Genomic DNA, 63,560 nt, shown 5'->3' with positions numbered 1-63,560 from the left:
AGGAAGGAAGAGAGAGAGAGAGAGAGAGAGAGAGAGAGAGAGAGAGAGAAAGAGAAAGAAAGAAAGAAAGAAAGAAAGAAAGAAAGAAAGAAAGAAAGAAAGAAAGAAATCTGCTATAAAAAAAATTATTGGAAAAAAATTATTGGATCTTCTGACCAAGTCAGAAATCCTGTTAAGAAAAACTTGTTAAGAGCTATGTTACTCTCCAGAGATGTCTAGAAAGCTCTGATCTTCCTGGAGAAAAATTCTAAAGAACTGCTATCTCTTTTTGCTAGCTCATCTCATGCAGACCAAAAGCCCATTTTTTAAATTTACATATCAATTCAGTTATTTATTGCAGGTTTTCCTTTATCTTATGAATCAAGGTCCTGAGAGCCCAGCCCTATGATTCTTAAGAGAGACCTAGTCTTTCAGAGAGCTCTGTCTGCCTTTGTTAAGCATACAGGATAAACTAGTTGGGTGGGACCCTGCCCTGAGATTACCACTTCTACCACACCTTGGCCTAAGTTTAGCTCTGTCCCAAGCTGACCTTGAACTCACGAATCTGCCATCCTTTGTATCTACCTGCCTTTGTATCTGCCTGCCTTTGCATTTTTCTGACAAGCTGATTAATAGTATATCTACCTCTGTTCCTTTAGATTTGTGAAGCCCTTCATAATTCATGTTGCATCCTTATATTTTGCATAGCTAAGAAATTGTGTATATTTTGAATTCATGTAATTAGAGTTCTTTCCCATAGCCATAGACCTTCGGTCCTGAAAGTCCTAGTTGTTTACCTAGTGTTTGCAGAGACATAGCCACACCTTCCCCTCCTGGACTCATGCTGTCTGATTATCATGGAATCATTAACATTACAGAGAAGACATTCCTTGAAGGAATGTAAAAATATGTACATTATTACACAAACAAGCCTTAGGCCCACAGAAGCCATTGACATGTCCTGGAGACTCACACCATGGCCCTGTCCCAGGGGCAGGAACCATGTCACTCTGTCCCCACCAGAGCCACGGTGGGCTTGGCATCTTGAAAACTAAAACCACATTTACGTATCCACAAATATCCATATATGTATCCATATGCATGTATTATGTATCTTTAAAGAAATACTGAAGGAGTGGTAAGGGATTATTTGTCTACTAATGTAGTTCTCAGATACATAACTGCAGACATTGACATCAACACCTCTACTGCCCCTCAAGTGTAGGGTTGCTATCAATCAAACAGAAAGTGAACTTCCTTTTGTAGCAAGAAGCAGCTGCCTGCCATGGTATGAGAAAAATACCAGCAATGTCAAGGGCCTGCAGCTGTTCTCTTAGTAGTTACGAACAGTGCAAAACAGCTAGTATTTGTCTCACATTATAATTATTTGTGAAAGCACAGTGATGGGGGAAAGATGCAACATTCCACCTAAGTCATGTGCCAGGCCTTCTTCCTGCCACCCAGTGTACCCGTATCCTTCCCCTCATTTGGGCTGCCTTTTGACCCCTTGGAAAACAGAACTGGAAACTATTACTTCAAAGTTGCAGGTTTTGTGTATGGAGGGAGGGGAGGGAGGGAGGGAGGGAGGGAGGGAGGGAGAGGGGGATCTCACATCACATTGGAGACAGGATGTACCTTCACTTGAGACTTATGAATAACATGAAAGGAAATATCCCTTTGTGATTTTGAATGAAGTACAGGAGGAGATGAGGATATTACTAAACCAAATATAAATGTCCAACTCTGTTCAGTGGCACGACATATGTACTTCTCTGGTCCTGATGGAGGTGTAAGAAAAATCAGTGCTAATCCTTTGTGAGCCAGACAGACCTCCGGTCTCCCTTGCTTAATTCTCTGTGCAGCAGCTTTTCTGGAGAAAGGTTATGGAGGCGTGACAACGATATAAAAAACCCAGGGCAACTCGTATGTAGCGGTGGGTGGTCCTATTCAAGGAAACAGGAGTTACTGGTATTGGGTGGTTGCTCTGGAGAAAGTGTTCTTTGGGCCCCATCCTTTAAAGCAGGCATTAGTCTGAAACAAACAAACAAAACAAAAATGCAAGTGTATCATAGTGGATAATGGATTATTGGTCCACCATCATCCTGAGGTCTGTTCACTGGGTGATGAATTTCTCCAATTTATAGGGCTTTGGCGATGACTGACTTGAATCAAACCAAAGATAACTATTAACAAAGGTAAAACCTGATGTAGAATGTTCAATAACAACAGTGTTATTTCATGTTAAATGGATTTCCCCTGCTATGGTGAGTGTAATTTCTCCTGGGACATTCCATTCTCTCAGGAAAGCCCCTCCTCCCTCTAGCCCCTTTCTAAGCTGTTTGTGCATGCACCTTTGTTCCCAATTCAATTTTGGTTTCTTATAGAGTACTTTTTTTTTTTTTAACGAGAAAAACAAAGCTCAGGCCCTTCTTTTGGGGGGAGTTCCAAAATAACATCCAGCAGACAAGCACAAGGTGGCTAAGGCAGCGTGCCCTGCCCAGAACTACTCTGAATCAAGGTGTCCCTTTAGGCTTTTGAAGAAGCAGAAGTGACTTTCAGAGAGGTGGCTGCATGTGCAGGTACAGGAAGTGTCAATGGATGGAGTCCCTTGTCCAGGAACACTTAGGGGCTACCCCACTCTCCCTCACATTGCAGCTTTCATGGCCAGTTTGACAGGGGTTGATGAAGATCTCGAGACTGTGGCTAGACACTGAAGGGGGCAGAGCTGCTGAGCCTCCAAGAGAGATGGAGTGGTGGGCCTGGGGCCCCGGCGTGGCCCTGTTAGGGACAGAGTGACATGGTTCTTGACCTTGGGAAAGGACCCTGGCGTGAGCTTCCAGGAGTGTCAATGGCTGCAGTGGGCATAAGGCTTGATTGTGTAATGATGTACATATTTTCACATTCCTTCAAGGATTGTCCTCCCTGTTAAGATTAATGATGCCATGGTAATCTGAGACAGCAGGAGTCCAAAAGGTGAAGGTGTGGCTAATGTCATAGCAAAATGGGACCTTCAGGACAGCCGACAGCCTTTAAGGCTATGAGGAAAAGCTCTAGATACATAAATTCAAAAATATATAATTTCTCAACTACGCAAAATATAAGCATGTAATATGAATTATAAGGATTCATGAATCTGAAGATCAGAGGCAGCTACGCTATGAGCCAGCTTATCAGAGAGTTAAAAGGTAGGCAGATTCCTGAGTTCCAGATCAGTGCAGGACAGAGTGAGGTTGGTGAGGTAGAAATGGGAATTTCAAGGCAGGGTCCCACCCAACTAGCTTAACAAAGGCAGACAGACCTCTGAATTCTTTTGCAATGTTAAGATAAAAAAGCACGCCTTGTTCTCACTTGAGGATCAAAGGGCTGGGGTCAAGAGATGCTGATTCACAAGATAATCAAAAGGAAAACCTGAAGTAAATGACTGGATTGATATATACAATAAAAGACTGGACCTGTGTTCTGCAGGAAATGAGCAATCCAGGGAATTTTTTAGGATAAAAAGAGAGAACTGCTTGGAGAACAGAGAGAAACTCGAGACAAACAAGCAGACAGACACAGACACAGACACAGGCACACAGACACATACACACACACACACACACACACACACACACACACACACACACACAAAAGCAGGACATGGACAGAGAGATCTCTTAGAATAGCAAGTAGGCAGAACATGGACAGAGAGATCTCCAGAGAGAAAGCAGAACAGAGCGAAGCAGACTGGAAAAGCTGGATCAAGCAGAACACAAGTCGTCAGCTTGGATCCACGATTTGACTTTGAGTCATTCTTTTTGATGCTCCCAGACACCCCTTCTCTCAGAACCCCTCTCCATGCTGGGGCTGGTCCCTGGCAGTGGTGGCAGAGGGGGAGGTGGGTAGTAGAGCAAAGCTTGAATTGGACCTTACATCAGCCCTGTCCTGTCAAATACCAAGATAAAGTCAAATATTCTATAGGGCCTGGGAAGACATTAGTCATTCAGATTTTGCTAATTGTTTGGGAATAGAGTTACTGGCCATAAAAAGAGTTTTGTTTAAACATTTTAAAGGAACAAGTTCGTTGTTACAGGATCTTTCTCAGCAGGCATAGAGAAGTGTTTGGGTCAAATCATGCAAAACAAGGAAAATAACCACAAAATAATATTCAAGATGGAAGTGACTATGCCAGGCAAAGTCTCCTACTCAAAGCTCAGGCAACAGAATATCAAGGAGCGGGACTCTAGAAAACACTGGGGTCTGACAAGTCAGCAGTGCATGGAGGAGTGGAGCCAGCCCAGCAATGCAAGAAAGCACCACCCTTGCAAGATTAGCGCTCTCCCCCCAAATCCTCCCTCCTCTTCTCTCTTCCTTACCTTTCTATCCCCTTTCCCTTCTCTCCCTCACCTAACTACCCCTCCCCTTGCTCTATTAAAGTCACATTATATCTGTTTCTTTGTTGTTGTTGTTTTTTAATGGGAGTCAACAGGAGTTTGGTCACTCCTAATTCAAAGAGTCATCACACATACAAATGATATTGCTTTAGAAAAAAGGAGACAGAGGTGAGTGTGGCAATGCACACACATTGTCCTAGTACTTGGGAGGCAGAAGCAGGAAATTGCTGAGTTTGAGGATAGCCTTGAGTATAGAGAATCATCTACATAGCAAGAGCATGCCTCAAATAAAGAGAAATTGAAAAGGAAGAGAAGGAAAGGGAGGGTAGGGGAGGGGAAGGAGAAAGATAGGGCGCTTTAGAGTTGCATTGGCCATAGTGTCTTATCACAGCAATAGAAACGTATCTAAGACAGAAAGTTAACAATATTCTGGCTGTGTTTCTTTCCTTATCAGACATATAAATGTTCTCAGATTGAGACTATGTATGGTGGATGCCACACTGAACAACAACTTTTCTTGAGGGCAGCAGTAAGTTTGAGCCCCTGGCTTCGATCATCAACACCAAAACAAACAAATAAGCAAACAAACAACTGTCCTTTTGGCAAGGGCTAGCTGTGCTGACAATACCTGGCATATAGTCTACAACTTGTGTGTTTAAAAAAAAAAAGGACCATTTTTCACCTGCCATAAGGAACTCAGGGACTTTGCATGACATTGGTTTATTATCTTCTCATTCTTTCCTCTCTATGTTCTGTTTGCTTACCTGGGAACCAGGTGTCTGGCCCTTCTCTGAATGAAGCACATTGCATGTACCTGAAGCTCTCCAAGACTCTTGTCAAAAAGAAGGGGACGTGTTCAGAAGGTTGATTGAGGGCTGGGAACAGGTGGCCTTCTTTCTGAAGGATGAGATCATCCTCCATAGAGGCCAACCCCATGGTCAGGCTATTGTGTAGGTTCCGAGGCCTTAAGTAGTCATCTGAGCCTCTTTCTTCTGGACAGAGCTACAGAAACAGAGAAAACAATCTGTGCTTCTACTTGTGAATTCTGGGCTCTGCCTTGTGTCTTCTTCCTACACTCTAGTGTCTGTCTTTCTTTTCCTTTCAGTCATGCTTTGACCAAGGGGCATTGTACAACTACTCATTTGGGCTGTGGGTTTAAGTTCTAAGATGAACCTAGGAGGTGAGAGGAGACAAAGACTCTTGTTAAGGAAGTCTCACAATCAAGCAAGCAAAAGCAACTGATCGATCAGTCAATCACCAGACTCTTGACTTCTGATGCTAGTTATCTTTTTTCCTCCTCTTCTCAAAAATGAAATCTGAGGATTTGAGATGAGTATGCTAGAAAGAGCCAAGTCAAATGCAGGCAGGAATACTAACTGTCAGGAGACGGGAATGAGGAGCTGTGAGCTCACGATCTAAGCGATAATAGTAACAATACTAACAGAAGGATAGGCAACGAAAGAAGTATTCCAAATTGATGGCAGAAGAAAAAACATGATCTGTGCTTGTTATTTCTGGGTGTAAACCAACTTAGGGTCTAATTGTGCTTGGAGAAGTCCACCTTCCTACTGAAAACAATGGCCTAAGGAGAAGGAAGGAGGAAAATGCTGAGAAAGTGATACATCTGATCCAAGATCGTTCTAGGAGTTGGGTATAGAAGCTATCCATGGGATAGTCCATTAACTATGCTGACCCTAAGCAGCAGGCATAGTGGAATAGGGACATTATGGTGCAGAGGGGGAGGGGCAGGCGCCACAGGTGATTAGAGGGAAGAAGACATGAGGGGGATACGGCAGCAACAGTCCTGTAATGCAGAGGAGCAGAAGTAGGCCAGAATCTCATCCTGCAGGCAGGAAACAACGCAAGCTCACACTGGGCGGGAATGAGGGCACGGTACAGGGACACCTGGACACCAGGACACGAGTGTACAGAGAGAGCAATGATACTAGACATACACTGACAGGTGTGGTCAGAGGACAACTTACAGAACTTGGTTCTCTCTTTCCACTGTGTGGCTGTCAGAGATTGAATTCACGTCGTCTGGCTTGGCAGCAAGTAACTTTACCAGCTAGGTCAGCTCAACAGCATTTCTTTTTTTCTGGTTTGTTTGTGTTTGTTTGTTTGTTTGTTTTTAGAACCTCCCCACTGGTTTCTCAGCCAAGAACCCATTAATATTTTTTGACATGTGTTTAGTCTATGTTTTGCTAGTTGCTGCCCCAGGCCAAATGGCTAAATAGTAATAAGACAAAAAGACCTCTTTCAGGAAGTTATTAGCTTATGAGATAGGCCAATATTAGACAATTAAACATAATTTCTGGTCCTAAGTGTGTGAAAAAAAAACCCCGACACTGTAATGTTATAGGTTCCTGGAATATTCCTTATAAAGTAGATGGTTTAGCTGAGAGAAGACTTTATGGGGTGATGACCTTTGTACTGAGACCTCAAAATTGCTATGCAAAGAATTGGGGTTGAGGTGTCAAGTAACACAGGACCAAGATCAAGCCTAGGATGTCCAAGAAAGAACAGAGCAGCCCCTAGGGTTGATTCCAGGAAGGGGGAGTGTCTAAGGCCAGCAGAATTGGGCTTGAAGCATGGCATATCTCCATTCAACAAGCAGTAGCATCTACTGTGTGTAGGGCATTGCCAAGAATACAAATTGGAAATGTTGGTTCTCAACCTTCCTAATCCTGTGTCTCTTTAATACTGTTCCTCATAACTTGGTGACACCACCCCCCACCATACCATTATTTTCCTTGCTACTTCATAACTGTAATTTTGCTGTTATAGTAATGTTAAGTATCTGTGTTTCCTGAAGGTCTTAGGGTCACCACTGTGAAAGGGACGTTCAAATACCCAGGTCTAGTTGAAGGATTTTGTGCCTATAAAGGAAATTAGACATTTACAAAGGATGATAGATGGCCCTCAATTGATAGATGGCCCCCAATTAATTTTATTACATGCTAGAATGCATGTACACCCTAGACAAAACCACAATGCAGGTACGTGGGGGCTTTCTGGGGGCAGTTATTGGAACATACTCCCCTGAAAAAGACCATTTAGAGCAAGCGTTCTCCTAGACCAGGGTCACATCTCTGCAGAGGTGAGTCACCTAGACCACCTTTCCCAGAGCGTGCTCCTGCTCTCAGTTTGGGTTAGGTAGGGCAGGGCCACAGGAATCCCCCGCCTAAAACTGTTGGCTCAGAAAACCCAGACAGGGGAGCCCCGAGCCTTGGCTCTAACACCTGATTCACCCAGGGAGTCAAGGCCTGAGACACTGCCAGTAACTGGCACCAGGGAGCCCCAGGGGAAACTGCCTTTAGGGACTTGGGGACCCCCTACCGCTGCGACCGCCTCCGCCCCCGACGCGCGTGCGCAAACTGCAGGTTTGGCATCTTGTGCTCCTGCGCGAGCACGAGCGCGTGCGCGCTGGGCGTCCGGCCGCGGGGGCGAGGGCCGCTGTCCCCGACGTGCGCAGGGCCGGACAGTAATGTCTCGTCCCGGGTGGAGCGCGCTGCGAGCGCCGCCCTGGCGCCGCCTCCCGCTGCCCCGCCCGCCCGTCCGGCTGCGCGCCGTCTCCTCCCGCGAGCGCGGAGCGGCGAGCCCGGCGCGGCCATGGGGAGTGGGATGAGCCAGGTAACGTCCGGTCCCGGACGCACCCTCTTTCTGCAGCTTCCGCAGCCCTGACCCGCACAGCGTGCCCTTTGAGAGCCGGGACCCATGCTTGAGATGGTCTGTCTCCCTCCCCTGAGACCGAGCCCCTTGACGTCTGCCACCCACAGCATTGGTGAACTGGGCCAGATGGGCGGCTTCTGTAATTTCCTCTTTTCCCCAGATTTGTGTGCGCGTGCACAGATAAGCCGCTCTGATGGGGAAGTTCACGGAAACCCTAGAACTGACTTGGCTTTCGGTTGTCTGGAGCTGGTTGACCCCAGGTTGTGGGGCTTCCGTAGGGCAACCTGTTGGCTGGCTGTTGTGGCCGCAAGGCCTTTTAGAAACTCGTCCCTTGCCCCTGTGGTGGCGCAAACCCTCTGGACCAATTTCCTCACCCCCAACCCCCTCCCCAGACTGAGGATAGTCTGGCGGTGACAGTCCTCTGTGTTCTATTTGTGTCAGCCTCAAGGTTAAGGAACTTGCTGGTTCAAAGAGAAATCTTGCTAAGGTTTTAGATGCCCAGGACTAAGCCAAGTACTTCTACAAGTATTTTAAATGGTCCTTGGTTTGGTTAGCTTCTGACATTACCCCCACCTGTCTCCGCTTTACCATGTTTATGGAATCTAGCGGTGTGGCTCCCTTTCTCCCTTCCTTCACCCTTTCACATTTGTCTCTGCTTTGTGGTGAGGGGCTCTGCCGTGGTTTAGTTATTTCCATAGGAATGCCTATTGAGGCAGAAATCCAAGACGGGGGAGGGGACGAATATGTCTTTGATGGAAGCCTGCATGCGCCTGGTACACTCTCCATGTTTTTGTGTGTTGTGACTTTTGTGTGTTGGTGACTAGGATTTTTTTTTTTCTTTTGCCAGTGATCAAATTTGAAACAAACTCCCTCTCTTGGATATATGCTTGTATTATGTTCCCAGTCACCCATCCACTCTGAGCTTTCTGCTTTTAAAATTAGAGCGGAGAAGATGTCTGCCAGGGACTGCGGGCTCTGTTTGCTTCCCCACTGGTTGCCCCTTAGCTTTCCTTTGGTATTTCTAGTTGGCTCCACTGTTTACTGTCCCTTTCTTCATTTGGTTTCTAGTATTTTATGTTATGATTGAAAAAATAGGTTTAGATATACAAATGATTGATTGCCTACAGGATATTCTTTTCATACTTCTCAGCAAAGGTGGTAGTATTCATATCCACACTGTGTATTTACCTTTTATAGTAGATTCCTTAACTGTTTTATCACCATAACTATCTATATAGCCACAATTTCTAGTGTAGAAATGGAAAACTATATGTACAGAGAAATTTAGATGCTCCAGTGGTTCAACACGGTCTGTATTGAATATATGTAGTGCTTTTGGGGACAGAGAGGGGAAGCCAACACAAAGGACCAAGAAGTCCACTACAGACCTCCTCAATGTAGGACCGTGATTGTTCAGTACAAATACAGTGTGAACCAGATATATCATTTAAATTTCTGTACTGAAATTTCTTTGAAAAGTTAGAACAGATAATGATCATGTAAAGAATGTTATTAAACAATATATTTAAAATATTTCAAAACGTTACCAATAAGTAAAATTATTTATGTAACACCTTTTTTCTGTGAAGTCTTAAATGCTCATTAGGTACCTGCTATGTTTTAAATGCTTAAGAACCCATCATCGGCTGATGAGTACTGCCCACCAGATTACTATGTCTCCATACCTGTGTATGGGATGGGTGGGGTTGGGGCAGTTTATCAGTCTCTAAAGATAATTTCTAGGGTGTGGGGAAAGTAGATGTCAGCCTAAAGGAGGGTATCTTCAGTCCAGGCAAAACATCCCTGCTAGAGTAAACATCTTAATCTGAGATCATAGGGAATTACTGGAATTACAAGACAATGGATGCTGGTAACCGAGAGCCTTACCCAGAGGTCATCCGTGTATTATTGTCTAACTTGGAGCAGGGTTTCTGTTTTCCCTAGCTGGGAAAAGAAAAAAAAAAAGAACAATTTATTTACAGAATCAGGAGGTGCTAGTAATGGAAATGTGATGCTAAAATTACAAGCAAAATGTGTGGTGCCTTAGAATTTAAGAGTGTCATTTGGGGGCAGGAAATGAGGACCTGTAGGCTCTGACATCTTGTTCTCCAGTAACTGCCAGTATTGTTTAGCTCACAGCATTCTCCTGACTGGTCTAGTGGCCTCTTCCTCCCTGTGCCTTTCCTGGCAGGCAAGGATATTGTCCTGGCATTTAGTGGGAAGCCTGCTATCCCTTTAGTTGGCATTTTCCAAGAGAAGCCCTCTGTTGCTAAGAGGGCAGGAATATCAAAAAGCCCAATTTTTGCTTCCTGGATTCATAGATGCTTAAAACTAAAAGACCTCCAGTGGTTAGCATAATCCAGTCTCCTTTTTCTCTCTCAGATGTGTAAAAAATGCCTCTCCAGTTACTGCTCAGATTCTTAGGAAAAGCAAAGGAGAATTTTAGGTGATTTTTTACAATCTATAAGTAGTATATGGGTTCTATGATCAGAGTTCTTGGTTTTGTCCACTGCTGAGCTCAGTACTCCGTCAGGCTGGGATGTGCCTGACACCTGTTTAGAGTGACTTTCTGTGAGACAAGAAAGGAGTGAGGTAAGGCTAGTCATCCGAAGGAGATGCATGCTCCTGGCGTAGAGAAGGGGCCTCAGCGACTGCTCGCTTGACATTTGGGATGGTATTTGTTGGCTGTGGAGGCCTTAGTGTCTCACGGGGAGCTAGATCAGTCTCTGCCCAGTGGATGCCATTTGTGTTCCACACTGGGGCAACCTGAAATCTCAGGATCTTGCCTGTCTCTCCCCACTCCCTCCCCTGGGGGTGGGGACTTGTTCCCAGTTGCCTACTTTTGGTCTTGTGTTCTTTGACTCAGAATCTACTGTGACTTATTTGACCTAGAACTGAGTGGGGTTAACCCTGTGGGAAGTAATGTTTCAGTATGGGGAGGAGCTGGAAGTATCTCTTTTTTGTCCTCCTAAACAGTTTCCATTGTCACCAGCTAACTTGGCTGTGTTACCTATCCATCCATCCATCCATCCATCCATCCATCCATCCACCCATCCACCATTCAAGTTGTACTACTTCACACCTGCTGCTGCCTAAACTCAGTGTTAGTTCCTGGAGTGGGGAAAATATGGAAACATGAAGCCTCTCCCTTAGGCATTCTTTCTAGTCATGGAGGACCCACTTTAGAAAGTGAGCATGCTCGGGGCTGGTGGACAGATAGTGCACCATAATAATACTATCTTTCCTATACCCTCTGAATCTTGTGTCCTCTTTTAAAAATCTTTTTAAATTGAACATAGTCCTCATTTATAGTAGGCAAGTGCTCTACTACTGACCAGCATCTCCAACCCTTTTAGATTTATTTTGATTCAGGATCTTGCTATTATGGCCCATGGTGGCCTTGAACTTGTGATCCTCCTGCCCTAGACTCCCAGGTAGCTGGAATCACAGGCATGTGCTTTGGTGCCTACTCTTTTTTCCTTTAGCGTTACAATCTTACTTCACATCTGACAGAACATATGGCTTAAGGCAATAATGTAAGAATACACAAGGACACTTAGATATGTCTCTTTATAAATGCATACTGGATAAATCTGCGCCTAAAGGATATTGAAAAGTCTGTGATATTTCACCTCTCATGGAATTTACCAGAGTTTTTCCAGATGTCCTTGGGTTTAAAACCCAGAAAATCCTTTTTGACCTGGGACAAATCCTGATGCCACACACACTCAAAATACCACTTTATGCCAGCTGCTTGATCAGGAGTTTCTCACGTCTTTTTGGGTGGGGATCTCAGATTTTGTGGCATCCTGAAGTACTAAGGAAAGTTTAAAAATAAATCCAAACATTCCCTGCTTCAGAAAGCAGAATTCATCCAGGCGTAAGGAAAGGATTTGAGATTTTTGCACTTCTGTGAGGCTAATGTTAGAATTGAGTAATATGTCAGTGTGAAGGGTATTGATCAAAAGATGCTATGAACCTCTGGGTGCTTTCATGTGATCCCAGAGTCCTTCTGCCTTTCAGGGTTCTGCTTTTGTTACATTGTATGCTGTCTGCTGACAGACAGGCACCTTTCTGACCAGGGGCTTCCAGAGAGCCAGTTCCTCTGTGGTTTGCATTGCTTATCTCACCAACTCCCTATCATCATGCCGCTCGGTAGAAAGGGCTATGTCCTGCCTTGGTTGGATGTGGTTCGTGACCACACAAAGGTATGTTGAGTTTAATTCTCAGTATATCAGTGCAGGGAGGTGGTAGGACCCATAGGAAGCATTTGAGACATGAGACAGTGCTCTCATTAATGGGTTGATGTTTTCCTCTCAGGAATGGGTTAACTGTTGTGGTTCAGCCTCTCTCTTTCACATGCACAAACTTGCCATCCCACCACAAGTCCATACCAGAAGCTGAACAAGGCACTGGGGCCACGTTCTAGGGCTTTCAGAGCAGCGAACCCAACTAAACCTTCCCTCTCTAGGCTGCTCAGTCTTTGATGCTCTGCTGTAAGCAACAGAAAATGAGCAGATACCTGCCTGCTTCTTCAAGGTCAGCCAGAAAGTGAGGAAACCAAAGTTCCAGATATTGATAACTATGGTAAAGAAAATAAGACAAGACAAAAGGACAGACTATGATACAGAGTTTGTGAACAGAAGAGACATCTCTATAAAGACCCCTGGGCAAATGGCAGGGAAGGCGGCCCAGCAGAGACAGAGTGACAACTCTGAAGGACAAAGATGATCAGGACCAACTCTATGCTTATTCTTCTAGAGAAGCAAAACATCCCCAAGTCACATGATAGACTATTTTCCCCTGACCCATCCTGCTGCATACCAGGTACTGATGCCAGTCTTACTCGCTGTCTGTGTTTGCACTGGTCTCCTGTGTTGTCCCAGTGTACACTGCTCTGCAGGCTGCTCTACACACCATCTTTCTGCTGGAAAGACATTCCGGTTGGTTTGCTTCCTTCTTTCTTTCTCTGTGCCTAAAGGTTACCAACAGTAACGACATCAGCAAAGTGGTGAGTCAGACTTACTGTCCTCTTTCAATCACAAAGCTGACTGGTTGAGAAGTCTTCCCAAGTACTATTTAATCTGTTAGAAACCTGCCTTCCTTGATTTTGTTTTGTAACTCTATGTGGAAGAGAGCCAGAGTCTGAGTACAGACATGGGTGAGAACAATTTGCTCTCTACTCCAGGCCATGACGTTCTAGCTCACTGTCTTGTCCAGAAAACAAAGTTAGAAGATGACAGACACAGCCCTGTCCTTTCCTGGCAGTTTTAAAATGCACACAAAGTCCTCACCTTCCATGATTGTCAGTAAACACTTCTTTATCCAGACTCCTTCCTCAGGCTCTCTTTATGGCCTACTTAGTTTTACATAGTTTTCAGCAAGAAATGTAAATCTTGTGCCCTGTCAAGAAGACCTATCAAAATTGAGCTACCCCATGTCTTAACTCTCAGCCCCATCCTGACTGGTACCTTCTCCAGTCTCGTCTACATCCCAGAAGGTGACATAGTAGACCTGTAAATTCAGCTGTTAAGACATAGGCTAAATCCACTAATGGAGTCATAGCCTACCATTTGCTAGATCTGTGGTAGTTTTGTAGCATCTGTTGCTTAAGCACTGTTTGCCTGTGTCTCATTCTTGTACTATATAATTAGGCCTGCAATGGCTGCTTGTATCCCAAGGACTTATGACATTCCTTGTTTGTCATTATTCCCTAAACAAGAAAGTGCACAACTGTTGGCACAACATGTACAGTATACCAGCTTCTGTTGTCATCTGGAGATGACCGAACATGTATGCTTATTAATACAGTGCTGTTTTCATAAGGGACTATGTATCATTTAATGGACCTATGTCCCAGAACCAGTCCTTGAAGGACCCTGATGCGGTGGCACATAGAGAGGTCACAGACTGTTCATTGGCTACACTCAGACCACAGATGGGCCTTCTTAATGTATCTTACAGTTAAGGAATTTTAAAAAATAAGGTAAAAATGGCTGTTTTCCATAAAATCTGGATACCATCACTTGGGAGCCCTGCCTGTGTCCATGGGGCTAAGTTAGAGGAATGTTATTGCCATCTCCTCAGGCATAGGTGACACTGGGGGACACACTAAGAGTAGGACTGAGACCGAAAATACAGGAAAGCCAGTCTTGGAAGTGCCTGGGTGCAGAACCTACCTACAGTCTATGCTGAAAGCTGTACATGAAGACTGGCGCTTAGGAGGACCCAGTAAGGGCAGGGAGGAGGAGCAGGCCACAAACTTGTCTTCCCACAGTCTGCCCCTTTTTTTTGCTATTGAAAGTTCATACTAAAAACCTTGGCTATAAGCTGTGAAATCCAAATATAGCTACTTTAGGAGAACAGGGCAAATGGCCAGGAAGGCTGGGGGACAAAACTCAAGGGTTATCATACCTGGAGCACAAGGAGTCAGTTGAGAGCATTTTAGTTGGAAATCCAAGATGTCAATAGCACAGCCAGAGTGCTTGTGTGCCACCAGCTCACTGCCTGTGTTGCCATGGGATACACTGAGTGGCTTCTGAATTATCATTCATGCTCAGATCACATGCTCATATTAGAGCTGTAAAGTCCCTTGGGAGCTGGTATCTGTCCCCCTGTGGCGTCTGTAGTGAGCTCTTTAGAATTCCAAAGGAAGGTGAAAATGTAAAACCTACCCTCGAAGGTGTCTACTGGTCCCATTGACAGAGGTGCTGTGGTAGAGAAACCCTATATTTCTCACATGATGTTAGCTTTTTTTTTTCCTCAAGGACATTTCCAAGGTTCTTGGTAGCATTTCATAACACTTAACCTAGAGCCCTGATAATGTGGAATATCCTCAATGCAGGACCAACTCTCCTACGTCACCTCCACTGCCTGTCCTCTCTCCTCGTTCCTGCATAGGATCCATGTCTTCTCTTCTGGGCTAGGCCTTGTTCGCATTCCACAGGGTTCAGTATAACCAAAGAATATAGCTAAGCCAGTTCATGGACTCTGCAATCCCTGGCATCTACCAGTGAGCCTCCTCTTAGTGATTTTTCTTTCCTAGCCACTTCCTCATTCTGTCTGTTTTATGGAGAGTTGAGTTAACCTTTCCCTTGTCTTCCATAGAGTCTTCCTTGCCATTAAAATACTATCTTTAGTTATGGGTAGGTGTGCGCATCTTCATGTGGTTGTATGTATCTGAGTACAGGTGCCCAAGGAGGCTGGACCTGTTGGATATCCTGGAGCTGTAGTTAAATTGTCCTAGGCTTGGCTGGGACATCTTGTGTGAGCCTCATCTTTTGGGCAGCAGCACTGTCCACTTGCCATCCTGTGACAGTCATGCCTGTGTCTCTCTTCCAGATCCTGCCGGGCCTGTACATTGGCAACTTCAAAGGTGAGTTATTATTCTCTATTTCTTTAATGAAGATACATACATTATGTATCACAAAATGTACCATTCTGGCTATCCATGTACAGGCCAAAAGCCCTAAGTATCTTCTTCACATGGTTGTGTAACCATCATTACTATCTATTTCCAGAACTTTCCCTCATCCCAGATTGAAAATCCCCTTGCCCCTCCAGAGCTCAGTGGGTTGGGCACATGTGACTCTGGCCAAGTCTTGAGTGTCTGACACTACCCTGGTAATACCTTTTTTAAGGACCCTAGGAAGATCTGATTTCAAACTTATGGGACTTTATGCTGTGTGCACAGCTCATTGCCATAGTGGCTGTGGTTGTGGATTTCCAGTTTGAATGTCCTGAGTGTCCAGTGATTTGAGATCAGTATGCACCAAAGGTCCACTGTCATCATCCAACCAAACTGATGAAGGATTTCATGCATGCTCAAGCGGACAGCTGAGCTTTATGGGAACGAGTAACCTCAGAGTAGTGCAACCATGCAGATGTCCTGTGATACAGCAGAGAGCAGGCAGGTGCCACAGCAACTCTGGCCAAGTCTGGCTCTTCCCTGTCTTCAGGGACCCAGCAGTGCATTGGGTCACGTGTGGTAGAGGGGCCCTCCTTATTCACAGATTTACAGTTTTATCTTCAAACCACAATTTAAAATGGTAAGCTGTTACAAAATATATTTTATGGGTAATGAAACATTTTGAGTTAATTGTGGTCATAGTTGCACAACTCTGAATGTGCTAAAAACCACTGGCATATATGTATACTCTTACAAGGGTGAATCTAATGTGAGTCATACTTTTACTTGACCATCATCGTGTATTATAGCACAATAAAATTAAATAACTGTTAAAAATAATCCATCAAATATATTGTCCCTTAACATCTGCTACGGACTAGCTCCAGGACTGCTCACAGAAACCAAAACCCAAAATCAAATTCTTTATTTAAAATGATGTGGCATCCACACTGAACCCCTGCGTGTCTCCTCTGCAGCTAAAACAAACATCTCTAGAAGATTGCCTAATACAGGGTGCATGTTGTGTGAGAGTTATACTGTATGCATAGTTTACGGAACAGTGGCAAGAACACGTTTGTATATGTTCAGTCCAAATGCAACTTTCTCAAAGATCTTTGATCTAATTTTGGTTGAACCACTGGCTATAGATCTCCTGGCTATAGAGAGGTGGCTTTGTATGATGTCAAATAGTGATTGCTAAGATGTAATCTATAGTGAAGAAGTGGAAGATCATCATGTTAGGTGAAATAGCCAGACTCAGGAATACAAGTGTATCTTCCCCCCCCCCTTCTCTCTTACACACACACACAGAATGAGAAGCATGCGAGAAGGGTAAAGAGAAGGGAGATGATAAAGCACAAATCAACAGTGGGGAACGGGTTAAATATGATTAAAGTACTTTATATGCATCAGATGTCAGAATGAAACTTTATTTTGTGCAAATGTTAGCTGCCAGTTAGTTTTTCTTAAAATTTAAATTCTTATGGACTTGATCTGGAGGAGCGCTGAAGAACAACAGTGTCATGAACCCTGCCCCATCCGGCTTTCCATCCAGCTGCCTGCGGGTTCCAGCGTCTTGAGCTCTACATGTCTAAACTGCAAATACAGGAGGAAATTGTGACATCCTACGTTGATGTGACTGTGTGGGTGATTGTGTGGGTGGGTTCCTGAATCATTCCTTTTATTTTAATCTTATTTATTAATGTGTTTGAGGGGGTGGGGAATATGTGGACATTCATGCTATGCTGCCAATGTGGAGGTCAGAGGTCACCTTTGAGGCTTTGGTTCTCTCTTACCTTTGCAAAGGCTTCAGGGATTAAGCTCTGGCTGTCAGGCCTTCAAAGCTATTGACTTCACCTGCTGAGTCATTTAGCCAGCCCTTCCCTACACAGTTCTTTCTCCTGTTTGTGTTGGTCAGTTCTTTGTTACTATAACAAATATCTGGAGTAATCAGCTTAAAAAGAGGAAAGGTTCACTTTACTTTCTGTTGAGGAGGTTTCAGTTGACCCATTGCCTTTGGAACTGTGTCAGCACATCTGTTGGGAGTGTCCCAGGAGAAGATTCTGTTCACCTCATGGTAGCAGAAAGTAAAACAGAGAGGAAAAGACTAGTGTCCTGTTATCTCCTTCAAGGACATGGCCCAAATGACTTACAAATCACCTGTTGATGGACCCATCACCTTCCAGTGGCACTAACCTAAGGATCAAGCCATTAACACATGATCCTTTGGAAGGCATTCTACACTACATTTTATAGGACAGTGTGATTCAAAGCTGTGTTACCCCAATTTATTATAATGGTGCAGGGTTGTGGTTGAGATCGCTGTATGCAAAGTATAAAGCTGCTTTTCAAGATGGAATTTGAAGCTTAGGTGGTCGAATTAATGAGAATCTTCAAATTAAAAGCAAACTTTAACATCACATTTAAAGACCCTTCCCTAACATTGCAGAATATTTAGAATATTGGTTCTTAGTTTTTGCTCTATTCCAGGGCTTGTTGGGAATGTACATGACCTAGTTTGACTGTAGCCCTAGAACTAGACTGGAACCTAAGAACTAGCCTTTCTGTTGTGCCTCCCAGAGAGGTTGTGTATGATAAACCTTAGACACACACGCACCATGGAGAGTAGACATTCTCTCATTATTCCACAGCTCAATAAGCCTGTTTACGGCATATCCCACCATATACATTTCTGGCTGTAGATGTTTGTACAGAGTTTCCAGAGTACTTAAATTTGGTGCAGGCCCTGGGCCACTTCCTACGTCATCAGATCTTCTCATGGAACATCATGGAATACTCGCTTTTTGGTCCTTTTTTTTTTTTTTTTAATCCCTTTGAAGAAGTTGTCTAGGGCCAAGCACTCAGAAGAGCAGGACTTCTTTCTGGCTGAACTGTTTTGTAGATTAGCTGAGGTTTTAAACTCAGAGCATCTGAAAATTAGTCTTTTCCTACAAGTGGGCACATTAGAAGGGAATATAATTTTGCTGCCATAATTTCTTATGAAAATAATTTAATACCCAGCTGATAATTCTGTGTGGAATTTCTGGAAAACGTTCTGGATTATTATTGGTTTGATTTTGCTGTAACGTCGATATAGCTATTATAAACCATAGTCCCATCTCAAGCTTTACTTCTCTCAGGGTAAGGACTATCCATTTTACATCTCTGACTTCTTTAGCAAATGGGTTCTTGGATTTTACATTCAACTTAAGGAATCAGTAGGAGGTAACTGTGTTTTTTTAATAAACATGCTTGATAATATGTGTCTCATGTAAAAACATACTACACAAGTGTACTATACTACATCTTGTATTTCTTTTAACAGCTTTCCTAATTAAATTTTTTTTTTTGTTTTGGTTTTTCAAGACAGGGTTTCTCTGTGTAGCCCTGGCTGTCCTGGAACTCACTCTGTAGACCAGGCTGGCCTCGAACTCAGAAATCCACCTGCCTCTGCCTCCCAAGTGCTGAGATTAAAGGCGTGCGTGCGCCACCACCGCCCGGCTAAAGTGGTTTTTAATCTGAGTACAATACTTGAACTCAAAAGTTACATCAGTCAAAAATAAATTAAAACAAAACATATAAAAGCAAAAGTCCTAATTTCACCAGTCTAGATTACTGTGGATATGATCAGTTATAAAGTTTTAAGAAAAAAAAAAATCTGCAAGTTGTGTGCTGTTTTCTGCCTAGGCTGTAAGAGCGGTGAACTCAAAGAGACTATTAAAATGTCCGACTCTTATCTTTGATGGCAGATGCAAGAGATGCAGAACAATTGAGCAGAAACAAGGTGACACACATTCTTTCTGTGCATGACACTGCCAGGCCCATGTTGGAGGTAAGAAAGAACCGTTGGGGGCGGGGGGCTGTCTGTCTGTCTCTGTGAGTGTGTGTGTATTTATACTCTGTGAAGTGCACATGACATTAATGAAAGCAGCCATAGTCCGACAATAGTATATCCCTGTGGACAGCTCACTTTCTTCAGGTTAGATGCCTGGGCCCACTTGAGGACATGCTGTGCCCTGACAGAGAGGGCATCCTCATTGTACTTCTGCTACATTGATTGCTTGACTCTTTCTTCAAAGTGCTTCAAAATAAACAGACATTGCATTTCCTTCTGAATATTAAGAATATTTACAATTTGGAGCCTAGTGGTAAGTCATACCTGTACTTCCAGCACTCAACAGAAGGTGTTTTCAAGTTCAAAACCAACCTGGGGTACATAGTGAATTCCAGCCTGGTTTAGGTTACAGAGTAAGACCCTGTGTTAATAATTAATTAATTAATTAATTAAAATTTAGGCTGAGGGCATCTTGGTGGTAGGGTAGCCTAGCACACATGAAGATCTAGGTTGCATCTCTATAACTACAGGAAAAAAAAAGAGCTAAATAAGTAAAACCTATTGCTGTTTTCAAAATTATTTCTGCTTTGGTAGGATCCTGACGAATTCAAGTTGCTCATTTCCTGGTGATGTTTGCCACAAAAGTTCTATTACCATTTGTTTTAAGGAGTAAAGGACAGGAAGGCAGGCAAGCCACCCCTGTGATTTTTTTTTCCCCAGGCCTGGTCTGAATGGGCAACATCAGTAGAGAGCTGTTTTAGGTGGGGGTTGGGGGGGGTAAACAGGGTGTGTCTGCTTGTACACTAATTCCAAAAACATCTTCAATTTTACTCTGATGGACGGTTTGAGCTGTTGAACAGGAGCAAAATCTATTTCTGTTTCTGCCGAGACACAGCCCAGGTTAACCTCGTTTTAGAAAACAATGCCTGTGTGGTTGTGATACATTTTTTTCTATTTTAGGGTAGGGTGTTAGGAAGGGAGGGGTACTTGTTCTGAAACAAAGAATCCTGGTTCAAGCTGTTTTCATTGAAAGTCATATCATGCAAGAATAGGTAGTATGTACTACATACGTACATATGTATGTATGTACATATGTATGTATGTACATATGTATGTATATATGTATGTGCACATATTTTCCTTGGCTTTGGAGCTTCCAGGTTTGAGCCAGTACAAAACAAGCTAAAGTGTATAGATGAGAATGGAGGCTGAGGAGTGGTCTGTAAGCCTGCAGCAGATGGTCACCACTGTCCAGATTTCCCCCGTGCTCTCTCCAGTTGGAAGCTCACACTTTCTTCTGCTGTTTCCATGGGTGTTGGCTAGGGCACTGTGTTAGTCTCAGTGGGAATGAAAGCTTCTTGTTGTTGTTGTTGTTGTTGTTGTTGTTTTTGTTTTGATTTTTTTTAGTCCAACAGTTACATTGAAAATAGTTATTCCTATTTTAATTAATTAATTAATTAATTAGTAAAACAGTATTAATTGTTTAATCTGTTAATGATAGTTTGTGTTTAAAATATAGACATGTAAACTGCAAAGTGGTCATGGCTGACTTCCTCTTAAATCACAAGATGAAGCTTGAGGTTTCCTTTATTTTAATAAATTGCAGAGCAGTCCTTCCCACCCTCCCCCACCAAGTCTTCCTTATTATTGTATACTAATTTTAATGGGACACATTGTCATATACGCAGTGCTCTCAGTCCCTTGACTTCCACCTACATAAAAGGTCTTGAAGTGTTAGACGTCTAGTGGGACAACTCCAGCCGTTCTATCCCACAGAGAAACTCTGGCTGGACTGGAAAGTAAAACAGGTGGGATTGTAACCCAGGTATAAAGAAGCTCCTGTGTGCATGAACCCCAGAGCTCAGGGCAGACTGTGGGCCTCCATTCTGAACAGGTTACATGCCCATCGTGTTCTGTGTACTTTGTCTCTAGGGACAAACTGCCTTTACAAAGAAAAGAGGGGAATGGAGAAGGGAGTCACTGTGCCCCTCATTACAGTTCTTGTATTTTCCTGACATGATCCTCCTGCCCTTACAGTTTACCAGCTGTGCTTTCAGATTCCTCGGAATGTTGTCATAGCCATTGGATCCTATCATCGCTGAGCCTGATAGAAAGCACTCATGTTTACTGAAGGTCACACTGCGGTTTACAGCGTAGTGTAGTCTAACATTGCAGATCTTGCTGCAATCGTTTGGTATGTCATAGGTGATTCGTTACTATGTTTCTATAAAGCTGCTTCACAGCCTCTCCAGCTCTCTCTGTGGGGTGTTTTGTAGAGTGGTGTTCACAGTGATTAAGTTACTGGAATTCCAGATGTTTAAGGACTTTGTTTAGCCATATTCTCTCTGAAATTCCAAAATCCAGCTCCACCTTCCAAATTCAGATCCACAGCCTATAACCAATCTGGAGAACAGGCTAGGAAGTTATTAGTGTGGGGTCTTCCACAGCTCTGAGTTCTGCTGGCCCTGATCCTTGAAGGGAATGGGGAAGGAGTTTTCTGAGAACTTCAAAGCCAGACATATTTATGAAACTCCCCTAGCTTAATCTGGGCAGCCTTTCTCTGGGATGAACAGGAGGTAAGAAGGTGGGCTCTTCCCCAATGAGGGGATTTGGGTCCAAATTACACCCAGGCAGGATTTCTCAAGACTGCCAGGGAGCCATATCTGGGGCTCTATGGTGTGAGTACTTCTTGGGTCATGTCAGTAAATCTTGGGGTTTTAAGGCATTGAGGTTTTTGTCATCAAGGCCTTTAGTTAGGGTCTTCAGACCAGCTTTCAGTGCAAGAGAGGCCAAGTGAGAGCATGTGGTCACATCATTGAACCTGCTTCAAGAGTTAATGAGGGGATTCTCTGAGGATAAGCTGCTGGGGGTATGTGATGTCATGCTTTGGGAAAATGAGTTTAGGGAATTTAGGATGTCATAGGCTCCTGAGAAAATCCTGGTTAGGCTGGGAGGATAAACCTTTACAAGTTGCAGTATAGACATCTGTTCAGTCTTTCTGAACAAGGATCTTGTGTGCATGCTTATTGGTATGATACATGATCTCCAGTCCAGTGACCAAAGGGTCCTCAAGCATCTGCCATGCTAAGGGCCAGACCCTGCCCCAAGACTGCCTTTGTACAGATTGTACCTCTCCATATTGATTGACTTTTATGACTGTGAGAGTCTGTCATAGGCAAAAGCGAAGGCTCTGTAGTTTTAGTCCTACTGGATATATATCCTTTCTCGGTGTAGCAATCTGTTTTTTGTCACAATTCCAGACCAGTACAATGTCCTAAACTACATCCACCACACAGGTGAGTTGAAACTTGCTTAGTTGGTTTTCACTATGCATTTATTTTTCAACTAAATAGGAAGCTTATACTTTATTAAATTTTAGTTGTACTACATATAACACACCATTATTTGGTTGATTTTGGAGAAAGTTTCCAGAGTAGCACTTGAAGTGTCTAAGACTTCTACCACCATGCCTGGAGGGAAAGACTGAAAACCACTGATCTCAGGCCTCCAAAGTGGCTGAGCCACTGTCTTTGGTCTTCAAGTGGAACCAGGAGTTTCTGATGACACAGGGTTTATGTGGCCTCTCAGACATGGAATAAGACAGTCAGCTCAGGGAGAAAAGCCTGGAGTTCCAAATGCAGTCTGGTTCTTCAGAAAACTGTCTGAGTAGGTCTTCCAGAATGAAGACACTTTGCTTGCTTGCTTATTGAAATTCAAGAACAATTCTATTACTGTTTAAGAGAAAAATCACCCAGCACAGGCAAGCTGCAAATCTCAGTAACTGCCTCCAAGAGGAGAATGGTAGAGAGAAGAAAAAAGCCACACCGGTATGCTGGGGTGGAAGTCAGACACGAGGCAGCCACACAGCCATAGCTTTAGAGAAAAAGTAAAGAAGCCCAGTGTCAGGGAAAGCAGCTTTGAACCCACAGCAAGAAAACAAGGAGAAGCTGACTTTTCTGAGTAATTCAGAAAATGTCCGAAGCTGTACAACTGTGGCCCTGTAAGCTACTGTCTATGGATAGGAACTCTGGGAAGGAACGGTATCTCATTAAAGGACTGGTTTTTCTGCTTATTTCTAAAGTAAGCCTGCCTTCCCAGGAGTGGTTTCTTTGCTAAGCAATTGGCCAGGACCAATTGGACTGTTAGGTCCCTACCCAGGCCAGAGATTCTGCTCTCTTTACCAAAGGATTTCCTTTAATGGCCTTTCACTGCTACTCTAACATCCCCCTATTCCTTGCCCTGTCCTACATTTCTGAGGAGGTAACCTGAAAATAATTTAGGGACCAAGTCAGGCTCAGAGAAGAATGAAGACCCTCAAAAACATCATAAAAGGGGCTGAAGAGGTGGCCTGGTCAGTAAAGTGCTTGCTTTAGAAGCATGAAGACTTGAGTTTGGACCTGGATAAAAATACCAGGCACCTCAGTGCACGTGTGTAACCCCAGCACTGGGGAGGTAGAGGCAGGAGGATGGCTTGTTGACCAGCCAGTTTTAACTGAACCAGTAACCTCCAGGTTCCCTAGAGACTGTGTCTCAAAAAGTAAGGCGAAGAGTCATTAGATACCTAACATTGATCTCTGGGCTCTTCTTGTGCACACTTCATAACCAAACATGGACACATATTTCACATACAAAAATAAAGTAACACATAATTGTAGGGATCTCACTCACTAGGAACCCCACTCCCTCTCCCTCTGAGATTCTAAGGAGCTGTAATTCTCTTTCTATTCCCACTGCTTCTCTCTTCCTCTCTCTCTCTCTCTCTCTCTCTCTCTCTCTCTCTCTCTCTCTCTCTCTCTCTCTCTGCATGCGCGCACTCTGTGTGCGCGAGTGTATTGTTAGAAATCAAATTTATGACTTCATACGTGCTAGACAGGTGCTTTAACATGGAGCCACACCCCCCCAGCCCAGCTACTACCTTTTATCTGACAAATCTCAGCAGAATTGGGTTTCTACAGGTGATCTCTCCTGACTCCATCATTGTAAAACTAAAAAGTCCAAAGTCCCCAGGGCCAGTTTAGCTAGTTCTTCTGTCCTAGGCCAGAGATTTTTTTCCCAGAATGCTCCTTTTTTCAGTCCTTTGCTACCATGGCTGATGCTTCTGATGCCAGTGTCTATAGCTGTTTCTACATTAGAGAAGGGGTGTGCCTGTTGAGGTCTCCCTAGCAGGTGTGAGAGTGTGCCTGTTCCTCCACTACCAGCACAGTTTTATTTTTAAGCATATATTAATTGTGCAAACTAATGATTTCATTGTGATATTGCCATGCCTGATTATTATATACTTTGATAATATTCACTACCCTCTCTTTTTTTTACCCTTTTCATTTCGAAAATTTCTGCTTTGTTTTTTGTTGTTGTTGTTGTTGTTGTTTTTTGATAAAAGTTGTTGTCCTTTCTAGGACAGCTCTTCCACATGGAGGCAGGGAGCAGGCAAATGGTATATTTGAGCAACTAGTATATGCAGGGCCAGGGCCAGGCACTGAAGATACTGAAGTGTGCTCACCACCCCAGTCTGCCTTGGCAGAACATCTAATGCACAGACTGGATCATATTCTGATTATTTTGTAAATATTCATATTCATTACAGCCTAATGAAGGCTATGGCTCAAGGTAGGTGAAAAAATCAAATAGAAACAGAAGACTGTAAAGACCCAAGAGTGAGCTCTGTCTTCCATTCACAAATCTGGGGAGTTGTTTGCATTGAGCATGCATGCATCTGAATGGGCCTTAAGTAGTGACTAGGAATTCAGATAATCAGCTCACAGTATTTTGTTCAGAAGGAAGCTAGCACAGGGAACCAGGATGGAGCCTCCTTTGTACTTCACTGTGGTCTGATCCTCCAAGGCTTCAAGCCTGGCAAGCAGTCTGAATCCTTCTTACTCTTTTGTGACATAACTGATTTCGGTGACTCCACATGTCAGAAAATGAACCCTGGCCAGGGTTACATTCTGAGGTCTTCTCATTGCAAAGGCAAGGGTCTTTCTCCTGGACACAATCATTTAGGACTGAACTTTCATGTCAGTCATTGAAATACATATTATTAGTGCATTTAGAGGGAAAATCCATTAATACATAGATTAATTTCATTAAAAAAAACCCCTCTAGACCTATAGTGACAGTATTCATGATATAACAGTTCATCTGATTCTATTCTGGGGCTGTGGCTGGTAAATGCTTATGTTTATTAGGAAGTGTTTTCTTAACTGGGTTGCAGGGATAGTAAGTACTTATAGTCAATAACATGTTTGCAAAAGGACTTGAGTTTGATTCCCCAAACTGATGTTAAAACCAAGTGTGGTAGTTCCTGCATGTAATTCTAGTACTGGGAAGATAGAGATCCCTGGAGCATACTGGCCAGCCAGCCTAGTCTTATTGACAAGGTCCAGGTCAGAGAGAGAGAGACCTTGTCTCAAAAAATGGTGGACATTACCTGAGGTTGTCCTCTGACCCTCACATACATGCACAGACTAGCATGTACACAAACACATGCACACACATACACAAAAGAAGTGTTTCCTTATTTGACAGACTAGTATGAGCATGGTGTCTTTAGCATTGAGAAAAGATGAAAAAAGCGGTGATTTTTTTTTCCAATCAGAAACTCAGTGTTATTGTTTGTAGGTACTGAGGAAGCAGTATTGAACAAGGAAAGGTCTCTCTCTTCCCCTGAGAAAAGAAACAGAACCCTGTCTTTCGGATGTAAAAATTTCAGAGTTTGTTTCATTTTTCATTCTATGTATTTGACAGAGCACCTGCAGGAAACAAGTACTTTTCACTATTAATAGAAATGCCTTAAAAGTGCTCTCATTCCATCACCGCTTCTTCACATCAAAGATCCTAATTGTGCATTGATTAACTCAATAGAGAAATCAAATCTACATACATGTATGTTACATGTTTAGTGGATAGATTGTATGAGCTGGAATTTGGTTTAAATGTTTTTGGTTTTGTATTTTGAACTCTTAGTATATATGGATTAGATAATAACTAGCATGTTTTCATAGGTAGGCATTTATGTATTCATTCATTATGTGCTAGGCTCTCACAGTGAAACCTAGGCTGGTTTACATTTCCTATTCCTTCTCAGTCTCCCCAGTTCTGGGATTACAGGCATGTGCCACCATGCCTTGTTTATTCTTAATGATCCTGCTTTTATTTCCTTTAACACTAAAGACAGTTTTTGAGCTATTCTTGTCCAGTATCTTAATTTTGTGGTTTTGCTTTACTTGGTTACTACTGTTTATTCTGACACAGGCTGTTATCTCTGTGTCTCCACGATGTCTGCATTCACATGCCTCTTGATGAGGACATAATCACCAGGGTTAGGTGCTGCATCTGCCTGGCCAGTCCTGTACTTTGACCATGGAGCAAGACTCAGTGGCTGATAGAAGTCTCTGTAGGAACCTTGGTCCTCCTGCCCTATGTCCCTCAATTTTGTTGGCTTCTGAAATATGAAGAGATCATCTGCTTTCAAGCCAGAACCAGAGTTAGAGGAGGGCATTTAAAGTTTAAGGAAGGATGCTTCTGTTGCTCCTCCTCTTCCCTGAGTGGTTCAGTACAATAACACAACCATGTAGCACATTCTGATGCAGTCTAGCCTCTTTTTCCCAGACTTAATCACTGCTGTATGTTTAGCAGAGAAAGAGAGACCTTAGGCTTCTTTCATTTCTGTAGTACCTACAGTGTGCTCTTGGTTAAGACATGAATTTTGTCCATCTGTGACAACCTCTGTTTAATGTTCCAAGTCTTTTTGGTCCATGTAACAGTCTTGGACTAGTGGGTAGGCACTCCACTCCTTTGTGGAGTTTCTTTGGTTCTGATGGTATATAATTCATTCTGACACACAGGAATGTAGATGCTTGCCAAAAACCAAAGAACTGTTTACATTTTAACCCCATCCCCAAATGAGAAAGCGTGTCTTTGGTCACATGTGTCTCATTGATGTAGGAAAGCAGACCTGTGTCAAGAATGACTTCATGTGAGGAGTCTGTGGTACCAGAGTGTCTGATTAGTGTGTCACAGCCTCCAGTGCATAGGTTGCTGCCACAGCTCCTTACTTGCCAGGAAGTGAAGGCATACATGGTATCTAGTTTTGTGGTGCTACTAAAGCCTCTATTGTCGAATTACTAACCTATAATCCCTTCAGAAGGTTCAGTGACTTTCTCATTGAGCTCTAAATAGCCTTTGGTTGGCTTTGGGAGATTGGACCCATAAAAAAGATCACACAACTTCATCAATCAGTCAACAGAAGCGTTGTGATACTTGAGGTTTGCTTGTGGGGTTGAAGGAGATGGTGACTTGGACTTTGCAGGTCCTAGAGGTAAGAAACTGAGGTCACATTTAGGGCAAAAGTCCCTGTTCTAGTGTAGGAAGGGGTAGCTCCCCAGGCATACACTTGGGTGTTGCCTTCTCCTCTGCCTCTCTTGTCTGATGCCCACTGTGTTCTCCTGTGCCTAGGACACAGAGACCTAACAGGCAGGGTGTATGAGAATGTGCAGGCTTACCTAAGTTGTGGAAACTGTAAGTCACGTTTCTTCTAGCACAAGTAGAATAGAGTCCCAAACCATTTTAAACACACAGAGATGTGCAGATTTGGGGTATACTAAAGTTCATGGACACAATGTTGATAATGGCACAGCAGTGGGACCAGTCTCAGTCCATGCATATGTAAAAATACTTGAAGCAATCCCTAAAGAGGAGATGTCTGTGTATTTAAAGAACTCATTAAGAAACAGAAACAAATCATAACAAGTATCTATAATATGATCTCTTGTATAAAACGTAAAATCATCAATTACATTTCTATTACATATATAAATAGAGTCTGAAAGGATCATAACAGACTTCCAAGAATGAAGGAGTATTATTTTCTTTATGTTCTTTTAATCTTTAATTGAATTGTTCTAATAAGAGCAGTGGTTCTCAACCTTCCTAATGCTGTGACCCATAATAACAGTTTCTCATATTGTGGTGACTCCCAGCCATAAAATTATTTTTGTTTCTTCTTTATAGCTGTAATTTTGCTACTGTTATGAATCATAATGTAAATATCTGATAGGCAGATAGTCTTAGGTAACCCCTATGGAAGGGTTGTTTGACCCCCAAAGAAGTCTCGACCCATAGGTTAAGAACTTCTGCAACAAGAGTATCTCTTTGAGTGACAGGAAAAAGGTTGGTGAGTGATATTCTTAGTACCTGTGATAACAATGGGTAGATTGCGTGTACATATTCATGCTTAGCTAGAAAAAGCGTGTGTGTGTGTGTGTGTGTGTGTGTGTGTGTATTTTATCACTGTATGCCATGGATTCATGTATGATATGTGCCATCAAACATCCTTTGTGGTCTGTGGTCAGCAGATACAAAGAAAGTACATCATTCACTTCAAGTTGTCTTAATCTTCAAAGGCACAAGCTAGCTCAGGACATGTCTGTAATGATAGAGCCTTTGTTTTGATTCTGGAGGAAATATGCTGTTTCTTTAACCTCCAGAATGAAAGGGCTCTGTTTCTACTGGATTGACTGGACATAGGAAATGTGTTTATGCCCTTCTTTTAGGCTTCACAAATTCACCTAGTGTTGCAGTTTGAAGCCCTGGGCAGTGGCTCCTGTGTAGATGCCCATTGTCTCCTCCAACCTGGGTGATTTTGATTTTTTAACAGCATTCCACAAGCACTGAACTACCCACTGGTAGTGAAGCCCAGTGCCTTTGGAGACAAGCAACTTTTTTTTGCCCTGGGGTTAGTTTCTAATTGATGGTTGTTTCTTGCAACCTTAGCTGGGTCTCGCTTCTCTAGGAAAGTTTCTAGATGTCATCTGAAAATCATTGGTACCTACTTTGGTCAGGAATTGCAGTACCTCTTGTGTGTTAAAGCAAATTTGTTTGAAGCCAACCCTAGACTTAAATAGATATGACTCAAATAGAAATAATTACTGTAGGGATCGAAAACTGTCTAGTAATTGTTCTTTCTTGACTCAGCTGTCTTAAGTTCCTTGTGTGGGGCAGCCAAGTGCAGAGGAGCTTGGCTCTTATCTACCTGGTGCTCCTCTGCCAGCATCCTATCTGCAAATGGAGCACCAGTGTGACGAGGCTGCATGGGGCAGGAGGAAGGCTGGAGCCCCCTGATACCAGATGATTCTGGAGGAAATATGCTGTTTCTTAAACCTCTAGAATGAAAGGGCTCTGTTTGCCTTCTGGTAGCATAGCCAGGCTTTCAGCAAACATCTTGTCCCTCCTCATCAGACTTCCCTGGAGTGCTCCTGCTCTCCTGCCTACTGGGTTACTGGATGATACAAAGAGAAATAAGAAGGGGTTCCACATTGATACAGGCACATAAATCCTCACAGTGGTACAGAGTTACAAATATGTATCAGGTATAAGAGTCCCCAGGATACCCAGGAGGATGGGGCAGCCAGTAAGATTGTAGCAAAGGGTGAGAGTGAGTTTTCTTTGGTCCTAAAAGATAAGGAGAGCTTGCTAGGTACTGATGGTGAGGACAGTTGAGTGTGGTCCCTAGTAAAGAACTACGTATGCGGTGACATGGAGATGTAGTGCAGGGTGTGTCCCTGCCTGTAGGAAAGGCTCAGCAGAGTACATCAGAGTGGCTGGGCTGGAAAGGCAGCCTCATCTAGGACCAGTTGTTTGTCAGGCTGAAGAGTCTGGTGGGAATTAGAGACTCACCCAAGATTTGTGCACTAATCAAGTAACACAGTCAGACTGCTTTTCCAGTAGTTATCAGTGCAGAAATAGAACAGAGGGAGGAGAAACACATCTTAGAGACCCCTGGAAGCTCTTGCCCTATTCCTAGTTAGAAATAAGGGTTTGACCTGAAGCACTAAGGAGTGGTAGTTGTTTTCTTTTCTTTCTTTCTTTTTTTTTTTTTTGGTTTTTGGTTTTTCGAGTCAGGGTTTCTCTGTATAGCCCGGGCTGTCCTGGAACTCACTCTGTAGACCAGGCTGGTCTCGAACTCAGAAATCCGCCTGCCTCTGCCTCCCAAGTGCTGGGATTAAAGGCGTGCACCACCACCGCCCGGCAGTAGTTGTTTTCTAGAAATAAAAGATCAGATTCGATCTGAGACTGTTACACAAAATGATATAGCAGTGTTGAAAATGAAAGAATGGAGAATGATTCTGAAGCAAATGAACCACAAGGAGGGACAATAGTAGTTCTATCCTATTAGACAAACACATGATAGGTACAAAAGCAAAGAGGTCAGCTATGTAAATGACAGAGGGAATAATCCATCAAAAAGGTTTAACAACCACTAACCTCTAGGCACCTCAGAAACAACTTTAAAAAAAAGTGGAAAGGAATTATCTAGTGTTTAGTTGTGGGGTGGGGCAAGGGAGGTATCAGGGTATCTTACATAATAGCTTCATGGCACAGACACCCGAGCAACTGACGGATATGCACACATCGAGAGCAATGGGTGAGATGTTCCTGTTGTATTCCAACGTCTGTTAGAAATGCAGGTCTATTCAGTGCTCCAGAGAGAGTGTAGGCTGGACAGAAATACTTGAGCATCTTTTCTGTAAAATGTGTGGCCACTCTATTGGGTCTAAATAAAACCATTCAAGATAGGGTGGCCAGGGAGTGGTGTTTGTTATGTTATAATGTTTGCAGCATGGTGGAAGATGTCATCAGTCACCAAGGCTGCATTGTGATATAGCTGTCTATGCGTTGTTCCTACTAATCCCCCTGTACATTCTAGTTTACCTCCAGTCTTCTGGTTGCAGTCTTTGGGCTTTTCTGCAGAGGCACAGGGTACTCTGAACTTGGACCCTGTGAACGGTTTACATTTTGTTTTACCTCAGGCAAACATCCTTGGTTCCTTGGTTATGGACTCTCACCTTAGAAGACCCTTATCCATGTGGCTATTATAGGCAACCACAAGAGGGGTAGTTATGTTACATATAAAGCAAATGGGACAGGATTTAATGGCATGTGTTGTCTTTTAAGTTGACTAAAAGGCAGTTTGGTTTAGTTTGGTGGGAGTAACCAGAGAGAATCTACAGAGGGAAAGTGTGTCTCTGGCTCTGGTTGGGACAGTACAGTATATGGCTGGCAGACACTAGGCACCCCGAGCACTGTGAGGGGCAGGGACAGTGTCTACTTCGGAGGAGCCTCTATGTGTTGGAGGCTCTTTAGAAAGAGGCTTCAAAGTCTGTAGTCAGAAGTTGAATTGCAAGCAGAAAGTGTCCAGTGGTAGAGAGCTACGTCAGGGCTCAGGCTTGCTATGAACACTGTTATTGTTTTTCACCATAGGAAAAAATGATTATTTAAATAGATGCAGGGTTACTTAAGATTAGTTTAAACAAATCTGCTGTTTTCGGGTGCTCTTAATAAGTCATTGCTAGGTAGTGACACAGGTGGATTAGGGCCTGTCCACACCTGCGAGGGAAGTGATGCAATCTTATTTAAGGTTGAGTGTGAAGCAAATGCAGAGCTGGCTCCTCAGCACAGACATGACAAACAAGCTGTGCCCAGAATGCCTTTGGAGTGTGCTTCCCTCCCTGCGGCCCAGCTCCCTGGCATGTTCTGGCGACCTGTGTTAGGAGGTTGGCATCCACCCCTGGATGTGCGTGGACGTATCACTTGTCTCCTCTCAGCTGTCACCACAACCACAGCAGATTTCAATTTGCACCTTCGATCACAGTGCAGGTGAATCGTTGGCCACCTCTTGACCTTTTTGATGGGAAAGAAAACAGTTCAGGGTGAAAGTTGCAGCAAGCCAAACTGTAGGAGGTTCACAGTGCAGTGCTGGGCTCAGTGTTCCCAGTATCATAAAACCCCTCTTTTTCCTTTCTCTTCCTCTTTCCCTCCTTCCTTCCCTTCTTCCCCCCACCCCCACCCCCAACCCCTTACTAAGGATTTAATCCAGAGACTTCTGCAAACTAAGCAAGCATGCTCCCACTAAATTCCATCAACAACCCTTTTGCAAACTGTTTTGAGGCAGGGTCTCCTCAAATAGTCCGTGCTGCTCTTGAACGCATTCTAGTCCAGTCAGGTCTGGAACTTTCGATCCTGCCTCAGCCTTGCAGGTAGCTGGAATTACAGAACTACACCACCAGGTCTAGCTTGGATTTTTTTTTTTTCTTCCCCCAAACTTTCTTGTAGTTAAAATGAGATGAGCCACAAAGCCCTTGGTTCTTCTGACCGTAGTCAGTGCCAGAAGGAAGGGGGCTGTAGGTGAGAACCAGCTGACTCCTTATCACTTGGTAATTCTGGGCTGAGCAGCTCAGATGGACAGAACCAAGCCCAGGTGTTAAGACTCCACTCTTAGGAACTTGCTAGTGTGATGTGACCAATACAATCTAAGTTTCCTAAGTTCGAGTTTCTTTTCTGAGGAACCAGCTCCATGAACCCAGGGAAAGGTGGTTACTTACTAAGGATGCTGAACTTCAACTGCATGTGATATTCTACCCTCAAGAAAAAATGGTTCATGGCTAACCTAGTATGAGTAGCATATCCTAAACATATTTTGTTTTGTTTAACATATGTTGTTTTGTTAAATCCTTTAAATGGAGGTTTCCTGTCTCTTCTGATGAAAAACTGTTCTTCCCACTTCCATAATGGCAGTGATATCACAACTGAGTGGCTCTCACTAGCCATTCTGAGATCCTGGTGACCCTCTGCCCCCTTGGTGACCACAGTGCTTTCTGCCCTGGGGCTTCCATCTGTCTCCGGTGGTAGAGCAAACAGCTGTGGAAATAAAAATAGCCCATCAAAGTGTTCACAGTGGAAGAGGGAGGGGTGTAGTAAAGCACTCCCCATCAAAGGGAGGCCCTGGGACACTGGTGCCTAAGCTGAGAGAGGAAAGCACCCTTCCAGCTGCACCTGCCTGTTGTCAACCTCGGCAGTACCATAGCAACCATCACAGCGTCCACAGTTGACCACATTGCAGAAGGGTGCTGCTCCTCATGTGGAGGAGAAATGGCAGAATGCCACCCTTGCCTTGCTTCCCTAACTGCCAACTCCCGAACTCTTGCTCCTCTGAAGTGCATTGCCTTGCTCCTGTAGTTCAAACACTCCTGTTAAATTCAGCCTCTGCCTTTGGGAGCCTGAACCCTACCTTCAAGAACTTAGCTAGCCTTTAAGATGAATTCTCAGTTCTGAGTCAATGTTTTCCTCCTTCCCAAAGTGTGACCCAGAGAAGATCTCTCACAAATTAAAAAAAAAAAATAAGTCTTACAATTAAAAAAAAGAAACCATGAGTTGTTGTGAGCTATGTGTGTGTATAGATATGCATATTCCTTAATATATACATTGTAACCCATTCAGTCTATATAACGTTACTTGTATATATAAGATTCAGGTCTGGCCACTTGCTTGGCATTGGATAGCCAATTAGAGGGCTTTGTGCTGGAGAAACCTGTTTGTCCTGCTCTTGATAGTCCTAGTTGCCTGTAATTAGTCGTCTGGAGTTGATGCCCCCTGCAGTGTCTCCCTTCCGTGTCATCGTGTCTATTGGACTCATCCATGTTCATCTCTTTTTTAGGCAGCCATTGCAACAGATAGTGACCATTACAGAGAAACACAGCCCATAAACATGTAGAGATTAAGTGACCATTTGGTACCCAACCCTAACTGATATATCTATAACACAAGTGCACCTAAAGCTCAGGGACCATAGCAGAGAGGGAGTGAGAGGATTATAACAGCTGGGGAAACCGGAAGTTTCTGTGAGATTTTTGTTGTTTCGTAGAACTGTCAGAGACACTCTAGACCCATGAAGTCTCATCATATTGACTGCCTAAATTTTTCATTCTTAATGAGCACGTTCACCATATGTCCTGCCAACACCATTAGCAACAGGCAGTGGAAATTGAGACTCAAGCCTTCTGGGATGAAGGCACGAGTGTGGAGTGTGCCTGGATGGAACCATGACTCTAGAGCAGCTCCACATGTCATAGCCAGCTTAGGGGCTGTGCCTTTAGGATTCACAAGTTTGAATTTTAAAAGATGCATCTACTTTTTGAAGCATCCTTTTCTTTACTTAAACACATTTGCTGCTGATTTTCAAGGAGCAAGAGCTGAGAGACTGGGCAAACAGTGATCACTGTAAGAGTTTGGGATCAAGCAATCCAAGCTTGCATGCTAATCTAAGGCACCTGCATTCTGGGGTCTGGGAAGAACTCAGAACACAGAGCTGGAGTCAAGAGAGGCTTTGAAAAGAGGTGCTACACTGTGTTGAAGTTCTGCTGAGGAAAGGCCTTTGGGAGGAGCCTACAGAGAAGGAATCACAGAGACTGTAAAGCAAGAGCTCAGGAGAGGAGTCCCAAGGAAGGACAAGACCTGTAGGGACTGACTTGTAGGCAGGCCAGTGGTCCTCAGCAGCCCACACTGAGAGTGTGGAGAGCAGCTTTCTACAGGAGGGGGCTGTGGACATCCTACAGGACTTGAAGTTGGGTCTTCTTTACTTTTCAGATTCACAGGTGCTAGTGAATATGTTTTAGGGCCACACGTGCTCGGATAAAATGTATCTTTTACAGAATGGATGTTTTCCTTAGTGATGTTCTCCTGTTGGTCTCTAAGCAGCACTTCATTCCCAGCCCGATTTTTTTTTTTTTTGATGTGCTTAGATGGCACTACTTTGCATGAAGGTACACTGCACATGTTAAACACTCTGGATTTTCTGAGTCACAGTTGGCATATCAGCTAACCCTCACACTGAACCAAACCCAGAGGAGGTGGGGAGGTAGAGCACCCCGGATCTCCCCCATTGCCTTCCTATAACCCATCCCATGTGGGCCAGAGGAAACCCCTTGTTCTGAGGCCACTTTGGTCTTTCTTTGAAACCTTGAACAAAAATAAACATCAGAATCCTCTTCTATCACTCTGACAAGTCAAATGTATGTCATTTTTTGACTAACCTTGAAAGCAGCAGCAGGTGTAGAGACTTCTTATTTGCATCTTGGCTCACAAAATCAAACCCAAGGCTAAATCTTACCTCTCCACTCTGACCATCCCACTCCCCCCACCCCCAGCCCCACAAGGACCACAGTGTTCTTGGAAGTTGTTATTTGTGATACATTGCCTAAATTTAGCATGCAGGAAGAATTAGTGGCATATGGGTACTTTCAGAAAATGCCTTTTCAGTTCACAATCTAGACTTAAAACATGTATTATGTAGTCTCACTGTGATTTATCTTCAGCTGTAATCTTCTTTAGTAATTCCATTGACATTGACATTTTTACTGTACCAGAAATTTTAAAAGGAAGTGACCACGAACCTCATAAGAATCTAGACCTTACCTATTTTTTTATTTTCTGTAACAAATTCCAACTCCTAGTCAAATGACGCTTAGACTGTTTCTAGATTATTATTCTTGCGGATGTAACCTTGATTTATACTTTTGCCATTAATACAATATAGTTTTTTCAATTTTTATGGACTGTATGTAAATTCTTAGATTGAAGAAAGACATCAATCCAGACTCATGGACCAGGCGCTGAACTTAGCTTGCACACACATGATAGAGATGCCAGTCTCCAGCAACTCTGGAATAGACACTCTTGCCAAGAGGGTCTTTATGAAGGAGCCTAACATGGTCTTATCTGGAATGTGCATCTCAAGGAAGTTCAAGTCAACAGTTGTCATCTCTTGGGTCTGTGATCTCTAAGAACTTAGTTTTTTGAAGTTTACTTCCTTTAGGTTTATATGAGGTACAGAAATACTAGGGTCTACAGGAACAGAGATGAGTATGGTTGTCTCTAGGGGTAATGAACAGGGAAGGAAAGAAGTTAGTGTGTAATGGGTACAGAATCTAATTTGGGAAGAAGAGTAAGTTCCAGATATGGATGATGGTGATGACTTACAACCATGGAAGTGTTCACTTAGGAAAGGTCAGTATGGTACCTGATAGAGTGGCTGTCTTTATAGTCATGGGTATTTAAAAGATGAGATGGGGACTCAGACGTTCAAAACCAGCCTGGGTAACATAGAGAGTCTTCACTTCAAACAAACAAATCAAACCTGGTGGCGCAGGCCTGTAACTATAGCAACTAAGGAGGCTGAGGCAGAGGATACAAGTTCAAGGCCAATCTTGGCAACTTAGTAGGACCATGTCTCAAAATAGAAAATGAAAGGAAGGCTAGGAATAATGATGTGGTAGTGGGACATCTGTCTAGGTTGTGCACAGCCTTGGCTCAGTCTCCAGTTCTGCCAAAAAAATAAAAATAAAAACAAATTTAAGATAGTAGGATTACATTATGTATATTTTCTTTAACATAATAGAAGTGAGTACTAGTGGTAAGTATGGGTGTTGGGTTGTTTCCAGGTTCTTGGCTTCTGATCCAGAGAACTGAAGGTGAGTGTGGTACAGATTTGCCAAAGTAGCAAGGAAATCATTCAGAGCAAAATAGCAGAAAAGATCAAAATTCACTGCAAGAGGGCCACATGGGTAAAGAAAAATATTCTAGGCCCCATTTGTTGTTCAGAGCTTCCTTTGATGGGCTCAAGAGGAGTAGCACGTCGGTTACCGATGGATGTTGTTTGAGTTGTTCTCGGTTTTGAGAGATAGATTATCTCATTATTTCTCTACTGTGTATGTTCCTGCAATGCATGTGATTTTAATTATATGCACACCCAATTATGCATAGACAATGGATAGTCAGTAGGGGATTTTCCCAGAATGATTACTTGAGCATAACACAGTTTTGCTTTGCTGTGAATGTACCCCAAGCCAGTTCAAACTGGAACAGTTTGTCTATTCTTCATATTAGATACATTGGGGTTACACTTGAATAGAAACTGTCTAAATTTGATTGTATTAGAAATAAAGAAATTTATCTTTTTTTTTTTTTTTTTGAGAGGGGTTGCCCATGTAGCCCAGTGCAGGCAGGGATCTAATGTTGCTAGGTGCTTTGTTCAGAGAGGGTTGTGTGTGCATAGTACATACAGGAAAAGGATCTAGGCTGCATAGTGCATTACTAGAGAGTAGGAGTGTGTATAACCCAAACCATGTTGGGTCCCAGGTTACTAACCGATTTCTTTGCCTGCCTCAGTGTTGTGAGTTATCTTCACCAATAAAACATGCTTTTACTTTGTGATTTGGGAGTTTTGATTGTTTTTGTTTTGAGACAGGGTCACATGTAGATCAGGCCAGCCTCATACTGGCTATATAGCTGAAAATGGATTGAACTCTGATTCTTCTCCTCCTGCCTCCCAAGTACTGAGATCAAAAGCATGTGCCACAGTACCCAGCTGACTGTGAGTTTTGTAGCAGTGCATAAAGTCATGGTCTAGGTTTTGATCAAATGAGGGCAGTCCAAATTGTAATTTTGCTTTTAATTTAATATTTGTCTTTCTGGGAGTGGAGAATCGGTAGTTGGAGACTGGCTCTTGGTAGTTTCAGGCTTAGTTTGTCCTTGTGTCATTAGGACTTGCATATTTAGAACTGGAAAGACCTGTTTAGCAGGCCTGCTAGAAATCTGAATGGGCTTGTTTGTCAAAGAAGAGATGCATGTTTGTAGGAAAACGCCCCTTGGTTCACCCATCCTGTCTGAGGTGCTCGGTTCTAAGAGTGACATCTTTTCTGGCAGTTTAAATAACATAGCCATCGTGTGGATTTCTATTCCCTTCCAGAATTTATACTCTTCCTTTGATTTTAGTATTTCTACAAGGATGCAGTTGAGTTTCTTTTTTTAAAGATCTGTGGTATTTGTTCATATTTTACCACAGGCACTGTACAGTGTGCAATGATTGAATCAGAACAATGTATGTAACCTTCATCCTCTGTGCTGTTGCCAACCTTGTGTCCTGGAATAGTTGTCTCTGACATCCTCCTCCTTCCATCACTAATCTCCACATCCCTCCCTCCCTGAACCTGCCCAGGTTCTAATATCTACTAGGCCACCTGTATGAGAAGAACAGCTTTAGCTTCTACATGTAAGGAAGATTGTACAGATGGGCTGTAATGCCCCCAGGGTCCACCCATGTTGCTGTAGAGTTCTGTTCATACATGCTTTACCCTTGCTTCTTATGAGAAAGTTTGGTTGTGCACAGCTGGATCTTGTGCACAGCAGGTCACCTGGATTCTCAGAAGACTCTTACTACGTCTAGGGGTGGGGGTAGGTTTAGAAATTGCACTTGAAACAAGCAAGAGTTTGGCCTCTTTCCTGGTTTTGTGATCACAAGCTTGGCTCTGCTTTTCAGGTATGTGCATACCGTTTGAAGTGTAATATTTAGTTTCAGTCCAAAGAAAGACAAAACCCTACCTTTTAGTGGTTATTATACTTGCTGAAACAGAAAACTGAAAAATGGTGGAACTTTTGAGAATATGACAGTTCTGGTTTGTTCAGATCAAGCCTTTGGTAAGCTTTCTGAACTTTCTTCTTCCCCAGAGATATGTAATTTTTTTCTAACTTTCTTCTTGACCCAGTATTGTCTATTGACGTAATTTCAAAACCTAAACACAAGAATTTCAGCAGGAAGCTTTTTAGGGCAGGCCAGTCCCTTGTAACTCCTTTATTCTGTCTTATGTTTTCTAGCTTTGGCACCATGTGCTTCTTGGAATGGTGACTGTTGCATGTCAGTCCCTCACTCTGGGCACAGAGTGTTTACACATCTTCTTGTTTCTTGACTCTGGTGCCAAGCTCATCTGTATTGCTGCTGTTTCTTGGTTATGTTGGCCCCTCAGGAGGCCACAGAGGACAAAGAAGTGCCCCGTAGGAACTGTGACTTTTAAAGCACTAGTAGATCATTGACTGACCCAGTCAGTTTTCCTGCTTTTGTGCAACACAAAACTGTTCTGCGGTTTGAAAAGTTGTGACTTGATATTTAATAACTCCATAAGTACTAACTGGCTTCTCATTGGCCTGCTGTTCTGAGACACCATAGAGAGTACTCGTTTTTATTCTTATTTATTTTGTAAGAATTTTATATCAAGGAAGAAGAAAAACAATTTTATTTTTATATGTTTCAAAATACAGAGATCAGGAGGCAAAAATATATAGCAAATGCTATATATACTGCTGGAAACATTGTTCTTATTTTTACTACTTGTAAAGTTTCAGTTTTTAGATTTTTCTAAGTTCTTTATTTTAACCTCCTTTCTTGGTATCCTTTACACAATGTAACTAAGCACATCACCCCCAGTCTTTCATCCATCACTCTGTAAAGTTCACCATAGAACAATCCTCTGTATAGTTCATAGATAGGAAATGTCCATTCCACTCATTAGAACAGGGTGATTTAAGTCAGCCCAGCTTTCTGGTGGTACAGGGATCTCAGTGCTGCTTTCTGAATTAGTAACTAACTGTTAGAAGCTGTGCACATGTGCAGGCATCGGATGTCTTTTTTAGGTAGCTGGAGTTCTGCCTTCTGTAGCCTCAAAGATATCTGTGCTTTGTTAATGACTAAGTCACGATAAATAGATGCTTTTGGGGGCGAGCAGCTAAGCCTTTTTGACAGTTTTGACTCCTTCAATAACTTGATTTGCATACTTCTTATTGTAGGTCATAGTGAAGTGGTTTGTGTTCTGTTTAAGTGTCACTAGAGCATATGTAGACACCATGCCCTTTGCATGGCCTAAAAAAACCAGCTGTCTTCCTTTCCCAGTGGTACTTAACAGCACACATGCATGCACTCGCGTGCACACACACACACACACACACACACACACACACACAGACACTTCTCAAGCTGTGACCTTTATGGAGTTGATTAGCACCTATCTGTAGCACTTGGACTTTGAGTGAGTACCAACCATGAGCCAGGCATCATTCCAGGAAGTTAAGTGTTCTTGTGGTTATATAATCTTTGATGGCACATTGTCTTGTCATTTTCTCTGTTTTTATTTAACAGCCCAGGGTACCCAAATGTAACTGAGAGGTACACATTGATTTTTACAAGTTGCAGGAGAAGGAAGCTGAAGGTGCCACATGCCCCTTTCCACTATGAAGGCAAGGGGCCTAAAATGGCCACAATTTACTTCCTTATCCTTTTGGTTCACAGAGAGAATACCTTCCACCTGTTTCCTATGGCTGGTAGAGCCTCCTGCACACTGGGCAGGTTCTACTCTGTGGGCCCAAGCTTCGTTGCTTCTGCGAATCAGGTAGCACACAAGTAAATGTGGCCCTGCCTGGCATAGCCTAAAGGAAACACAGTGATTCCCACTTTCTCTGCTAACAAGTGGTCAAGGCATATGCTCACAGTAGGCAAAATGCTATGTGGCCTAACCTGTCCATTCTCTGTATTCTCTCTTTTGATCTATCTTCCCAGTATATAGACTGGGCTGACTTTCGATTCTGCTAGCAACTATCCATCAACACGAAGGGGAAGTCAGCATTTCTGTGCTGTCCTAGAGGAGTCCACTTAGCCTTTTGCCTGATGGGAGTTGCCAGGCTGAGATGGCAGTAGCATACTGAGAGTCCTGTCTCTCTGGAAGTATGGCTTGCCATGAGGATGGAAGAAGTATGTGGGAGGAGGGATTTCACAAGCTCTTGAGCCTGAGCAACTAACTACCAGTTCTCACTCAGGAGCCAAAGAAAAGAAGGAGGCACTCCGGTGGCAGCTGGAGGAAGCAGCAGGTGTGTGTATTAGATAACGGACATGTGGAACTCAGTGGAAGAGAGAAGGGACATGACAGTTTTGGCAGAAGTGCTTTCTTTTCTAGTGTCTTACCCTGCAATATACTTATACTGCAATATGCCACCAGGTTTGGAAGAGCTTTAAATGTTTAAAATAACTGGCCAGTGTTCCCAGCATAGCACAGCCCTTGGGGCCCAGGAAACATAAAGACAGGGGGAGAATGGAACAGGTGGGACTGGCAAGTTCAAGCCATACAAGGGAGACCCCATGGCTTCCCTTCCCTTTCCTCTGGCAGATCTTACACCTTGACAAAGTCCGTTTGCTCTTGGGTGAAATGATCCTATTGGGATAAACAGAGGTAAAATTAATCTTCTCCAAGACTCAGAAGACTGTACTGAAAGATGCAGTAACTGCTATGTGTATAATGATTTTCTTTCAAATTATGATTAAATAACTTTTTTCAAAGCTTGAAAAGATACATAGAAATGAGGGGAAATTGATTTTTATTTTTGAGGGTTTTTCCCCATGAAACCCCCCTCCCACCATAATAGCAGATGGGAAGGGATGGGATTGTACCATTCTGATGTTTATTTGCTGACAACAGATCAGTTTCAGCAGATTACGAGGATTAAGGGGATTAAGAGGTAGTTAGAGGCTCAGAAAGCTGAAGAAATAGGCTCCATGCTGAAGTCCCAGGACCAGCTCACCATTCTCATTATATAGCAGTCTGGTGTGTTCTGCCTCCTCCTGTACCAGCAAAGCATGAGTTCCCAGTCTCTGACCTACTAGGTCACATTTTCTGTAAGCTTACTGGAAATCGAAGGCCTAGTCCTGAACCTGCACCCAAGAATCAGGGTGGGTAGGCATGATGCCAGTATTGTAGCTGTCCAGTTGTAGCTCCAGTGACCATCAGAGTAACTAGATCAACAGTAAAACTTACAGAAAGACAACAAGTACATCTAAAAATCAAAAGCAGGTGGCTTTGTCATTTCCTTTCCCAGGGGACCTGGCTATATCTGCATTATTATTGGTCATCAAGCTGGCCTCTCAAACTAGTTAGTTCTTCTCTCAGACTGTCCAAGATGTGTTGACAAGATTCTGTGACAGTTGGCAAATCCAGGAGATTTATGAGTGATTCATCTGTCCTTTACCATACTCGGCTGCAAGACTATTGAAATCTCTGTGCCCTTTGTTGACTGACATTGAGGATTTCAGAACTACGATGTCGATCTTTCCTGTACAGAAGAAACCAGCTTTGTTTCTTTTTACAAAATTTAAGTTTGGCATATTTTGAATCATTACCTTGCGTTAAGATTTTTCCCTCAAGTTAGAGAGGAATAAAGAAATACATTAGTTAATCACTAAAAATTTTACTGTTGTTCTGCAAAGCAAGCAACATTGTTTTTAGGTTTCAGCAGCCTTGTAGTGGAATTGTAATTCTTGTAATACTAAGATGACATAAAAAGCTAGGGTATGACTTCTCTGTCTCAAGCCTTTTTGCAGGTGTTGGCCAGCACTGTCTCTGTTTGGGATAGTCAGGATCCAAAAGAAACACAGAGAGCGGGTAAAGCAAGTGCTAAGATGATGCTTGGGAACCTTGACACTGACGTGCACAACTCTTGTTTCTTCTTCGTTGTTGTTTGATTATTTCTTCTCCCTCCTCCTCTTCCTCTTCTTCCTCCTCCTCCTCCTCCTCCTCCTCCTCCTCTTCTTCTAATTTTTTTTGGATCCCTCAAATTTTATTTAAATTTGTTATATATCCTGCTTGCAAACCAAAGCATGAAGATTGACATGCCCATGGAAAAAAATCAGGAAACCAAGTTAAAGAGCTTTTCCTCAGTTCCTAGGCAACAAAAGACGAGTTTAAAAAAAAAAATACCAAACTTCTCCTTTTTCTTGTTTTTTTGACCTGAGTAAATGGTTCCTTTTAATACTTTACTGTATATGATCTTCTTTAGTTTTATTTATGTATTTTTTTAATCTTTCTACAGGGAGTTAAATACCTGTGTATTCCAGCAGCAGACTCACCGTCTCAAAACCTGTAAGTTTTTTTTTTCTGTATTTTTTTGAGAAATTAAAAGCAAGTGTAGTGTGTGCTCCAGCAGTTCTTGAGCCAAATGAAAAGCAAATACAGGGATCTGAAGGCAAATAAGTAAGCACTGTAAGAGTCTGGGGAGTTGTTAGTGTCCCTGCATATCTGCTCTCCTGAGGAGGGGAGCGGGAAGTCTACAGAAATCAAACTGGGAAGCCAATGACAAACTATAGCTGGAGGCACCTTGTAACTTCCCAGTCCTACTGTGACTCACGGAGGCTGGGAGGTCCACAGGAAGGGTCTTTTAAGTCAAGGGAGAAGGTTCAGTCAGTAAAGTGCCTTTTCTGCAATCCCTTGGACCAGAGTTTAGGATCCAAGCATCCATCTAGCACAGACACATCTTCAACCCCAGTGGTAGAGACCTAGAGATAAATTGATCCTCAGAGTACATTGTTCAGCTAGTCTAGCCAAATTAATGAGTTCCAGATTCAGGGAGAGACTGCCTCAAAAACTGAGGTGAGAAATGATGGAGAACACAGTGTACAGCAACTTCTCACCTCCACACACATGGACTCTAGTGTTGCAAGCTTGAGGACCTGAGTTCAGATTTCCAGAGCCTACAAAAATGGGAGGTATTGGAGGATCTCTGGAAGATGTTGGAGGATCTCCGGAAATTCATAGGAGAACTTTCCTGATCTGAATGGTGTAATCCCAGACCATTGAGAGACTGTCTTAATCAAAAAGTGGGAGTACTTGAAAGACCATGTATACATGAATGTGTGGGCATCTGTGTCATGCTGTATACACTTGGAGGTCAAAGGACAACTTACAGGAGTCAGTTTTCTTCTTCACTTAGGGTTCCAAGGATCTGATTCAGGTTCAGGCTTGTGTAGAAAGCACCTTTATCCACCAGCATGTCTCCCAGGGTCGTCTTAGTCATTTTAACAAGTTAAGAAGAATTCAGAATTGCAGCTCACCTTAATGGCAGCATCTGCAATGAGCAATGGTGCAGCCTTGATAGGATGGGATGGAGCCTTGGAGACCCAGTTATAACTGCAACAAGCCCCCTTGGTCTCAATTAGGCCCAGCATAGATAGGTGATAGTTTCCCCAGGCCTGTACTTGACCCTTGCAGGCTAAGATGCTAGTAGCACTATCACTCTGTGAATCCTACACTTCATGAAGCCTCTGATTTTCTGGCTGCCTTAGCCTGGATACTGGGGATCAGCAAAACAGCCCTCTGCATCCATGTGTTAATGTTTCATCAGAGACACTCCAGATTGGTACTTTTGAGTCTGGAAGACCACAGGGTTCATCCCCCACGGTGTACAAGTGCCAGAGTGCCAGTGCATACAAATTTTGTATGTCAGTGAGGCAGACTACATACTTGCTTTCTGTCTCAACTGACCAGCTTCTCTAAAAGATGCTGGAATGTTGGCCATCCTTAAGTCTTCAGTGCCAGAGAGCAGAGAGGTCATGGATTACGCTGTGACTTTATAGACCTACCTATTTCAGGACAGGTGGTATAGGTCAGTGGGTAGCTGGACAAGGGACAGAGGGTCTAGAGTTAGACCAGGAAAGGACTGAGAAAGTGGGAAGTTAATACAGACATTTTCTCCCCAGGCCAGGTTCTGTCTCTACCCCAACTCTTGGTCTTTCACAGAGAGTTGAGACTTTAAGACTGAAAAAGGGACAGGGGAAACTAGGAAAACAAAGTAGTAGTCTCATCTGGAAGGAGAAACAGCAACATTGGAGAACTTCCTTGGTTACTAGTCGTGTCAAGAAACAGAAGTGGTTGGAAGGGCATGGTCCCTGCGGAAGGAAGTGAGGCGCTGCCTTTCTCCGAAGACCACAGCAATCTTCTACCCTTGTTTTGGTGACTATTTTTGGAATGATTGCTTTGCTCTCATCTACAACCAAGATTCGACCATACTGTCGAATGTGTCAATACCTGACTGTCAGGAATTAAGCTGGAACTTATCCTGGGTATGTGCTGTCAGGACACGTGGCCTCTGGTCTTTGAGCTACTATTAAGACTTTTCGAGGAACTGAGTTCTGCCTTCATCATCCATAGCAGTAATCTCATATAAGTACTGACAGTCCTGCACTATGGCGGGTGAGCAGGACAACCAAGTATCAGAAAATCCCAGAGTTCAAGCTAGTCTCACTATGTGAGGTCGTTTTAACTAGTTACATTCAATTCTCATCTGAAAATGCCCATCTTTAGGATTTAGAATGGCACAGTCAGATCTATATGAGCATATTTCTGTGAACTCTAGGCACTTTCCAAAGTATGAATCTATTTCTACTATAGTGGGTATCTTCAGAGTTATAGGAACGATAAATTGAGATAAGTTTTGGTGACAGCTTAAGTTTTATTTACCTGTTGCCAGAGAAGATGGCTGGGTGTCTTCATCTCTTTCTGTTACTATAATAGAATATCTGAGACTGGGTGACTAATACAAAAAGGAAATAAGTTTGATCCCACAGTTGAGCAGGCCTGAAGTCCAAGATTAGGCTGCCACATGTGTTGAGAGACTTGTTACTACTTCATAATACTGCCGTGGAAAGGCAAGAAGGATGAGTGTGTGTGGAGGTGGAAGGGAAGCCAAGTGCTTGAGCTGGCCATGGAGACACTACCTCCATGACCCAGGCACTTCATACCAGGCCCTATTTCCCAATACTGACTGATTTAGGAGTTAAGGTCCCAATAAACAAATTGAGGGAAGGGCCACTCAGATTATAACAGTGAGTGTGATTCCACAATTGAGTCAAATGCTTGCTCTTTCAATGATGTGACTTACTTAGGGTCTCTTGTGTTCACTACTCACAACATACTAGGAGTTCTCAGTGAATGGTCACCTTCTGTATCAACCAATATGGGTGGTTGGGAGATCAGGGTTCTGTTTTGTTTAAATGTATTTAGATCTAAATACATTTTAAATTCTTTATTTAATTTTACATGTATGAGTATTTTGCCTGTTTGTATGTCTGTGTACCATGAACATGCAAGCCCACAGAGGATAGAAGATGGCCTTGAATCCTCTGGAACTCAAGTTACAGACAATCGTTAGCTGCTATGTGTACACCAGGAACTGAACCTAGGCCCCCTAGAAGATCAGCCAGTGCTCCAGATGCTGAGACTAAACCATCATTCCAACCCCAAGATAATTCTTAGTGCTAGGGTAACTAAAGCAAGAGAAAACTTCAGTAGTTTATAAAACTTGCTCTCAGTAACCCCGATGCTTATCAACAGGCAATCTCTCATCTGACCACACTGAGTTCCTGATGCCCCTGGTTCCCTCTCTTCAGTGACTAACCAGCTCCTGGAAATCTGTACTGCTTACTGTTTTAAACATAGATAGTAACTTTTAAGACGATTTCTAAGTTTGGGTGAAATGTTTATTTCATAAATCTTAGACTGGGGACATAACTCAGTGATAGAATGCTTATTGCCACGTGGCAAGATAAACATTAAATATTTCCTTTTCTACAAAGCCCTGAACCTGTAGGTATTTAGGCTAATTATGCTTAGTAAGAGGTGTGTGACCTTTGACACTTCAGTCACCTGATAGGCAGTTGCTCTGAACTGCAGAAAAGTTGGTTTTCTGTCTTGGCCTTAATCCTAGAGAATCTTCCCCCATCTGACCTTTGACCTTCCATGAACTTGAAATGCAGAAAGCTGGCTTGAGATAACAGGAGCACAGAATTTTAGCTCAGTTCCCCCAGCCACCTAGCCTGCCCAAGTCAGGAAATAGAAAAGTTCAAGTTCTCAGTCTCCCAATAACCTCACAGCCCTAGTGTGGTGTGTTTTGCATGATGTTGTCTGTCGTAACAAGAGATATGCTGGAGTGGGTGTTAAGTGTGTCAGGTGGCCAGTGCTGGAGCTTAGTACATGAAACCTGTTTGAGTTTGTTTTCTCTATGGGTTTTCTAGAGCAAGTCACTTTAATCTTTGCAGTTAATAACCTGGCAGTCTTCATCGGAAATGATGTGTGGAATTCGTTATTTTGTTAATTCTGTAATAGTTGTAAAATAAGATTGTGTTTTCTCTCTATTCAAGTAAGGAATGCTAATGTGTTTTGAAGGTAGATGTTTAGATATGTATTCACTTGAATTTGCTTATTTTGTTTTTATTACAGAGTAAGTTGGTGTTTGTAGCCAAGCAGCACTTAGTGGATTATTTCTTTTTCTGTTCTCTGTCAATTCTGTGGGAGCTCACTCAGGCTCTGGGGTCATAGGATTGCATTGTAATGGTAGTCTCTGTGGTGCTCTGTGGTTTCAGAGGCAAGCAGGTCTCTGTTTTTGGAGGTCTTGTGGAGAGACAAGTGTCAGTACGCTGAGCTCTGTATGGGTATCAGGAGCGTCCTGGTCTTAGGACCACCACGTTGTTTGCCAGTGTTGTCTTAGGAGAACTGATATTGTCTGTCTTCCACTTTCCTTTGATTTGTCTTTTTTCTACTTCTTTTATTTATGAGCAGTTTTTCAAGATCAGAGATAGATGAGCCTTGTCACCACTGTAGCTGTGCATCCAGATGGTTCTTGAGGTCTTTGCATCCCTCAGTGATGCTCTCCTAGTAGGGGGTAAATGAGAACTCTGGAATAGGTGTTTGCTACACAACAGCAATCATTCCATCTAAGCAAGACCCCTCTGACCTCAGACTGTTCTTGTTACTATTGAGTTAAATCATTCTTTTGTGAAATGTTGCCATGTTAAAGGAGTTTTATTTTCTTGTTTTTTAAGCTATCTTTTTAAATGAATGTATCTAGCACAATGAAAAGTATGGTAACACAAGAACATCCTCCAGGTCTTTTCTAATGGTGACAGTTGCTGAGGCATAAAGTTAGGGAGTCACTGTTACATGTGTAAATTGTAGATGTTTGGTGTTAGGGGTTTGCTTTCAGAGATCTAGCTGTGAGATGGGCAGGGGAGCCTGGGGTGTTTGGACCAATTCAGCCCTAAGAAGAATCTCCCAACAAAGAGTGCTCTACCCATTTGCTTTGAAAAGGACCATTGGTGCGCTTGGATTTAGTTGGAGAGGAAAAACATCTTGTATTTCTGTGCCATTTCCTATCAGCACAACCTCATCTGATACCACTGGCTTTGAAGTAAGACCCACCACCATTTCAGGTGGCCAAGTCATTGGGTTCCTACTGCAGTAAGCAAAGCCCCAAACCTAAGGCCTCTGTCACATCACACTAGGGATTAGAGCGTCTAAGACCATGAGTGTTAGAGCAAGAAGTCTGCACAAAAGAGTGTCATGTAGTATGACTTTACTCTCCATCCAGCATTCTTTACTGAACTCTCAGAAGATCAGCAAGATTCATGTGGTCACTCTCAGCCTCTTATATGGAGAATGAGTAGTTGAGGTACTAGTTAGTCACTGAAAAGCAAGAAGGTGATTTGCAACTACTGGGCTCCCTGCTTAAGCCACTTAAAAAACATCTCTCCACCAGAGCTGCCCACCACCACTGAGGTGATCTTTTAGAGCCACTGGCAGTAGCTCAGATGATCACATCTATGCGTTGTTGAGTTAGTATGCTATACTTGTGGGCATGCTTCCTACTGCATACAGGCCTTCATACATGTCTTTGTGTGGAAGTAAGGTAACTGCCAACCAGAAGAAGAAGAACAAGAGGGAACTGGTGTTCATGTAAACAGCATGTGGTGGGATGTGGCTGCAGATCTGTGCTTCTGCTTCAGACTAGAGTTGAAAATAAAAGAACCCAGACTGTGGGTATTTCCCACTGTGGAGGAGGGAGTTTAGTGACCAGAGCTTGGACTTATGTCATTTTTTTCCCTGGAAATAACCCACACGCACCTCTCTCTGCAACACCCAGTTTTAAACCAGAGCAGCACTGGGCCAGCCCACCTCCTGGGCTTTCTTGTAAAAGGCATTTCTAGGAATGTCTGCCTGGCTTGGCCTGGTGCCTGATTTTTGTGTCTGAGTCAAGTCTCATGGTAGAGTTCTACAGGTCCTCCTGAGGCATCACTGTGTCTTAGACTGAGACAGCTGCCTGCCCTGGGGCTCTACAGTCCTTGGCCCCAGCACAGTGGTGGCCAGAAACAGCATCCTGTCTGTCATTGTTGATCTAGCCTCTATCTCATACAGACATGCAAACCAAAGGATGCAAAGGCTATCCTTCTACACGCTATTGTGGGCTCAGTACAGGTTTGGGTGTTGCTCAACCCAGATGCAGCAAAGCCAGCTCTTGATCCGGCTTCTGCCTCTTAGTCTATAGGAAGCTTGATTTCATAGTGTGTGAGTTTAGGACATGTAGGTCTGAAAAACAGATATAAGAAGTTGCTCCCAGGGAGGCCTCAGTGGAGGAATTGGCTTGACTTCTCAGCAAGATCTTAATGAGCCTGTAGAACCAGTAACTTCCTGAAGACTCCTGAAGAGTCCTGTGTGCACTCAGAGGAGCTCAGCTGGCTTTTGCACCACTGTGCTCATTGCAAAATGCTCTAAGGCAGTCTGTGGCTTCTTCCTTCACCTGGATGGCTCTCATTCACTGCTTTCTGGTTTTGCTTTTGTGGCTCTGGTGTTCTTTTCCTTGTCCGTGCTTATTTCCCAACCAGAAGGAAACCTACTAAAGGTAGAACCTGCAGTGGGAAAGGGACCCCAGCACACCCTTGACAACCACATTGTGGACAGACTTATGGATAAAGGAATATGCCATCTGGCCATCCCCTGGTGTTCAACTGGTCCTGAATCCAGCCTCTGTCTCCTGCAAGGAGGATGGACACCACTATATAAGCCATGAGGGAAATCAGAGCCTAATGTCTCAGGTCTATTATTGTAAAAACAACAACAACACACCGTGACCAACAGCAACTTAGGGAGGGAAGACTTTATGTCATCTTAGAGCTTGCAGTCCATCATTCTGCAAAGTCAGGGCATGAGATCATGCAGAGGTCATGGAGGGATTCTGCTTACTGGCTTGTTCTTCATGGCTTGCTCAGCCTGCTTTTGACTAACACACAGGGCTTCTGCTCAGGAGTGTCACTGCCCTCAGGGAGCTGGATCCTCCCACATCGATCATTAATTAAGAAAATGCACTACAGGTTTACCCACAGGCCAATCTGGTGAGGACATTTTCTCAATTGAGGTTCCCTCTTCCAAACATGACTCTGGCCTATATCAGGTTAGTGTAAAACCAGCCATCACAGGACACTTTGTACCTAGGTGAGGTGGCCTGGGCCTTTAGTCCCTCAGTTAGGTGCTGGTTTGAGGAAGAGGGCATTGCCTGTAAGTAGACTCTCTTTGATGGTGTCTCAGGGAGAGAGGTTGTCGAGAAGCCTGCAAGTGGTTCTCCCAGGGCTGCCAGCAAAGCTCTGGAGTCCTGTGGGAACCTGGCTTCCCATACTGCAACACTTTATCCTGGAGTTCTGTGCTTCTACAATAGCTCTTAGACTTCTGTAGCTGTCTGCCGGAGGCTGGAGACTAGAGACTAGATGTAGCACTTTCCTTTCCTCAGAAAAGGGAGAGCTTTGCAGAACTCCTCTCCCAGAGCCTTCTTTCCTTCTCTGTGGCCACAGCTAGCAGAAGCAGAATATTTTCAGAGCCTGAGAACTTTGCTGCCTAAAACTGAATCAGTGTCCAGGATAGCTACAGTGCTGGAGCTGGGTCAGAGGCATCCTGGCCAACTGCAGGTGGCTGGTTCGGCTTGTAGCATGAGGAGCTGTGCTCTCTGCTGCAACAAACACATGCAACCATGTCATGCTCTCATCAGCTGTTAGTCTGCTCCTGCACTCGCCCCTCCCACCTCTTCATGCCCCTGGCTCTGGGGTACAAGTGCTGCCAGGTGCAGGGTTTTAGCAAGGACATGGTCTTGCCTGCCATTGACCATTTGGGAACACTTCAGTTCTCTGAGTCCTGTGTTTACATCTAAGAGTCTTTTTTCCTAGAAAAAAAAAAAATCACCAGAAACTGGTGTGGTGTGCTGTGCTGTGCTGTGCTGTGCCGTGCCATGCCGTGCTGTGCTATCTAGAGATGTCTGTAGCAGTCGGGTGTCCTTAGGTACACTTGGACTCTCCACTTGCAGTGACACTTGTTGGCAGGCATGGATGTGTGTGTTGTATATGCATTCATCAATGAAAACACTTCCTACCTCTTGCCAGCATAACCCCACTGAGCTTCCATTCTGACTCATTTGTGCTATCATTCTTCAGGGAGAATTATCCCCCCACACACACACACACACATACACACTTGTCTCTCAGCCAATCATAAGCCCTGGCAAATGGCTGGTATTCAGTGTTTGTAGATAAGTGAATTGGGCACATAGGCAGCTTTGGAGGTTTCAGTGGTTTGGAAACCATCTGAAGGTAGAATCTACCTGGTAAAAGGCTCTATGCCTTTACCTCAAACCTTCACTTGCTATATGCTACAGTGCAGATCTCTGCTCATATGGTGCAAGGCACACACATCACCTGGGAACTTGACGGTGGCTCTCCTGAATAGTTGTGAGCTGAACAAGTACCCAGAAAAGAAGTGACCCAAAGGGATAAGGGTCAGAAGAAAGAACTTTGACATTCACCATCATTGCAAACTGTAGTTTGCAAAGCATACCGATACTGTGTCACGGTAGCCATCATCCTTGCTTTCTAAGCCATGCTTCCAGTGCCACACAGAGTGGCAGAACAGGGTTGAAACTAGAAGTTCCTTTCCCCACAGCTCCAGTGCATATAGCACTTGAGTGATGAGACTGACCAGCAGCTCTTGAGAGATCATTATGGGTTGTGCATCTAAGGTTTTCATGGGGTCAGAAGTAAGCTGGCTTCTAGGATTTAGACATCTACACAATAGGGATATCTTCCTCATCTGAGCCACTGTGGCTGTATAGTTCACAGCTGGTGTGACAGGCAGAGTGAACATAGGAGGCCAAGCAAGAACTGGAGTTCTTGTGCCAGTCAGCAGCAGCCATGTGATTCAGGGATGGCTTGAAGATAAAACTCTCAGCCTGCCTGTGCATGTACAGCTGAGGCAGCACCAGCCCCTGTCCTGGCTCTAGATGGGCAGACCCTAAGACATCTTAGGAAATCACAGCAATTGTCTCCTTTCAAAAGACGTTAAATAGTAAATGTTACTTGTTACTTTTTTTTCTGCATAGGACAAGACATTTCAAAGAAAGTATTAAATTCATTCACGAGTGCCGACTGCAGGGTGAGGGCTGTCTCGTACATTGGTATGTATGACTCTTGCTTAATACAGTGTCATAAGTTGATGTCTTTCTGTCTTAGTTGCTTTTCCAATGTTGTGATAAAATGCCGTGACCAACACAACGTATAAAACGAAGCATTTAATTGGGGGCCCAGTGTTCCAGAGAGTTAGAGTTTATAACTGTCACGAGGAGCAGCATGGCCACAGGTGTGCAGGCGTGCAGGCGTGCAGGCGGTGTGCGGATGTGCAGGCGTGCAGGCGTGGTGCTGGAGCAGTATTTCACATGCATGCTGTACATCTGCCCCACTCTCCAGTAGTCCCTGTCTTTTTCTGGAAGAAAACTGACTGGCTTTGCTTTTGTTTTTGCTTCAGTCACTGCTAGGTTTTCTAGAGGTTGTTGTCAAGGTTAGTGGCACAAAAGACTGTCATTTCTAGCATGGCATTTCATTAGAACAGCCTTTCACATGTCAGCTGGTCTTGGTAAGCTCATATCGGGCCCCAGGGTGGTCACCCCAAAGCCCTGCTTCCTCCTACCCACTCCAGCAGCAACTGTGGGCACTGAGAGATATATTTCTCTAATATCAAGCTAATTCCTTTCCATTTGCCAGTTGGGGCTTTTGTTGGATGTGTTTCGCTCTAGTAGATTACTTTAAAGTGATCCAAGCATACTTAGAAGTAAACATTTTATTGACAGCAATCCACCTGCCCTGTATGTTTTCTCATAAGTGGAAGGTCAACATTCCATAACCATGGGCTCCAAACTCATGGAAAAACTCAAATTCATATTCATCTATGAATCAAAAATATCCGGGAAAAGTATATCTCTACCAAACACATATGTGTTTTTCTTGTCCTTATTTCTCAAACAGTGTAGGAGAACAGTGGTGCACTACACTGTCACCTACAGATGCATGAAAATGCTTGGTAGGATGTGTCAGGTAGCACTATGTACTATGCCCTTCTTAGAAGACGGTGGACAGACACCATGGATTCTGATGTCCACAGTGAGCTCTGGGACCAGTGGCCTGTGGGCAGAAAGGACAACTGCACTTACACACTAGCACACACAATGACAAGAAAGGCAAGCCAGCATACTTAGTAAGTGTAGTGTTTGCACAGTGCTCTGATCTTTGCCTGGGGAGCTCTAGGTGAGCATTCGCACTGGCAGTGATAATAATGGATTATAACATTCTGGAGCAAGGGCTCTGCCATAGTTTGAATGGAGACTGATCATCTCTCCTCTGTCTTAAGTGATGTGTGACATTAGCTAACTGAAAGTATAAGTCTTTTGACTGAGTGAAAGCACCCACCCTTGCAGCATAAACAATATGAAGTAGTAACTCTTGGTGCCTATGCTGGTGACAGCCCTGACAGAATACAATAGACAGAAAAGCCACACCTAAAAGCCATGAGCAAGTAACCTATAAAAGCAGAAAGGACAGGAGATATTTCAGTAGCTTTAAGAATGGTGATTTGCAGATGTACACAGGTTTATGTTTATAAATATTAAATAATGTGCAGTTTTTTATTTTTTGCTAAACTGTTATTTATAAGTAGGTGGTATAGCCAATACAAATTATAGTTGTTTCAGCCTTCCATTACATTTGATTTAAAGTGCTTTGGAAGTCCAATTGGGGACCATTGATATAGATTCTGAAACCCCAGTCTCTGAGTCTCTCCAGACTCCTGGTGAATTCATATAAAGAACTGTAGCCTAAGGGGATATATTTGTTTAAAACTCCCTTGTGTGTTCCTAATAAAATGCTCTGGTGACAAGCAAGTACTGAAGGGGAGGAGGGTACTATTCTTGTCATTAGAATACTCTAGACCTGATATTCCAAGAATTGCTGTTTAATGTATTTGTGTATACCTGAAATTATCAAGAAAACAAGACATTCCTGAAGTTTCCCTCTGTTCAGTATTTGATAGAGCACATTGAGGAAGCTTTCCTTGCCTTAACTTGCATATTACCCCTTGATGGTGATAACCAAGCAACAAACCAACCATTCCTGCTTGCAAGCACCCTGCCTGTTGCTTTGGAGCATGGAGTATTCGGTCTGCCTGCCATAGTGCTCTGCTTGGTTAGCTCAAAACAAATATAGAAGCTAAGATTTGGCAAGTACTCTTTTTTTTGTTTGTTTTGTTTTCTGTTTTGAAGATTGGTACCCAAACTCTTGAGCATGCTAGGCAAGTGCTCTGCCATTGAACTACATACCAGGCCCTATCATGATCTCATCTATGGTAGTTATGAAAGCCATGAAGCCTTCTGAGCCTAGTTCAGGTTTTGGTTGGAATTGTTGCATAGGGTTGGAAGCCCCAAGCCCCTCTCTGTGCCACAGTTACATTATTGCCCAAGGAAATTGAAAATATCCAGATCGTAGAAAAACTATATTTATTACTATAGAAAAACTGTGGAAAATAAGGCTGAAATTCCTGTAGAATGCTTGAGCCAGCATCTGCAGTAGAGGACAGTTATTGGTGTGATACTGAATAATTCTCTAGTAAGCCTGGCCTGCTCCCATGAAACCCTAAAGGCAGACAGGCTCTTTAAAATAGGGTCCTTTAGATCGGTGGAGATGGATCCTCAGTTTCCAAACTGCCCTTGAAACATGTGGCTGTCTCTGTCCTGCAGCCTGGCTGGGGTCTCCAGGAGTGTGACCCTGGTGATCGCATACATCATGACTGTCACCGACTTTGGCTGGGAAGATGCCTTGCACACCGTTCGTGCGGGGAGGTCCTGTGCCAACCCCAACCTGGGCTTCCAAAGGCAGTTGCAGGAGTTTGAGAAACATGAAGTGCAGCAGGTGAGTGGCCTTTGGGGGAACGTTTCACATAGACAGCCACACTGGGCCATGCTTACACTTTGAGAATTGTGGCACTTGGAACCGGAAGGCCCACAGAAGTCCTTGGGTCCCAGGATTCCCCCTGCATCCCTCAGAGAGTCCTGCATCCTTTGTGCTCCCGCACTGCAGCCACGAGATCTTAGGTTTCCTGTTTTGTTGTACCTGGTACTCCATATCTGCTTGTTTCTCTCTCTGGGTGTAGTTAATCTTCCTGGTTTGGCCTATTTTCTTATTTTTATTTTTTTTGTTTTGAATTCATCTCAACCTTCAAGCTTTCAAACCAGATGAGAGTGAAGGGGGTTATTTTCCAGTACTCATCGTGGTAACTCAGGTATTCTCTTCTTTGCTGGAGTAAAACAAGGTCACCTTTCTACAAGATGATTCTGAATTGCACACTTTATCTCTTCCTGTTTTCCTCCCTGGATTCTTTTAATCAGTGCTGGTTATCACAGGCAGATGGCACAAGAACATAACTGTTCCAAGTCTGCTAAGTAGATGCATAGTCAGCAGATTTCCAGGTCATGAGCTCAGATATCAGATAGTTAAAGGAACAGCTATTTCCCTTGTTTGCCGTTGGCTGTGATTGATGCCCAGTGACCTTTTATTTCCATGTTTATTTGTGGAAACTTCACCATTGCTTAAGAGGCAAGAGTCCCTAGAATTTGTATGCGTGACACTTGGGATTTCTTTCCAACTTTTCCAGTATCGGCAATGGCTGAGAGAAGAGTATGGAGAGAACCCTTTGCGGGATGCCGAAGAAGCCAAAAATATTCTGGGTAAATATAAAGAGCAAGGGCGCATGGAGCCCCAGCCTAACAGCAGGCGGTGGAGCAGCTTCTCAGCCCTGCCTCCTCTCACCTACAATAACTACACAACAGAGACCTAACAGACAGAGCTGGTGTTTGCCTTCCCGCTGCGGGTCTTCTGGGTTGCCTACCGTGTGCTGGTGTGCCTGATGTGCTGGCTCGTGCCTCTGAGGACAACAAGAGAGGTCGCAGCGAGCTGGAGCACTCAGGGCTCCTTCCCAGAACCCCGCCCTACTCAGGCTTTTTCACTCTCCCATCTTCGCCCAGTCTTTTCCTCACCTGAACTTGCCCAGCCTGGGATGCTGCCCGGCCACTATATTTCTCGAGTGTGTGCAAGAGTGTGGATGTGCATGTATGTGTGTAAGAGTGTGCATATGCACCTACAAATGTATGCATTGCGAACGAGTACACATGTAAATGTGTCTTTGCATATGGGACCTGAGTGTTTATGGTGCTGAAAGCTATAAACCCCCGTTGCCAGAACTGCAGTGGTCACAGTGTTCAGTCCACATGGAAGTCATTTGAACTTGGCCTCTGAAAAGCTACTCTCCAAGTAACAGCCTGTGCCTGTGGTGAAGGAGAACTCAGGGCGTGAGCAGCTGCAAAATAGTGGTGTTCCACATCCTGAGATGGTACAGAGGAAGGGACAGGATCCTCCAGAGGAAGGGTGGCATAATCCCGAAAAGTTTTATGTATATGGAAACAAGGGAGGGCCTTTCTGAGCAGTGTCTTGGACTTGATAAGTATACAGACTTCAACCTTGCCAGCCCATCATGTCCCTGAGTTCCACTTGGTGCCTGCTCTGCGTGAGACCAGTGTCATTTGACTTCCATGTTGATATGGTATGGTGACAGGGAGGACCTGAGACACAGTAGCCCTATACCAGAGGTCTGGCCCACCTCCTATCTGCTTTTACACACTTCAGCCTCTGGCTAGCCTCATGTTGCAGGGTTCTCATCTCAGGTTTGCATGTACCTGCAGGAATTGGAAAGAAAGAACAGTTATTAAACCCCATAGCAGGTTGTGATTTAAAATGCCTAAGTATTCACTGAGCTCACTGTTGTATGCTGTGGACTTGACCTTTGACTCAGCTACCTCATGAGGTTCCTTCCTTCCTTCCTTCCTTCCTTCCTTCCTTCCTTCCTTCCTTCCTTCCTTCCTTCCTTCCTTCCTTCCTTCCTTCTTTAAGGCTGGAGTTTCTTTGGTACCCCAGTCAATTCTGCTTCATAGTTGAGAATGTTTGTTATATGACTTTTGTTTTTAAAACCAAAGAGAAAAGCTTACTTATATCATTGAGTGATTTAAAATTCGCAGTTTGGTTTCCATAAAGTTTTCTAGTGGGTCAAACCCAACCTTCTGGCCTTGAGAGCTCTGTAGCTCAGTTTGTGGCAGCAGGCACCCAGGAAGCTCTGCACAGTCTAGTGTCCAGTCCTTTATACCAGTTCACATTTCTTAAGCATGCAGAACCATGCAAATGAAAAATATACTCAACCTTTCCCTAAAGCTACTGAGCCAGGCTTCTCTGAAGCTTAAGAAGTCCTGGAGTAAGAAGCAGCAGTCTTCCTGTGTGTATGGAGCCCTTTGGGGCCCAGGGAAAGTGAGGTTGCCAACTCTCGGTGTGTGCAGGCCTTGCCAAACAATAGCATGGGGAGTGAAGCCTGAATATGTGTGCACATGTGTGAACGGCTACATATGTTTCCATAGGTTCTCAACTGTCTTAATTTTTGTTGCCAGTAATGTTCTTTCTCCACAGCTGCCCCGGGAATTCTGAAGTACTGGGCCTTTCTCAGAAGACTGTAATGTACCTGAAGTTTCTGAAATATTGCAAAGTTCAGGCTGGTGCTGCCAAAAAGAAAAGTGACATAGAGTTTATTTTTAAGAATCCAATAGTGATTTGTATACTTGTTTATTTTTCATTTTAAACTGAATGCATGTATAATCATGTTGGAATATGTTAAGAACTATGGAGATTCTGTAGCAAGAGAAAATATCTTTGCCTTAACTCCACTGCTGCTGTGGTTCCTTCGATCTGACCAATGCTCATACAATGATCTCAAGAGCTCTGTCTGTTTTGTAATAGTAAATGCCTCCTGTGAACACTACCTGAGGAGGAAGCCTCCCCCTGGGAAGTGTGCAGTGTGAACTCTGCCCTCCTGTTAAGTTCTCCAGCTCCAGCCATGTCTCTTGGTGTGTGTCTTGTCCACTGTTGTTGTTCTATATGGTAGAATTACCAAAAGCTATTCCGATTTCTTAATAAAGGGCAAGTCAACCAAGTCTGACATCATGCACTGTGTGTTCTTTTGTGATATCCAAAGGTCACGTGTGTTTCTCTGGAGGATCACAGTACACCTAGTCTTGGCTCAGAAGACATGCTTCTCTCCATAAGGCAGAACAGTACACGATAGGAAGGGCAGGTAACACACTGATGACTAAAAAATAAGATTGTCCTGGGATTGTTTGGGCTGGAGATGTAGCTCAGAGTAAACACACTTACCTTGCACCAAAAAGAAACACTGATCCTCTGTGGGCATAAAGTCAGATACAGAGTGAGGCTTTCCCGCAGAATGAGCACTTTGAGTCTTTGATCTCACTGGGATTAGCAGGTATACCACAGGGATACACTGACCAGGAAATCCACAGACTCATTTCAAATCCATTTTTAGTTCTTAATATGAAGGAACTCAAAACTCAATTGAAGAGCAATTTAAGGCCAGATACTAAGTTTTCCTGTCTACATCTGGTAAGGTTTAGCTTAAAGGAGAGGCAGGTGATATTGGGAGTTAATGTACATGGACTTGACCACATGCACCTGGAAGCTCCTGGCATGCTCACAGATAGTCTCCTTGTAAGAACCTGACACGTTTTTGTGTGTCAGACAAGGAACCTTGGGCATATCTCTCAAACCAGCTGTGAAGCTGTGAGGACACTGAGGTGTCAGAAGCCAGGCACATGAAAGTCCCAGGAGAACCATCATGCCTACCTGGTGGTAAGAAAGCAGAGCAGAAAAACAGGTTCCTCGGGCACAGACACAGTCCTTCTGAGCCAATGCTACTTGTAGCCTGATGTTCCTTCCTGCCTGTTTGTCACCGTGTAACCACAAGTGATTCCAACACCCACCACCCCTACACTTTGTAAACTTAGATTAGGAAATATTTCACTTACTAAAGGCTTGAACCTGAAGCCTGCAACTATCCTCTGGTAAGTCCCTGGGTAGCAGTAGCTTTGCTTTTGTAAGGGTGCTCCTTGGGGAAGCCTTGACCTCCTTAGACAGAAACCTGGGGACATCTCTTCATTACCAAACCAGGTACTTGTAGGCCATGCTGAAGATGACCCCTGGGGTCTGCACACCTGTGTGGGCACCTGGACTTGTAAGATGAGCTGGGGCGTGTTCCAGTGCAGTGGCTCGCTCTCTCTTCAAACTCAGACCTGCCATAGCCTGTAATGCAGAGTCAGAGCCTCAAAGGGAAACAAGATTCATCTTGTTAGCATCTGTCTTTATCAAGGCTGGACCCTAGGACAGTAAGCTGCAGTAGTGACAGCAAAGGAGCGTGCAAGAATGAGTACAGCCACCCTGGTGCAGTGCGGGAGGGAGCTTAGGAGACCGGAGTGTTAACGGAGGGCATCTTGAAAACAGTGAAACCTCATTTGAGACCTGACCTGGAAGTCAGTGTGGTGTGAAGGAATGAGAACCCAGGCTGAGGCTTTGTGGGGAAGCATGAAGGTGCTCAGCACTGGGAGTCACAAGCCATCCCCAGTGACGACAGAGTCGCACTGCATAGGCAGTGGTGAACTGCCGACCAGGCTGTAAAAGGCCCGGTCTGGCCAGTCCAATACTAGTACAAGTTTGAATCCCTTACTGGAGATGCTAGGGACTGGAAGTGGTTTTGATTTGGGGTGGTTTCCTGATTACAGCATTTTCATGAGCATCATGAAGTAGCTTAGGAACAGGACCCTCCAAAACTCTAAAATTGATCTGCTTCATATGCACCTTAGGCATGCATGCATGTGACACACACAGAATCTGGAGGTAATTGTTTTATACATTATTATCAGCACATCGGTATTTTGACTTTTACTTGTCAACATGAAATATCAAGTATGGGGTTTTTCATTTGTGGAAAATACCAGAGTTCAAAAAAGTTGGATTTGGAAACATTGTGGATTGCACATATCAGGTTAAAAGCCATCTACCTGTAGTGACATCCAGTTGTCACTTGTAGAGACCCTGGTACACTCATGCTCCTTTACTTCTTAGTCTAGTGCTTCTCACTGGCCTGGTATCATCTTCTGTGGCTTAACCCTGAGGTGAGAGCTTCATGAGGAGCCAAGTGTTATAGATAGTTCTCTGGACACCACAGGAACTCAGCAGACGGTGCTGGATGAGCAGGTGTGTCATCTGTGCACACAACACGAAAAGTTCTTGCCCCACACAAATGCAATGTGAAATAGTTTATTCTGAGCTAAATCAGAATGTCCATGGCTCAGGAAGGTTCAGATTGTCCTGAATGATGTATTCCACTATGAAATCTGTTACATGAATGATTTTTTTATATTTAAAGAAATAAAAGTCAAATTAATACATATACCAGACCTATAGCTCATTAGCTCAGATGTTCATGTTTCAGTAAAGTGGGGAGATCTCTGTTGGAGGCCTCAGATGATGTCTAAGCTTTTAGATCTTAGCTTTGGGTTTGGTGGAAGCTACTGTTCTGCTAAATTAATTTAATCCAAATGTTTTGCCTGATAGAATGATATTAAATCATAAGGAGATGATAACTGGCTTCCGGGGCACTAAAGAACCCAAGGTGATTTTTGGCTCTCGATCTACAACATTTCATCTCTCTGCCTTCTGTCACTCTATCCACAGAATTTTAAACAAAAACGTTCCAAGAATTTTGTTTCACACTCGTGTATTGTTGAGGATGGATTGAAGGCCCATGAAGGGGGCAACTGTGAGAAACGGTGGTACCCTGGGCCAAGTCCTGATATGGTGATGAGAACCACCAGGAGGGCAAGTAGACGGAGTTGAGAGAGCCTAGGAGAAACAGGAATTCAGTGACTTGGGAAGTGAGGGTTAGGGTCCTCTCTGCTCTCCAGGACCTTACTGCCAAAACTTGTTCTTTAATCTTCTATACTACATGGTTGTGTGAACTTCTGCATGTTAAGGTTAGATGTAAGGGAAGTGCTAAAGATGAAACTGGCAGATCTCCAAGGAGGCAAAGAGCTTTGCAAAGCACATACTCAAGCCTGTCCACTCACCTAGAACTCAGTCCCCAGGAACCAGACTCACGAGCCTTCTTGTACAAGTCCCTCTCCAATTTCCTGTCATTGAGAGAGAGATGCTGGCCTCCTCCTAGCCAAGTTATTTGTCTCATTGTCAGAACTTCTAGGAGATCAACTTAGTCCTTGAGCTCCTGATCTTACTTTCTTGTCAGCTTCACACAAGATGAGGTCATCTGGGAAGAAAGTACCTCATTTGAGAAAATTCCTCCATCGGATTATCCTGTAACTCTGTGTGGGCATTTTCTTAATTAATGATTGACGTGGGAGGATCTGACTCACTATGGGTGATGTAAGCCCTGGATACATGGTCCTGGGTATTATAAGAACGTAAACTGAGAAAAGCCATGGAGAGCAAGCTAGTAAGCAAGCAACATTCCTCCATTGGCTCTGCTTCAGTTCCTGCCTCCTAATACCTACCAGTTCCTGCCCTGACTTCCTAGGATGGATGATGGATTACAAGCTTTAAGATGGCATAAACTCTTTCCTTTCCAAGTTGCTTTTGGTCATGGCATTTATCATGGCAATAGAAAACAAATTAGACTGTGATCTTGGGAGCTGCAGCCCTTGCCCTACCTGATCTGGCTGTATACCCTGACAAGAGTGCTGTTGACACAGCCAAGACTGTGAACAGGGAAGACCTGCATGTTTCCTGAAGGCTCCATCTCCCCTTGCTAGGCAAGGCTGCTAGCTCCAGGAAGACATCTTTTTGGGTTGCCAGCAGATCACCTGTGTTCATACTACATGCTCTATCTACCCAAGCTGAGTTGACAGTAAGTCATTGTTCTCAGAGGACTAACCTTAAACTTTGGCATTTGCACTTTTCCCTGAGGAAAAGATCCTGCTCAGGGTTTAGTTTACTGCACAGTGAACGATTCTTGTTTCTGTCTTGGCAGGAGACCTATTAGTTATCCACAGATGAACTTGGGTGATGGGGTTGGGGGAGAACATGCGTGCACTCAAGGTATTTGTTTTTGTTGGTATTTTTTGTTTATTCATTTCAAAGAAATCCTTAACCTCCAGAGGAGTAACATGTACCATGCATGTCTGTGGCATGCCAAGCTTAAATACCTGAACATTCAGAGCCTCGGTTCCTTGGCACCTGGCAGTGGCTTGGGAAGCCTTTGAGCCCATATTCCACAACCAGCGCTGGTTACCAACTGTTACTTTGCATGCCAGCCTCTGATCATAGAAATAGGGAACACACAGAGAGTCACACCCTTCCCATCCCACATCAGCTGGCTCCTCCCATGCTGACCCTGAGTTATTAATAATTTTATTAAGAATGTGCTTTCAACACTCTTGTATATATATGTACTTAGCAAGAACTCACCAAGGCTGCAAAGGGCGGTTCCGCTTCCCTTATTGCCAGGGAAAGGGAGAAACAAGAAGCACTGCCCTTGAATCCTTACTTGGAAACTTCTTTCCTTTTTTCCATTCAGTGGCATCCCCTGGTCCTCAGGTGCACCAGAACACAACCAAAGGCATGGACAGTGTTAATAGATGGGCACCATCTCATGCCCTGAGGGCTGGCCACTTTCTTGTTTCCCTGTCACAGCTCAAGACCTTGAGACTTGTGATGCCAAGAAAAAGGGCAAGATTATGTCCATGTCACGTCTGCCAGTATCACAAATTAGTGTCATTTCTCTTTGTGACTCAGGCTCAAGGGACTGCAGGAAACATCTGATAGAGCTCTAAGCACTGAGCCTGCATCTTTCCATCATGGGAAAGACTTGCCACCACGTGTTCGAACATCTGCAAGTTGAGGTTTATTTTGGCTCCGGGTCTCTATGCAAACTATCGATCATAAGAGTTAGTAGCTCACAGTTAATTTTCCTGAAGGTTTTAGTTCAGGTATTAGAATCTGGCCACCAAAAGGGCTACTTAGCAGGTGTCTGAAAGTGTGGGCAAATATTTCTAATTGCATGGCTGTTGACTTAGAAGCTGGGTTACTACAAGAGGAGTTTGGAATGGATTGTTTTTGTATGTACCCATGTGCAAAGGTCTGTATTTTAAAATGGTGTCAGAGCCTAGGGAAGGGTCTTTCTGGAGCTATTCTTTCAAGGAATAATGTCCTTTGGGACCATTCTAGTTAGCCTTGCTGACTGACCCAAGGAGCCAGGAAAGGTTGCGACTTGCTGCTCAACACATATTCAATTATAAACTCCGTGTGTGTGCGTGGAACATGTCAGAAGCAGGACAGCTCACTATCCCTCCCCTCAGAATCCTTTTACAATTTTCTCTGCTCTCAGCCTCGGTTCTTGTTCCCAGGAGCTGCTAAAGTAGTACAAACAGGAACCAGGCTTTCTGGTAAGATGCTGTATCCTGGGGAAACCCAGAGCACCCGTCAGAAGCCATGTTGGAAAATGAAAATCAGAAAGCTTTCTATGTGCATCAGAGAAATGCTGACGTTCTGCTTTGCAAAGGGCATGTCCTTCATGGCTGCAAGCCTAAAGGGTGCACATTTCCCTCAGACTTCAAGTTTAGGAAGAAACCTGTCATGTGCCTGGGCCCCATGGTTAGGATCCTCCTCTTTGACCTTGTGTGAAGCCATACTGAGGTGGAAGAAGGAAGAGAAGTGTGAGGAGACGTTGGCCACTTGCAGATTGGGCTCTGTCAGCATGGCATGGTGTGGTCTGAAATG

At 43.7% G+C, this 63,560-nt stretch overlaps 1 protein-coding gene across 2 annotated transcripts; it reads left to right on the top strand.

Moving 5' to 3' along the window:
* The first annotated feature begins 7,851 nt into the window (after positions 1–7,851).
* Dusp22 (dual specificity phosphatase 22) lies at positions 7,852–57,920 on the top strand. 2 transcript variants are annotated; one of them, XM_028775686.1, is made up of 8 exons: positions 7,852–7,985; positions 15,366–15,399; positions 19,182–19,264; positions 42,785–42,834; positions 51,938–52,012; positions 54,620–54,791; positions 55,534–55,606; positions 57,390–57,920. In XM_028775686.1, exons 1-8 carry the CDS (start codon positions 7,965–7,967, stop codon positions 57,434–57,436), a joined length of 555 nt encoding a protein of 184 aa, XP_028631519.1. In that variant the 5' UTR covers positions 7,852–7,964; the 3' UTR covers positions 57,437–57,920. The 2 variants fall into 2 exon arrangements, with proteins under 2 accessions (XP_028631519.1, XP_028631518.1); XM_028775685.1 differs by having other exon boundaries at positions 7,927–7,985; positions 55,534–57,920.
* The last annotated feature ends 5,640 nt before the right edge of the window (positions 57,921–63,560 follow it).

The sequence above is a fragment of the Grammomys surdaster genome, unplaced genomic scaffold (assembly GCF_004785775.1).
Source record: "Grammomys surdaster isolate TR1022 unplaced genomic scaffold, NIH_TR_1.0 258, whole genome shotgun sequence".
NCBI classification, from domain to species: Eukaryota; Metazoa; Chordata; class Mammalia; order Rodentia; family Muridae; genus Grammomys; species Grammomys surdaster.
Note: the sequence above shows the minus strand (reverse complement) of the source record. Positions and strands in the feature narration are given on the sequence as shown.

Coding starts and splice junctions, on each gene's coding strand:
- Dusp22 (XM_028775685.1), top strand. CDS start 7,965: ATGGGGAGTGGGATGAGCCAG. Junction 42,835..51,937: donor GACTCACCGTCTCAAAACCT/GTAAGTTTTTTT, acceptor TTTTCTGCATAG/GACAAGACATTTCAAAGAAA. Junction 52,013..54,619: donor GAGGGCTGTCTCGTACATTG/GTATGTATGACT, acceptor TCTGTCCTGCAG/CCTGGCTGGGGTCTCCAGGA.